The sequence below is a fragment of the Lactuca saligna genome, chromosome 6 (assembly GCF_052625555.1).
Source record: "Lactuca saligna cultivar CGN05327 chromosome 6, ASM5262555v1, whole genome shotgun sequence".
Taxonomy (NCBI): Eukaryota; Viridiplantae; Streptophyta; class Magnoliopsida; order Asterales; family Asteraceae; genus Lactuca; species Lactuca saligna.
Window position 1 is genome coordinate 91,719,582 of NC_136422.1, and position 72,089 is coordinate 91,791,670.

General features: G+C 39.3%; 1 pseudogene; it reads right to left on the bottom strand.

The window, feature by feature from the left end:
* Positions 1-23,547: 23,547 nt before the first annotated feature.
* LOC145002782 (uncharacterized) lies at positions 23,548-48,954 on the bottom strand (annotated as a pseudogene).
* Between the last annotated feature and the right edge of the window lie 23,135 nt (positions 48,955-72,089).

The following is a 72,089-nucleotide window of genomic DNA, read 5'->3' on the forward strand; positions in this document are numbered from 1 at the left end:
TATCCCGTAATAGATATAGATCCAAAACTATGGGATTACTATCCCGTATAAGATATAGTTAAAAACCATGGGACAAACATCCCGTACAAGTTATAGATACTTTATAAAAAGTTGATACGGAATCGAAACAAAGTCAAAACCAAAACCAAACGATGCTATGAATAAACTTATATTAATACATATTATGAGTCGGGTAACCATGCTAATACGACAACGAGACCTCCTTGACGCTTGTTAGACGTCGAATGATATCCAGAAATTTGTCACCCCAGGCGTGCCCGCCTAACTGTAGCTAGCAGTTAAGGTGTGGGATTGTCAGTCCCGAATAGATCTATTCACAAATTCCTCGCTCTTCCACCAGGAGACTCTGGTTACACTTCCGGGGAGGATTTACTGATCATCCATAAAGGGTAGTGACTAACTCACAGACTAGTACTAAACTATTCACAGGGTTCTCATACGATATCAAACATACAAAAGATTATGAAACGTAATACAGCGAATATAGATACATACAATGAAACTATCTGGCAATACATTCAAATGATACGGAGATAAACTGAATCAGACATAGTTTATCTAATAACTTTATATACATATTAGTACATGATAAAACGAACAATAAAGAACCCCAAATTATTCCCATAATAATTTGATTAGTTTGGTTATTTTCTTAACTAAAATCCATTTAGTTGTAGTTGATAAATCATTCCTTATGCTCAGCATAATACACAAGGAGTAAAAGTGTTTATAAATTTGCCAGATATTATTTGAAACACATCAATGTTAAGTTTTGAAAACAGTTATAGTTTGCTTGTATTCCCCCCCTGAAAACATTGAAAAACATGGAAAAGGGCGTAGGGGTATGAACTCACTGGACGAGAAATGTGACGATTTCGGATGCTAAACGTTGGTCCGGGGCTTGCAAATGCACGAGGTTCCTAAGTATAATGTAAAGATACACATTTGTATCTAATTAGGACTTAGATTGATTATTTGATAGGGACAATTACTTCTAGTTGCGAAAACACCCCGATACAAATGTTTGGAGGGACCCGGGTGACATTTGGGGACACATATAGTTAGGATATTGGATTGGGACTTCAAAAGAACACTCCTTAGCGAGTTTACGGCCCTAATGACCCTCTCCCCATGAGTTTATGGCCGTAAACTCATGGTGGGGTAGTTTATGGTGCAAAATGGCTTCAAACACTTAGGGAATAATTTCTAGGTTTGGTTTAAGGGCTTGGAATAATTTTTTAAACACCAAATAGACACATTTAAGGGAGTTTATGGCCTAGAATAGGACTCATGGCCGTAAACTCTCAAATCCCCATGAATAAGTGTGTTATTGGTTCCAAACAAATCACATGTGATTGCTAAAATTATTTCAAGACCTTATATGAGATTTTATGGGACTTTTGAGGGGTTTTTGGAGTTTACGGCCCATGAGACCCCCCTCATGGCCGTAAACTCTCCTAGGGTGAGTTTGGTTGTGTTTAAAGCCCCTAAACTATTTTTGGTTGGTTCTATGATTTATTCAAAGGCTTTTGGTGGTGTTGGATGGCTTTGTAACACCTTAGAAGTGAGTTTATATCATGTTTCAAGGAGTTTACGGCCCAAGCACATACCTTGGCCTTAAACTCATATAAATCCCTCAAAAATTATGTTTAAAGTGTTCCAAGGCTAAAGCAATTATTCTAGAAGTCATATCCATGTCTTGTTGAGGTTTTGGAAGGGTTTAAGGTCATAAAAACCCCATATACATGAGTTTACGGCCCAAGCATGTGCCTTGGCCGTAAACACCTTCAAATCACTCAAAATCCATGTCTAAAATGTTATAAGTCCATTCCATGAAGTCATATAGCCATATCTAAGGTCCAATTGTGTTTTGGAAGGGTTTTTGGGCTCCAAAACCCATTTCATATGAGTTCACGGCCTAGGATTGTGTAGATCTATATCGGGATTGACAACCCCGCACTTAGGCTGCTAGCTACAGTCAGGCATACATGCCAATGAGTGGCAATTGTTATCAACAATTTAAGCGCTCACAAGGCGTTTGTTTCAGGCGTTCAGGTCTTAGTATGGTTATAATAACTCATTAAAAAGATATTAACAACACGTTAGTGTATAAACAACTAAACGTAAGTACATCTTCAAAGTACTAGTTTACAAAATACAAAGTACAATGGTATACTACAGATTTCAATAACAGCTGGCGAAGCCAGGCACACACTCAGTTACAAGTTTTACAAATACATTTGTTCACAAATAGGATGGTTTTATGGGAATAAAACTACTTTTCACATACCACATAAAATATGGGATTTTCTAGAACAGTTTTCATATTCAACATACAAAGACACCCATGTAAACATAAAGACTTATGTACTCACTCAACTTATTATTGATACTCTCTTTTCAAATTACTTGTATTCTCAGGGAAATAATAACAAGTACTCCCTGAGCTTTTTGAGAAGATGGAGCCATTATGAGTCTTATCTTCTTCTTTTGTATAACTATTTTGGTTTCAATATACAATGATTGAACACATGTAAATATTAGACTTTTAAATACAATGGTTGTTTGTACTTTGATTACTACAATGCATGTGTTGTGATACTACAAATGAAGTCCTCCACCCCCGGACGTTTCCGCCATCTGGTTTGGGGGTGTGACATATCAAAGCCCCAGAAGTGGTTTCGAAGGGTTTTGGGGCTCAAAAACCCCATTTATGTGTGTTTGCGGCCAGGGGCTGTTCTTGGGTTGTAAACACGTGTTCTTGGTCCTATTCCATGAATTAAACATGAATTTGAAAGCTAAATGTGTTATATTATGAGCTAGGGTATATTTCTTACCAAAATGGAGCTTGAAAGAGGTGATTTTGGATCAAAGATTGAGTTTGTAGAGAGAGAGTAGAGAGAGAGAGTGTGAAAAAGCTTCAAATGCAGTTCTGACGTTAAACGAGGCTTTTGCTCGTACCCAATTATGTTGTCGTAACCCGACATGGTTGAAACTATAAATTTTCCAAATAAAAATTTGTGATGTTTTCACATGATTCTAATGTGTTTGGACACTCACAAGATCATAATAAAAGTCTTAATTAAAATGACCTAATCCAAAATTTAACGGAAAAATCGGAATGATAATGGTTTTATTAACGGGAACGGGTTACAGTGACGAAAAGTTTTCGGATTGTCACATTATCCCCCCCCCCCCATTAGAGAGAATTTCGTCCCAAAATTTAGAATTAAGATACAAATTATGGAATTGGAAAGAGATGCGGATATTTCTGTTTCATCGAGTCTTCACGCTCCCAAGTGAACTCGGGTCCCCACTTGGCATTCCAGTGAACCTTCACTATCGGGATGCGACTTTGTTTCGTACGCTTGACCTCTCGATCCATGATTTCGATGGGTTCCTCCACAAAGTTCAGGTTTTCGTTGATCTCGATCTCGTCAAGATGGATCACGAGGGTTTCATCAGATAGACACTTTTTAAGATTTGAGACGTGGAAGACTGGATGGATGTTGCTAAGTGCTTGAGGTAGTCGGAGTTTGTAGGCTACAGGACCGATCCTAGCGAGGATCTCGAAAGGTCCTATGTACCTCGGGTTAAGTTTTCCACGCTTTCCAAAGCATATCATGCCTTTATAGGGTGAGACCTTCAATAGGACACGATCTCCAACCTGGAATTCTAATGGTTTCCGTCGTTTATCGGCGCAACTCTTATGTCGTTCTCGTGAAGCTTTCAGTCCTTCTCGGATCTGGATGATTTTCTCAGTGGTTTTGCGGATGATTTTAGGGCCAGTGAGAGCACTGTTGGGGACTCGACTCTTGGCTAGCTGCGTGTCCCCTACCTCGGCCCAACACAGAGGGGATTTGCACTTGCGACCATAGAGAGCTTCGAACGGGGCACCCTTGATGTTGGTGTGGTAGTTGTTGTTATACGAGAACTCGATCAAAGGTAAATGGGTGTCCCATGACTTTTCAAAATCAATGACACATTCTCTCGGCATGTCCTCCCTCCAGGGTCTGGATAGTTCTCTCATTTTCCATCTGTCTGAGGATGGTAAGTTGTACTCATGTCCAGCTTAGTTCCAAGAACTTTCTGAAGGGACTGCCAGAACCTTGAGGTAAACCTGCTATCTCGATCGGAGATAATGGACACAGGTACACCGTGCAGTTGGACTATCTCTTGGATGTAGACTCGCGTGAGTCTTTCCATCTTGAATGATTCTTTAATCGGAAGGAAGTGAGTGGATTTTGTCAATCGGTTGAGAATTACCCAAATGGTATCGTACCCACTCGGAGATCTGGGTAATTTGGTGATGAAATCCATGGTAATCATCTCCCATTTCCACTCAGGTATCTCGGGTTGCTGGAGCAGATCCGAGGACTTCTGATACTCGACCTTTACCTTGGTGCAAGTCAGACACTTGCCCACGAAGGTAGTGATTTCGGCTTTCCTGTTTGGCCCACCAGTATTGTTTCTTGAGATCCAGGTACATCTTGTCCGAACCTGGGTGAACAGGGTATCTGGTCTTGTGAGCTTCGTTCATAACAACTTCCCTGAAACCTCCAAACTTTTGGGTCCAGATTCTATCCATGAAACAGTAGACTCCGTTACCTCTGATCTGAAGTTTCTTATCCATTCCTCTCAAGGCTTCGTTCGACACGTTCTCTGGTTTTAGGGCTTCCAACTGGGCTTCTCAGATCTGTGTAGATAAATGGGAATGGATGGTCATCGACAGTGACTTTGCCTTGCGGCTTGAACTCTCTTTTCGGCTAAGGCCATCTGCTACCACATTGGCCTTACTGGGATGGTAGCGGATTTTGCACTTGTAGTCACTGAGCAGCTCTACCCATCACTGTTGCCTCATGTTTAAGTCTTTCTGATTGAAGATGTGCTGCAGGCTTTTATGGTCAGTGAAGATCGTGCACTTAGTTCCGTAGAGGTAATGTCTCAAAATCTTCAGTGCGAAGACCACTGCTCCTAACTCCAGGTCATGAGTCGTGTAGTTAACTTCGTGTGCCTTCAGCTGTCTCGAGGCATAAATGATAACTTTTCCTCTCTGCATAAGCACACAGCCTAAGCCCTGATTGGATGCATCGCAATAAACAACGAAGTCCTCTGTTCCTTCGGGCAGGGACACAATAGGCGCGCTGCACAGGGATCGTTTCAATGTTTGGAATGCGGTTTCTTGCTTCTCACTCCAACAAAAGGGTACACCTTTCTGTTTCAGAGTGGTTAAGGGTTTGGCGATTCTGGAAAAATTATGGATGAACCTGCGATAGTGGCCAGCGAGACCCAAGAATTGATGGATTTCTGTGGGTGTCTTCGGTGCCGACCAATTCTCTATCACCTTGATCTTGGACGGGTCCACGTGTATACCCTCCTCGCTTACAACGTGACCAAGGAAAGCTACTTTCCGAATCCAAAACTCACACTTGGAGAATTTCGTGTACAGCTTCTCTGTTCTGAGTGTTTCCAAGAGTAACCTCAAGTGTTGTTTGTGATCTTCTTCACTTCGAGAATAAACAAGTATGTCGTCAATGAACACGATGACGAAATTGTCTAAAAACGGGCGACACACCTTGTTCACAAGGTCCATGAGCACATCCGGTGCATTGGTTAGACCGAAGGGCATCACCACAAACTCATAGTGTCCATATCGAGTCATGGATGTTGTCTTGGAAACATCATTCTCGTGAACTCGTAGCTGATGGTACTCTGATCTAAGGTCTATCTTCGAGAAGTAATTGGCTCCCTGAAGTTGATCGAAAAGGTCATCTATTCGAGGAAGAGGATAACGGTTTTTTACTGTCAACTTGTTCAACTCGTAGTAGTCTATACACATCCGAAAGGATCCATCTTTCTTCTTCACAAATAATATCGGGGCTCCCCAAGGTGAGGAACTCGGTCTAATGAACCCTTTGTCGAGCAGCTCATTAAGTTGACTAGATGACTCCTACATTTCTGCTGGAGCTAAGCAATACGGAGATTTGGCTACAGGATTGGCTCCAGGAATTAGGTCGATGCGAAATTCGACTTGACGTTCGGGAGGAATTCCCGGAAGCTCTTCGGGAAAAACATTAGGAAAGTTGCAGACTTTGGGGATGATCTCGAGGTCTTTAACTTCGTGTTTCTCGTTGATTACATGTGCTAAGAATGCATGCCACTCCTTTCGCAGAAGCTTTTGAGCTTTGATGCAAGATATGATGCGTAGATTGGAACTAAGTTTATCGATGTAGATCATGAGAGTCTGGTCAGAGGGGAGATTAAGATGGATGGTTTTTTCATAACAAAGGATATTAGCATGATTGAGACTCAACCAATCCATGCAAGGATAACATCAAAGCTCTTTACGGAAACTGGGATTACGTCGATGGGAAAAGGGTGATCGTTCAGGGTAAGGGTACAGCCTATGAATACGTTGTTAGTGTTTTCTTTTTCACCGTTAGCCATCTCGATGGTAAGCGTTTCGGTTAATGGTTGGGGGGTTAGGTTTAAGAAGATGTTTGAATGTATGGCTAGATTCGAAAAGGATGCGAGCATAAGAATTGTCGAGAAGAAACGTACCCGCGATGACGGTGGGATCGGCGACTGCCTCCTCCTGCTTTATAGCTAGAACTATCCCATCGTTCCTAGTTGTTGCTGCCTATGACAACCTGTAAATTATTCCTTCACTAAAACCTTTCCCACCAAATAAAACCATCGTATTAAATTCATCCCGTTAACCTTTGCGTTAAATTAATTTTATCGCGACGTCTATTTTGATTTCGTAAATGTCAGGATGTGTTATAATCATTAAAATATTTTCCATATTTGTTTGGAAAATTATTATTTTCATCTAAATCGTGATTACGGAAAATTTATCGGGTTCGACCAAAAGCACCGTCTAACAGCAGTATCGGGTAGAATTCCTCCGGTCCACAAACGCAAACCCTGTATAAGGGATTGAGTGACATCATTTTGAGGCTTTTAATCTCTCTAAAAACTTTCTCTCACTACTCTCTCTCTCTCTCTCTAAAATCCGAAACTTAGCCAAAATCATCCAAAACAAGCTCCAAATCACTAAGGTAACTTCCCTAACTCATGAATTAGCATCTTAGACCTTCAAATTCGTGATTTATATGAGGAATGGGACCATAAACAAGTGTTTACGGTCTTGGAACCTCCTTAGGCCGTGAACACATGTAATGAGGGTTTTGAAGCCTCAAAACTCCTCCAAAACACTTCTAGGGCTTAGATTCGACTTAGAAACTTACATGAATGGACTAAGGACCCCAAAATCATGACATTTGATGTATGAACATGAGTTTATGGCCCAAGAAACTTCTTGGACCGTAAACCCCCATGCATGAACCATAAATACCTCTTAAGTGTTAAAATGCCCTTAAACACCACCACAAGCTTCCAAACATGTCTAGGACCCTCTACTCCATCATTTGATGCACAAAATCATACAAGAAGGGGACCAAACATGAGTTCACGGTCCAAGAACATGCTTGGACCGTAAACCCTCAATCTTAAACCTTAAACACCATTTTGGGTGTTAGTTTGCCCCTAAACACCTTCATTGAACTTCAATGAGTGCATATAACCTTATAACCCTTCAAGAAATGCACCAAAACATTCATAAATGGGACAAACTAGAGTTTACGGTCCAAGAACATTCTTAGACCGTAAACTCATCTTCCTACACTATAAACTCTTCAAATGGGCGTTTAAGTGCCCTTATCACTTTGAATAGCTTGTTTTGGACCTAGAATCACATATGATTGATTTACAACCACCAACACCCATGAATCATGAACAAACGTGAGTTTATGGTTGTAAACTCATGAGTTTAACGTAGTAAACTCCCCAAGAACATCTCCTTAGACCATAAACTCATTTCCCAAGGCCATTTCAAGTCCCGATCACTTCCTAAGCCATGGAATCAACCCTAGAACCTGCCCGTGTGCATTGTATGCCCATTTGGCATCCAAGAACCCACCACCCATGAGTTTACGACTGTAAACTCATGGGGATATGGTCAATGGGACATAAACTCCTTAAGGCATATACTCTTGAAGAGTAAACTCCATATTTAGGCCCTACACACCCTTAGATGCTACCCCGGATCACTCCTAACACTTGAATTGAAGTGTTTTCACTTCTTGGAGTGCATATTCATGTCTAATTAGTGGTTCAAAGTCTAATTAGATGCAGTTGCATATCATTTCATATTACATAGGAACCTCACGCGTTATCAAGCCCCGAACCGACACTTAGCATCCAAACCGACACGTTTTCTCGTCTCGTGAGTTCACACCCCTACCCATTTTCAATGTTTTCACTGTTTTCAGGGGGAATACAAGCAAAGTACAAGTAATTCTTGTACTCAAAACTGTTATATATACATTGTGTTTCATATTATATATGCTTTTAACACTAACAGTCGTAACAAAAAACCGTTTGAACTTACAAGACACATTATCATGTTATTTGTGAATTACATTGTAAATTGTCGTATTTATATTTTCACAAATGTTTTCCCACAATATAACAGTTAAAAGCATAACATTTGAATATGGTTTTGTCCTCGGTAACACTTCACAGAGATATGCAAGTGGAGGATAGTCATTTGATCTTTTAGTATTATTACTAGTAATTTTGTTAATCCTATAATTGGATACACGTCCTCGATGAACACTCCACAGAGATACGCGAGTGGAGGACCGCCCCCGTAACCAGAATATCTTAAATAGGGAGCGTGACTTGAGTGTATAGATCTATATGGGGCTGACTACCCCACACCTGGCTACTAGCTACAGCCGAACTGAAAGGTTCAAGGGTGACGAAAGTCATAGAGTGAAATGGACTACTGTGTTAAAACTAATACATTTTCAGAGTACATCTTTTACATTACATTTTGGGTTGGTGAACTAACACACACATTACAAGGATAACCAGGTTTTCAGTATACATCTTTCACATTAGGAAAATATGGGATTTTCCTAGGATCACAGTTGAACATAACCAGAACAGTGTAACCTAACAGTTAACCAAACATTACTTTTAAGAAAATATGGGATTTTCTTGGGTCGTAACATTTTCAGAAACCAAAAGGAAACTCGTACATTTTCACAAAACAAAACCTCTTATGAACTCACCAGCTTTATGCTGATTTTTAAAATTCTTGTATTCTCAGGTCCTCATTAGACAAGTACCCGATGATCCATTATTGTAACAACCCGAAGTTGTTCATCGCCAAAACCCGTTCCACCCGAAAAATTCGCCGTTATCAAATTCGTTCCGTTTTCACTTTGGGTCAAATTATTTAAACTTATATGTTAATTATAATTTAACGAGTGTCTAAACCACTCAGGAACTCATGTAATTAGCCCAAAATATTTATTTCATAAGTTTTAGAAACGTCCCCGCCGGGTGACGGAAACTTAATCGGGTGCGACCAAAAGCCGCGTTTAACGTCGGTATCGGGTAGAATTCCACCGTGTCCAAGTTTTAGGACCTATATAAACTTGTTTAAGCACTCATTTGAAGCTTTTTCTTCCCCTCTCTACTCTCTCTCTCTAACCTCTCTCCTAAATCCAAGTTTAAGGGTCCAAAACTCAAATTTAAAGCTTCAAATCTCTAAGGTTATGTAACCTTCTTAGCCTTCAAATTCGAGTTCAAAGCATGGATTAAGACATCATTCATGAGTTTACGGCCATGGAACCCTCTTAGGCCGTAAACTCACATATAATGGGTTTTGGAGCACAAAAACCCTTCCTAAACACAATTGGACCTTGGATATGGCTAGATGACTTTATGGAATGGACATATAACATTTAAAACATGGATTTTGAGCAATTTGAAGGAGTTTACGGCCAAGGCATAAGCTTGGGCCGTAAACTCATATAAATGGGGTTTTATGCCCTTAAACCCTTCCAAATCACAAACAAGGCATAGATATGACTTGTAGAATAATGGTTTTAGCATTTGGACACTTTAAACATCATTTTTGGGGGACAAACAAGAGTTTACGGCCAAGGCATGTGCCTGGGCCGTAAACTCCTCTAAATGGGGGATTTAGTGCCTTAAAACATGTCCAAATGCCTTGAAACTCAACCAATGACCTTGTGGTAAATCCTAGAATCATCTAAAAATGGTTTGGAGACCTTAAACACATCAAACACATTACATATAGGAGTTTACGGCCTAAGCACATAGCCTTTGGCCGTAAACTCATAAAGACATGCCAAAATATCCTTAAATCAACCCTAAAGCCTTGGAATGAATTTTAGAAGTCCTTACAAACAAGTTTTTGGCATTAAAACACAAGAAATCACTCTCTAAGAGAGTTTATGGCCATGAGAGGGGTATCATTGGCTGTAAACTCCAAAAACCTCTTCAAAACATCATACAAATGCATGTAAGGTCTTGAAAATTTTTAGCAATCACATGTGATTTGTTTTAGCACCATTTAACATCATTTTCATGAGAATTAAGGAGTTTATGGCCAGGAGCCTATGCTAGGCCGTAAACTCCCATAAATGTGTCATTTTGATGTTAAAAATCCATTCCAAGACTTTGAACCAAACCTAGAAAATTTCCCCTAAGTGTTTGAAGTCATTTTTGCCCAAAATTGACCCCACCTTGAGTTTACGGCCGTAAACTCATGGGGAATGGGTCTTGTGGCAGTAAACTCCCTAAGGGGTGTTCCTTTGAAGTCCCAATTCATTATCCTAACTATATGTGTCCCTAAAGGTCACCCGGGTCCCTCCAAACACTTGTATCGGGGTGTTTTCACGACTTGAAGCAATTGTCCCTATCCAATAATCAATCTAAGTCCTAATTAGATACAAATGTGTATCTTTATATTACACTTACGAACCTCGTGTGTTTACAAGCCCCAGATCAACTCTTAGCATCCAAATCATCACATTTCTCGTCCGGTGAGTTCATACCCCTACGACCTTTTCTCTGTTTTTAATGTTTTTCAGGGGGGAATACAAGCAAACTATAACTGTTTTCAAATCATAATATTGATATGTTTCAAACAATATCTAACAAACTTATAAACTCTTTTACTCCTTATGTATTATGCTGAGCATAAGGAATGATTTATCAATTACAACTAAATGGATTTTAGTTAAGGAAATAACAAAACTAATCAAATTATTATGGGAATAATTTGGGGTTCTTTACTATTCGTTTTATCATGTACTGATATCTATATAAGGTTATTAGATAAACTATGTCTAATTCAGTTTATCTCCGTATGTCAATATCGTATGAGAACCCTGTGAATAGTTTAGTACTAGTTTGTGAGACAATCACTACCCATTATGGATGATCAGTAAATCCTCCCCGGAAGTGTAACCAGAGTCTCCTGGAGGGAGAGCGCGGAATTTGTGAATAGATCTATTCGGGACTGACAATCCCACACCTTAACTGCTAGCTACAGTTAGGCAGGCACGCCTGGGGTGACAAATTTCTGGATATCGTTTCGACGTCTGACAAACGTCAAGGAGGTCTCGTTGTCGTATTAGCATGGTTACCCGACTCACAACGTGTATTAATATTAGTTTATTCCCAGTTTGGGTTTTAGAATCTATATCTCTTTCGGGATAGTGATCCCATGGTATTATCAAACTATTTTGTATCTAGTCCGGGATAATGATCCCATGGTTTTGTATCTATAACTTGTACGGGATGTTTTTCCCCATGGTCTTTAACTATATCTATTACGGGATAGTAATCCCATGAATTCAGTCTATATAAAGTATGGGGTGATAATCCCATGGTCTAAATCTATATCTTGTTCGGGATAGTGATCCCATGGTTTTCAATCTATATTTCCATATATATCAAATTATCTCGTGTCTAGTCTGGGATGGTAGTCCCATGATCTTAAATCTGTATTATCATATGTGTCAAACTATCTTATATCTCTTTCGGGATAGTGATCCCAAGATTTTCAACATATAGTTTTGTGTACTAAACTATACTTTGTGATATACAACTGGTCTTACAATTAGGAAAATATGGGATTTTCCTGGGGTAAAATACAACACGTAATCGAATTGGTAACAAATGATAACTAAACTAACTTCACATAAGAGAATATGGGATTTTCTTGTATAACAAACCTTTTCGGAAACTAAAGGAAACCGATACATTTTCATAAAACAAAACCGCTTATGAACTCACCAGCTTTATGCTGATTTTCAAACCGCTTGTATTCTCAGGTCCAAGTTAGACAGGTACCCGTTGATCTCTTTTTGGTGAAGACGGCATGCGTGGAAGACTCGTCTCAACTTTTGTTAATATGATGCATATGTATATCTTGTATAACTTTACTTTTGAAACAAATGTAAACTTTCATATATATGTAATGTAATGGTTGTTTACTGTGATTACTATGTACATTGGATTTGATACACAACGTGGTAGTCCACCCCGGAAATGTTTCCGCCTTTGATTTTCGGGGTGTGACAGATTGGTATCAAAGCTCTTGTTTATAGTGAACGGAGTATACCAAACCTTACATGGTATAAAACTATAAACACTAAAGGGCCTCAGTGGTCTGAATTAAAAGTATCTTCAAAACTATAAGTATTTTCAAAAGTATACAAGTATACCGAACCGTCGAAATTCGTAACTACAAGTAGAACAAAACATAAGTAAATAGGTGTTGTACACTGCGGTTAAACCTGGGCAGTTATGTAGTCGTATCTAGGATCAATATAACCTGGCCAACTATATTCATTCGAGACACGGCCAACATGTGCCTAGGAGTGACTGTGGTATGCAGCATGCCTAAAACTTACCCAATATCTCCAACAATGAGTCGTCGCTGCAGCAAACCATGAAATACTATGGAAGTATTTCTCGAGCCAATCCTTCGTAGAAAATCCTTGTATACGCGATGTTACTTGAACATCTCTCTAGCGATAAAATGTCCTGTCTTGATAACTCTTTCCTGCTTTATCTCTTAGTATGATGCTATATCTGTCTTGATGAGATATCCCCTGTTCCATATCTCTTGATTCAATTCAGAGGACTTATAATCCTCTCTTTTCTGATCTTTTTAGATCAAGATGCCTCCAAGAAAGAGACCCAGCTCGAAGAACAACGAGAATCCTCCTCCGCCACCACCTTCTCCTCAATTTGATCTCGCATCACTTCAAACAGTTCTGACTGCTGCAATGGTGGCAGCCATGTCACAAATGAATCCCGGTGGCTCCGGAGGTGGTCCCCAGCCCCAAAATCCAGAAGACAGCCAGGAACACCGAAAAGGGGGTTCCTATAAAGACTTCATGAACGCGAAACCCACAACCTTTGATGGCACTGGAGGTGTCATTTCCCTAACTCAATGGTTCGATAAAATCGAATCAATCTTCGAAATATGTGCCTGTTCGGAGTCTGACAAAGTAAAGTTTGCCGCCGGCACTTTCCTTGAAAAAGCCCTGACTTGGTGGAACGGCCGAGTCAAATCCTTAACCTTACATGTAGCAAATGCCATGGGTTGGGAAGCTATGAAGGAGCTTCTGCTTGCAGAGTATTGCCCTCGGGGTGAAATTCAGAAACTAGAACACGAACTCTGGAACCTTAAGATGAAGGGTTCCAACATAGCTGCTTATACTTCAAGATTCGATGACCTGGCATTACTCTATCTGGGAATGGTTACCCCGGAGAGTAAAAAGATCGAGAGATTCATCTGGGGATTGACCCAGCCAACAAAAGGGAATGTCTTGGCTGCGAAGCCAGGCACCTACGATAGCGCTAAATGTCTTGCGAAAATCTTGATCGATCACGAAGACAACTTTGATGAGGAAGCTACCACTCCTGAGTCAGACACAAGTGGAGGTGAAAGTAAAAAGAAATCTCGGAACAAGCGGAAGGCCCCGAGTACGAAAGGGTCTTCTAAGAAACAGCAAATGGTAGCAGTCCATGCTGCTACTACCCCTGTTGCTGTCTCAGCTGTTGGATCCACGGCCCAAACTCCCGCCAGTGGATACACTGGTACCCTTCCTTGGTGTGGTAAGTGCAACTACCATCACCGCATTCCTGGTCCATATCGCGAAAGGATCTGCGACAACTGTGGCAAGAAGGGCCATCTTGCTCGAACCTGTAGAAAACCAGTCAAATCAACGAACCAATCATCGGGAGCAGGAATCAATCCGGCCTGCAAAAATTGTGGTGAAGCAGGGCACTTCAAAAGGAATTGCCCCAAAGCAACTACCACCACTGATCCCTCTGTCGCCGCAGGTATACTTCTCTTTGATAATTCTTATACCTGCAACTCTTTTCGATTCCAGTATTTAGAGGGAAACCTGTTATCTATCTATTCGAACGTTTTCTAAGCTCAATCCTTCGTACGTGATCGAAATGTGTATCATCGAGACGACTAACCAATGAGATTGAGAACACTAACTTCGTACCTATAGATTGAATCCTCAGTGCAGAGGACTATTCTGTTCCATTCGATTAAATGGGAAACTTTTCACGAGAATGCTTTGATGCTACGTTTAACATGGAATGACTGAGCCGCATTCATATTGTTATCTTGGTTTCGAGAGGGTCGCCTGTCTATATCGTTTCCTCGACCTGACTCTCATGATCTTCGGCATCAAACCTTCGTATTGTTTCATGCTATAAAACTCAAAAGTTTTCCTGATACGAATTACCACACATTCCTCGTTTCTGTGATCATTAAGAAATGGGAAGTTAGTAGCTCCTTCTACTAAATGTCTGTCCCGAAGAGTTTCCGGGAATTTCTTTCGAACGTCTAGTTTAGTTCCACATCAGATCTTTCGAGATATTCGTAGAAATCGATTTTGCAATCTCAGATTTCGGATGCCGTCAGAGCTTGGTAACATCTACCCAACGAGACCCTAGTGAATCCAATGAGGAAACCGAAGTCGTCCAGGGTTGGAAGCTCTATGAGAAAACCGATTGATATCATAGATTGAGAGAGAGTCAAGCATGAAACAAAGACACGTTCCGGTAGTGAGAATTCACTAGAACGCCCAGTAGAGACCAGATTCCACTTGAGAAAGTGAAGATCCGAAGTAACAAATCCATTCGTGTCTCATTTCAAATTCATGATCTATATCTTATTCTTTGAATTTCGGGACGAAATTCCCTCTAATGGGGGGATAATGTAACAACCCGAAGTTGTTCATCGCCAAAACCCGTTCTACCCGAAAAATTCGCCGTTATCAAATTCGTTCCGTTTTCACTTTGGGTCAAATTATTTAAACTTATATGTTAATTATAATTTAATGAGTCGCTAAACCACTCAGGAACTCATGTAATTAGCCCAAAATATTTATTTCATAAGTTTTAGAAACGTCCCCACCGGGTGACGGAAACTTAATCGGGTGCGACCAAAAGCCGTGTTTAACGTCGGTATCGGGTAGAATTCCACCGTGTCCAAGTTTTAGGACCTATATAAACTTCTTTAAGCACTCATTTGAAGCTTTTTCTTCCACTCTCTACTCTCTCTCTAACCTCTCTCCTAAATCCAAGTTTAAGGGTCCAAAACTCAAATTTAAGGCTTCAAATCTCTAAGGTACTTTCCCTAGCTTGTTATGTAACCTTCTTAGCCTTCAAATTCGAGTTCAAAGCATGGATTAAGACATCATTCATGAGTTTACGGCCATGGAACCCTCTTAGGTCGTAAACTCACATATAATGGGTTTTGGAGCACAAAAACCCTTCCTAAACACAATTGGACCTTGGATATGGCTAGATGACTTTATGGAATGGACATATAACATTTAAAACATGGATTTTGAGCAATTTGAAGGAGTTTACGGCCAAGGCATAAGCTTGGGCCGTAAACAAATATAAATGGGGTTTTCTTGCCCTTAAACCCTTCCAAATCACAAACAAGGCTTAGATATGACTTGTAGAATAATGGTTTTAGCATTTGGACACTTTAAACATCATTTTTAGGGACAAACAAGAGTTTACGGCCAAGGCATGTGCTTGGGCTGTAAACTCCTCTAAATGGGGGATTTAGTGCCTTAAAACATGTCCAAATGCCTTGAAACTCAACCAATGACCTTGTGGTAAATCCTAGAATCATCTAAAAATGGTTTGGAGACCTTAAACACATCAAACACATTACATATAGGAGTTGACGGCCTAAGCACATAGCCTTTGGCCGTAAACTCATAAAGACATGCCAAAATATCCTTAAATCAACCCTAAAGCCTTGGAATGAATTTTAAAAATCCTTACAAACAAGTTTTTGGCATTAAAACACATGAAATCACTCTCTAAGAGAGTTTACGGCCATGAGAGGGGTCTTATTGGCCGTAAACTCCAAAAACCTCTTCAAAACTTCATACAAATGCATGTAAGGTCTTGAAACAATTTTAGCAATCACATGTGATTTGTTTTAGCACCATTTAACACCATTTTCATGAGAATTAAGGAGTTTACGGCCATGAGCCTATGCTAGGCCGTAAACTCCCATAAATGTGTCATTTTGATGTTAAAAATCCATTCCAAGACTTTGAACCAAACCTAGAAAATTTCCCCTAAGTGTTTGAAGTCATTTTTGCCCAAAATTGACCCCACCATGAGTTTACGGCCGTAAACTCATGGGGAATGTGTCTTGTGGCCGTAAACTCCCTAAGGGGCGTTCCTTTGAAGTCCCAATTCATTATCCTAACTATATGTGTCCCTAAAGGTCACCCGGGTCCCTCCAAACACTTGTATCGGGGTGTTTTCATGACTTGAAGCAATTGTCCCTATCCAATAATCAATCTAAGTCCTAATTAGATACAAATGTGTATCTTTAAATTATACTTAGGAACCTCGTGTGTTTACAGGCCCCATATCAACTCTTAGCATCCAAATCGTCACATTTCTCGTCCGGTGAGTTCATACCCCTACGCCCTTTTCACTGTTTTCAATGTTTTCAGGGGGGAATACAAGCAAACTATAACTGTTTTCAAATCATAATATTGATATGTTTCAAACAATATCTGACAAACTTATAAACTCTTTTACTCCTTATGTATTATGCTGAGCATAAGGAATGATTTATCAATTACAACTAAGGTGTAGTTTAGGAGTAGGTTAGATTTGCCGTTTCAAAAAAAAAATTACAACTAAATGGAGTTTAGTTAAGGAAATAACAAAACTAATCAAATTATTATGGGAATAATGTGGGGTTCTTTACTATTCGTTTTATCATGTACTGATATCTATATAAGGTTATTAGATAAACTATGTCTGATTCAGTTTATCTCTGTATCATTTGAATGTATTGTCAGATAATTTCATTGTATGTATCTATATTCGCTGTATTTCGTTTCATAATCTTCTGTATGTCAATATCGTATGAGAACCCTGTGAATAGTTTAGTACTAGTTTGTGAGATAGTCACTACCCTTTACGGATGATCAGTAAATCCTCCCCGAAAGTGTAACCAGAGTCTCCTGGAGGGAGAGCGCGAATTTGTGAATAGATCTATTCGAGACTGGCAATCCCACACCTTAACTGCTAGCTACAGTTAGGCAGGCACGCCTGGGGTGACAAATTTCTGGATATCGTTTTGACGTCTGAAAAACATCAAGGAGGTCTCGTTGTCGTATTAGCATGGTTACCCGACTCACAACGTGTATTAATATTAGTTTATTCACAGTTTGGGTTTTAGAATCTATATCTCTTTCGGGATAGTGATCCCATGGTATTATCAAACTATTTTGTATCTAGTCCGGGATAATGATCCCATGGTTTTGTATCTATAACTTGTACGGGATGTTTTTCCCCATGGTCTTTAACTATATCTATTACGGGATAGTAATCCCATGAATTCAATCTATATCAAGTATGGGGTGATAATCCCATGGTCTAAATCTATATCTTGTTCGGGATAGTGATCCCATGGTTTTCATTCTATATTTCCATATATATCAAATTATCTCGTGTCTAGTCTGGGATGGTAGTCCCATAATCTTAAATCTGTATTATCATATGTGTCAAACTATCTTATATCTCTTTCAGGATAGTGATCCCAAGATTTTCAACATATAGTTTTGTGTACTAAACTATACTTTGTGATATACAACTGGTCTTACAATTAGGAAAATATGGGATTTTCCTGGGGTAAAATACAACACGTAATCGAATTGGTAACAAATGATAACTAAACTAACTTCACATAAGAGAATATGGGATTTTCTTGGATAACAAACCTTTTCGGAAACTAAAGGAAACCGATACATTTTCATAAAACAAAACCGCTTTTGAACTCACCAGCTTTATGCTGATTTTCAAACCGCTTGTATTCTCAGGTCCAAGTTAGACAGGTACCCGGTGATCTCTTTTTGGTGATGACGGAGTGCGTGGAAGACTCGTCTCAACTTTTGTTAATATGATGCATATGTATATCTTGTATAACTTTACTTTTGAAACAAATGTAAACTTTCATATATATGTAATGTAATGGTTGTTTATTGTGATTACTATGTACATTGGATTTGATACACAACGTGGTAGTCCACCCCGGAAATGTTTCTGCCTTTGATTTTCGGGGTGTGACAATTATAGCGAAGACGGAGTGCGTAGAAGACACGTCTTACTTTTGTTCATATATACTATGTATCACACTTGTACAACTTACTTTTGAACAAATGTAAACTTTTATATGTAATGTAATGGTTGTTTACTTTACTTACTATGTGCATTGGATTTGATACTCAACGTGGAGTCCACCCCGGAAATGTTTCCGCCTTCGTTTTTCGGGGTGTGACACTGCCTTGGGGCAGTTCCTATTGAAATGCTCGACATCTCCACAACTGTAGCAAGCTTGATTGGCACTCGATCCGGAAGCTTGATTGGTTGGATGAGCCGGTGCTCTGCAGTTTCACGTAAGATGGCCCTTCTTGCCACAGCTGATGCATATCTTCTCACGGCATGGGCCAGGGATACGATGGTGGTAATTGCACCTGTTGCATCAAGGGAGGTTACCAGCATACCTAGTGATAGGTGCTTGAGCTGTAGACGCAGCGACATGAGTAGTACCAGCTTGGACTGCCACTGTTTTATGCTTCTTGGTGGATCCTTGTGAGCTCTGACCCTTTTGCTTTTTCCAGAAAATCTTCTTACTCTCATTACACTCGTTCTGGTGCCCCTGATCATCTTCATGGTTTTGTGAATATGTGTTACTTCCTAGTCCACTGGACTTGCTAGGTTCAAGTGCGCCATTACTGTGACAACACGATGTTCGTTTCATCAATTGTAACCCTTTTCGTTAATATATTCGTCGTTTTCGATTCGTTTCCGTTACGTCATTTAATTAGGTCATAATTGTGGGACTTCTATTATGACTCAATGAGTGTCTAAACATGTTTAGAACTCACATTAACACTTCATATTAGTAATCGGAAACATTTTAGAATCGACCATATCGGGTTACGTTAACTGAATCGGGTGCGACCAAAAGCACCGTATAACGCCGGTATCGGGTAGAATTCCACCGTGTCCAAAACTTAGAAACTATTTAAAGTGATCTAAGCTTCCATTTGAAGCTTTTGCTATCACACCCCGAAAATCAAAGGCGGAAACATTTCCGGGTGGACTCCACATTGTGTATCAAATCCAATGTACATAGTAATCACAGTAAACAACCATTACATTACATATATATATGAAAGTTTACATTGGTTTCAAAAGTAAAGTTATACAAGATATACATATGCATCATATTAACAAAAGTTGAGACGAGTCTTACGAGCACTCCGTCTTCACCAAAAGATATCGCCGGGTACCTATCTAACTTGGACCTGAGAATACAAGAGGTTTGGAAATCAGCATAAAGCTGGTGAGTTCATAAGCGGTTTTGTTTTATGAAAATGTATCGGTTTCCTTTAGTTTTTCCGAAAAGGTTTGTTGTCCAAGAAAATCCCATATTTTCTTATGTAAAGTTAGTTTAGTTATCATTTGTTACCAATTTGATTACGTGATGTATTTTACCCCAGGAAAATCCGATATTTTCCTAATTGTAAGACCAGTTACATATCACAAAGTATAGTTTATTACACAAAACTATATATTGAAAATCTTGGGATCACTATCCCGAAAGAGATATAAGATAGTTTGACACATATGAAAATACAGATTTAAGATCATGGGATTATCATCCCGTACTTGACACGAGATAATTTGATATATATGGAAATATAGATTGAAAACCATGGGATCACTATCCCGGACAAGATATAGATTTAGACCATGGGATTATCATCCCGTACTTGATATAGATTGAATTCATGGGATTACTAACCTGTAATAGATATAGATTAAAAACCATGGGATCACTATCCCGGACAAGATATAGGTTTAAACCATGGGATTACTATCCTATAATAGTTATAGATTCAAACCATGGGATTACTATCCCGTATAAGATATAGTTAAAAACCATGGGGCAAACATCCCAAATTAGATATGAAATACCATAATATACTCGTATTGTAGATAGAAAGTAGAACCTTGGGACTAACATCCCGAACTAAGTACAAGATAGTTTGATATACTAAGAATAATATTTGAAAACCATGGGATCACTATCCCGGACTAGATACAAAATAGTTTGATAAACCATGGGATCACTATCCCGAACGAGATATAGATTCTAAAACCCAAGCTGTGAATAAACTAATATTAATACATGTTGTGAGTCGGGTAACCATGCTAATTCAACATCGAGACCTCCTTGACGTTTGTCAGACGTCGAAACGATATCCAGAAATTTGTCACCCCAGGCGTGCCCGCCTAACTGTAGCTAGCAGTTAAGGTGTGGGATTGTTAGTCCCGAATAGATCTATTCACAAATTCCGCGCTCTCCCTCCAGGAGACTCTGGTTACACTTCCGGGGAGGATTTACCGATCATCCATAAAGGGTAGTGACTATCTCACAAACTAGTACTAAACTATTCACAGGGTTCTCATACGATATCGACATACAGAAGATTATGAAACGTAATACAGCGAATATAGATACATACAATGAAATTATCTGACAATACATTCAAATGATACGGAGATAAACTGAATCAGACATAGTTTATCTAATAACTTTATATAGATATCAGTACATGATAAAACGAACAGTAAAGAACCCCAAATTATTCCCATAATAATTTGATTAGTTTGCTTATTTCCTTAACTAAAATACATTTTAGTTGTAATTGATAAATCATTCCTTATGCTCAGCATAATACATAAGGAGTAAAAGAGTTTATAAGTTTGTCAGATATATTTGAAACATATCAATGTTATGATTTGAAAACAGTTATAGTTTGCATGTAAATCCCCCTGAAAACATTGAAAAACACGGAAAAGGGCGTAGGGGTATGAACTCACCGGACGAGATATGTGACGGTTTGGATGCTGAGAGTTGATCCGGGGCTTGTAAACACACGAGGTTCCTAAGTATAATGTAAAGATACACATTTGTATCTAATTAGGACCTGGATTGATTATTTGATAGGGACAATTGCTTCTAGTCGCGAAAACACTCCGATACAAGTGTTTGGAGGGACCCGGGTGGCGTTTAAGGACATGTAATGATGCGAGGGACTTAGGAAATGAGTTTACTCCCCAAGAGTAAACTTCTAAATGGTGTTTATGGCCTAAACACCCATTCCCCATGAGTTTACGGCCGTAAACTCATGGTGGGTGGTTTATGGTGCAATTGGACTTCAAACACTTAGGGGACAATTTCAAGATTTGGTTTAAGGGTTTGGAATAAATTTTAAACACCAAAATGACACATTTTAGGGAGTTTACGGCCTAGCATCGTCTCATGGCCATAAATGATGCGTGTATGGGCTTGATTTAGTGAGTAGGGTAGTGTTTAGGTAAATTAAGAGAGAATAGCAACCACAAATGATATGTGAATGGAAAGAAATAGATAGATTAGTATAGTAACAACTCAAGACCTATTAAGTTGTATACCGATGAAAACAATCCAAGACCTATTGGATTGAGTTCGTATCAAGTCAAGAACACGTCCCAACAAGATAATTTGAGAACTATAACAATAATTCAAAGTGAAAATAATGGTTCTTTGATTAAAATTCGTGCATTACTTTTTCCATGCATAATTTGGCTTTATATGAAGCCTTTATTACAAATTTGGTGGTTACAAGCCAACCAACCAATTATTCATTAAAACTACTAAATAGAAATTAAGGTAACTCTTGAAAGAACACAAAAAAAACGTCCATGAGACTTGTGAATGAAAAAAAAACGGCTATGCTTGCTTAAGGAGCCATAAGAAGCATTAAGGAGTCATCATAAGCATTAAAGTGTAACCCTAATCCACCAAAGAGTGTCAAAAACGGCTAGGAGGCTTTATGAAGCAAATAGTAACGTTTTTAGCACTTATGAAGCCTTAAAAATGTTGCCCTAGTCTTCATGCAACCTTAATTCAATTGTGGGTTACCATGCACAACCCAACCATTGAGCCCAAACCACCTTCTAGCCCACTAGTAATCACTAATCCATCACATTTTGGGCTTTCATGATCCATGCATGGATCATCCCCTCCCCCTTTGAAAGGAATTGACCTCAATTCATCAAGTCCATCATCATCAAGATAAGGTGAAAGATCTCCCACATTAAAGGTAGCATGCACTCCATGGTCTCCTCGTAAATCTACCTTGTAAGCATTATCATTGACACGCGACACCACTTTATAAGGACCTTCGGCTCTTGGCATTAACTTGTTTTTCCTTTTGTTAGGAAAACGTTCTTTCCTCATATGCACCCACACCAAGTCACCATCTTGAAAGACACGTGGTTTCCTATGCTTGTTTGACTTCTGTTTGTACAACTCATTCACAACTTCAATCTTCTCACGAACTTGTTGGTGTAGTTTCATCATGGCCTTCAACTTGTCATTAGCATCCTTGTGAACCAATTCATCCTTTGGCATTGGAATCAAATCCAAAGGCATGTAAGGATTCACACCATACACCATCTCAAAAGGAGAGTGACCTGTAGCATAAGTAGGAGAACGATTATAGGCAAATTCAGCATGTGCAAGTTTGATGTCCCAATCTTTTTGAGTTTTGCTAACCAACCCTCTCAACAAAGCACCCAAAGTTCTATTAGTAACCTCCGTTTTCCCATCCGTTTGTGGATGATGGGATGTACTAAAAAGTAACTTAGTACCCACTTTCCTCCATAAAGTGTTCCAAAAGTAACTTAGAAATTTGGAATCCCTATCAGAAACAATTGTTTTAGGAATACCATGCAAACGAACCACCTCTTTAAAATACAAATCAGCCACATTAGATGCATCATTGGTTTTATGACATGGCACAAAGTGAGCCATTTTTGAAAACCTATCCACCACCACCATAATGGAATCCTTCCCCCTTTGAGTTCTAGGCAAAGCCATAATGAAATCCATGGACACATCTTCCCAAGGACGAATAGGAACCGGCAAAGGAGTGTAAACACCATGCTTGAAAGTTGTTTTCGCCATATGACATGTAACACACTTTCCCACTATGTTGGTTACATCCCCCAACATCTTCGGCCAAAAGAAATGTTCTTTAAGCACCTGCAAAGTTTTGGTAATGCCAAAATGACCAGCAAACCACCGCCATGAGCTTCACGAATCAACAACTCCCGTATTGCATGTTTTGGGACACAAAGGTGATTGCCTTTGAATAGAAAGCCATCTTGAATCACAAATTCACCATTAGGACCACCTACACATTTCAAAAACATATCTCCAAAGTCCATATCAGATTGATAATGGTCCTTTAGAGTTTCAAATCCCAAGCAACGAACATCCAAAGTCACCAATAATGAGTAACGCCTCGAGAGTGCATCAGCCACCACATTGCTTTTGCCATCCTTGTATTTGCATGAAAAATGAAAGGATTGCAAGAACTCCACCCACTTTGCATGTCTTGTGCTCAACTTTTGTTGCCTATTGATGTACTTCAAGGATTCATGATTAGAATGCAAAATAAAATGATTTGCACGCAAATAATGACTCCAATGATCTAAAGCACGAACAATAGCATAAAACTCCTTATCATAAGTGCAATAATTCAAACGAGCACCACCCAACTTTTCAGAAAAATAAGCAATAGGACGTTTGGATTGGATCAAAATAGCCCCAATACCAACTCCACTTGCATCACACTCCACTTCAAATGGTTGAGAAAAATCTGGAAGAGCCAAAATAGGAGCATCACACAATAATGCCTTGAGTTTCTCAAACACCTTTTGAGCTTCTTCTCCCCATGCAAAGACTCATTTCTTCAAACAACCTGTCATGGGACTTGCAATGGTGCTAAAATCACGAACAAATCTTCTATAGAAAGAAGCAAGACCATGAAATGATCTAACTTCAGAAATGTTAGTAGGAATAGGCCATGACTTGATTGCTTCAGTTTTGGATGGGTCTACGGACACGCCATTTTTTGAAACCACAAAACCCAAAAATGCCACTTCTTCCACTAAAAACGAACATTTTTCTTGCTTTCCATAGAGTTTTTGAGCTCTAAGCATCTCGAAAACCTGTTTTAAGTGCACCAAATGATCCTCCAAGCTCTTACTATATACCAAGATATCATCAAGGTACACAACCACAAACCTGCCCGAAAAAAGATTTTAGCACTTCATTCATTAGTCGCATGAAAGTGCTAGGTGCGTTAGTTAGACCGAAAGGCATCACGGTCCATTCATACAAGCCATGTTTAGTTTTAAAGGCTGTTTTCCATTCATCCCCTTCACGCATACGAATTCGATGGTAACCACTTCTCAAATCAATTTTTGAGAACACAATAGAACCATGCAACTCGTCCAACAAATCATCAACTCTAGGAATAGGAAATCGGTATTTTATGGTGATGTTATTAACAGCCCTACTATCAACACACATCCTCCAAGAACCATCTTTTTTTGGAACCAACAAAACTGGAACAGCACAAGGACTTAGGCTTTCACGAACATAACCCATTTTCATGAGTTCATCAATTTGTTTTTGCAACTCTTTTGTCACCTCCGGATTACATCTATAGGCAGCTTTATTAGGCAAAGGAGCACCCGGAATAAGGTCAATTTGGTGTTCGATACCGCGGATTGGAGGCAAACCCGGTGGTAATTCGCTTGGAAACACATCTTGAAACTCCAAAAGCAAATCAGCAATAGTGTTTTCTCCATGCACCATCTTCTCCACCTTTGCATGCTCTTTGGCCACAAGCATGTAAATAACATCACCTTTGTCAAGAACTTGCTCCACCTCCCTTTCACTAGCAAACATAGAAAGATTAGGTTTTTTTACTTGTTTAGAAATCATGGACCTTATGGCCGTTGGGGACATGGGTTTTAACATAATTTTTTTATTATTGTGTTTCAACTCATATTCATTGCTCCTCCCTCTATGTAACACGTCCCTATCAAATTGCCAAGGACGCCCCAACAAAATATGACATGCATCCATAGGAATAACATCACACAACACTTCATCTTCATAAGACCCCATCGTTAGACCAACTCTAACCTGTTTTGTCACCTTTATTTTGCTTCCATCATCCAACCAATGAAGAACATATGGTTTTGGGTGGTTTGTTGTAGACAAACCCAATTTGGTCACCATTTCATTAGTACAACTTCCACCATCAATAATCAAACTACACCACTTGTCTCTAACCAAACATTTGGTGTGAAACAATTGGTCTCGTTGATCCACATCAGCCATGGTTTGAACCCCTTGAGTTTTAAGGGTTCTAAGCACCAAAACTGTATCATACACCGATGCTTCATACTCTACCTCCTCCTCTTCTTCCTTATCTTGTTGTGTATCATAAAAAATACCCGTCAACCTCTCTTCTTCCTCCAACTCTTCACGACATTCAATGGCCTCCCTTAAAGTCACCACCCTTTTGTTTGGACAAGAATTTTGGTAATGACCAAAACCTTGACACTTGAAACATCTAATTTTCACCAAACTAGTTTCTTTGGTACCACTAGTAAGTTTAGGAGCAACGGGAACACTACTAGAACCAGAAGGAGTAGAAACAGAATTTTGTCTATTGCTAGACTCGGGCTTGGACCACGACTTTGACTTGGGACTTTCGAGACTTGAACTTGAACTCCCACCATAACGTGCTTTGGTTTGCCCCTCCAACTTCAAACACAAACCACAAAGAGTTCCAAAATCAGCATAAGGATATAACTCCACAACATTGGCAATGTTGTAGTTCAACCCTTTTAGAAAACGAGTCATTTTTTGTTCTTCAATTTCTTCAATATCCCCCATCAAGGACAACTTCTCAAATTCATCAATGTATTCTCCAACACTCATTTTTCCTTGCCTCAAATCAGCAATCTTCTTGTAAGTGGCCATTCTATGAGTAGAAGGAACATATCTCTTTCTTAGCTTTCGTTTTAGAGAAAGCCAAGAACAAATTTTTTCTTTGCCTTCACGGGTTCTCTTGGCCTTAAGCCCTTCAAACCACAATGAAGCACCACCACTTAGCTTGAGAATGGCATACTTGCAGCTTTTTTCGTCATCCACTTCTTTGTACTCAAACATTCTTTCAATCTTCCTTTCCCACTCCAAGTAGCGTTCAGGATCAGTTCCACCAACAAATTCAGGCAATTCAGACACCTTGAATTCTTCCACAACCCTATGTTCACCACGGCGGGGTTGCCTTCGATTTCCACCTTCTTGGATGTTTCTTAATGCTTCTCAAAGATTTTGCAGGAACTCTGGATCATCAAAATCCATTCTGCGCTCTGATACCACTTATGATGCGTGTATGGGCTTGATTTAGTGAGTATGGTAGTGTTTAGGTAAATTAAGAGAGAATAGCAACCACAAATGATATGTGAATGGAAAGAAATAGATAGATTAGTATAGTAACAGCTCAAGACCTATTAAGTTGTATACCGATGAAAACAATCCAAGACCTATTGGATTGAGTTCGTATCAAGTCAAGAACACGTCCCAACAAGATAATTTGAGAACTATAACAATAATTCAAAGTGAAAATAATGGTTCTTTGATTAAAATTCGTGCATTACTTTTTCCACGCATAATTTGGCTTTATATGAAGCCTTTATTACAAATTTGGTGGTTACAAGCCAACCAACCAATTATTCATTAAAACTAGTAAATAGAAATTAAGGTAACTCTTGAAAGAACACAAAAAAAACGTCCATGAGACTTGTGAATGAAAAAAAAACGGCTATGCTTGCTTAAGGAGCCATAAGAAGCATTAAGGAGTCATCATAAGCATTAAAGTGTAACCCTAATCCACCAAAGAGTGTCAAAAACGGCTAGGAGGCTTTATGAAGCAAATAGTAATGTTATTAGCACTTATGAAGCCTTAAAAATGTTGCCATAGTCTTCATGCAACCTTAATTCAATTTGTGGGTTACCATGCACAACCCAACCATTGAGCCCAAACCACCTTCTAGCCCACTAGTAATCACTAATCCATCACATTTTGGGCTTTCATGATCCATGCATGGATCAGTAAACTCCTATAAACCCATGAAAAGTTGTGTTTTTGGATTCCAAACTAATCACATGTGATTGCTAAAATTGTTTCAAGGCCTTACATGCATTTGCTTGAAGTTTTGAAGGGGTTTTTGGAGTTTACGGCCAATGAGACCCCTCTCATGGCCGTAAACTCTCTTAGAGAGTGATTCCATGTGTTTTAAAGCCAAAAACTTGTTTTAAAGGACTTCTAAAATTCCCTTAAAGCCTTGAAATGAATTTGGGACACATTATGACACACTTTTTGGAGTTTACGGCCATGGAACACATGCTATGGCCGTAAACTCTTAAATGAAAGGGTTTTGATGTGTTTAAGGCCCTTAAACTATTTTTGGTTGGTCCTATGATTTATTCCAAGGCTTTTGGTGGTGTTGGATGGCTTTCTAACACCTTAGAAATGAATTTGCACCATGTTTCATGGAGTTTACAGCCAAGGCACAAGCCTTGGCTGTAAACTCACAATAATCCCTCAAAAATTATGTTTCAAGTGTCCAAATGCTAATACCAATATTCTATAATTCATATCTAAGCCATATTAGTGATTTGGAAGGGTTTAAGGTCATGAAAACCCCTTATACATGAGTTTACGGCCCAAGCATGTGCCTTGGCCATAAACTCCTTCAAATGCCTCAAAATCCATGTTTTAAATGTTATATGTCCATTCCATGAAGCCATCTAGCCATATCCAAGGTCCAATTGTGTTTAGGAAGGGTTTTTGTGCTCCAAAACCCATTATATATGAGTTTACGGCCTAAGAGGGTTCCAGGGCCGTAAACTCATGAATGATGTCTTAATCCATGCTTTGAACTCGAATTTGAAGGCTAAGAAGGTTACATAACAAGCTAGGGAAAGTACCTTAGAGATTTGAAGCCTTAAATTTAAGTTTTGGACCCTTAAACTTGGATTTAGGAGAGAGGTTAGAGAGAGAGTAGAGAGAGGAAGAAAAATCTTCAAATGAGTGCTTAAAGAAGTTTATATAGGTCCTAAAACTTGGACACGATGGAATTCTACCCGATACCAGCCTTAGACGAAGCTTTAGGTCGCACCCGATTAAGTTTCCGTCACCCGGCGGGGACGTTTTTAAAACTTATGAAATAAATATTTTGGGTTAATTACTTGAGTTCCTAAGTTGTTTAGACACTCATTAAATTATAATAAACATATAAGTTGAAATAATTTAACCCAAAGTGAAAACGGAACGAATTTGATAACGGCGAATTTTTCGGGTAGAACGGGTTTTGGCGATGAACAACTTCGGGTTGTTACATTATCCCCCCGATAGAGGGAATTTCTTCCCGAAATTCAAAGAATAAGATATAGATCATGAATTCGAAATGAGACACGAATGGATTTGTTACCTCGGATCTTCACTTTCTCAAGTGGAATCAGGTCTCTACTAGGCGTTCTAGTGAATTCTCACTATCGGTACGTGTCTTTGTTTCGTACCTTGACTCTCTCTCAATTTATGATATCAATCGGTTTTCTCATGGAAGTTCCAACCCTGGACGACTTCGGTTTCCTCAAAGGAATCACTAGGGTCTCATTGGGTAGATGTTTCTATGGGTTCAAGACGTGATGTACTGGATAGATGTTAACAAGCTCTAAAAGCATCCGAAATCTAAAGGTTGCAGAATCGATTTCTACGAAGATCTCGAAAGGTCTGAGGTAGGACTAAACTTTAGACGTTCGAATGAAATCCCTGGAAATCCTTCGGGAAAGACATTTAGAAGAAAGAGCTGCTAATTTCCCGTTTCTCAATGATCACAGAAACGAGGGATGTGTGGTAATTTGTATCAGGAAAACTTTTGAGTTTTAAAGCATGAAACAATACGAAGGTTCGATGCCGAAGATCATGAGAGTTAGGTCGGGGAAAAGATATAGACAGGCGACCCTCTCGAAACCAAGATAACAACATGAATGAGGCTTAATCATTCCATGTAAAAGATGTAATGTTATCCAGTTTGTTACTCTTTCTATTTATGTAAGTGTTACCCAGGAAAGCCCCATCCTTTCCTGCTTGTTGGTTTTCAATGTGAACGATGTAAAAGATGTAAAAGATGTAAATGTGGTTAGATTCCATGTTTTCCCCCAGGAAAGTCCCATACTTTCCTGAATGTTAATTACCATACGTGAAAATGTAAAAGATGAAAAAAATGTATACAGTGATTCATTATTACTATAAGTAAATCTTTGTTATCCTAATTGCGAGTTCCATAACCATACGATTGACAAAAACCTATGGCAATAAGTAGTCCACATGTGGCAATAAGTAGTCCACATACTTATGACTTTCGTCACCCTTGAACCATTTCGGTTCGGCTGTAGCTAGCAGCCAGGTGTGGGGTAGTCAGCCCCGTATAGATCTATACACTCAAGTCACGCTCTCTAAATACCAGAGATTTTGGTTACGGGTGTAGTCCTCCACTCGCGTATTTATGTAGAGTGTTCGCCGAGGACGTGTCTCCAATCATACAGGATTAACAAATTTACTAGTAATAATATGATAGTCCTCCACTCGCGTATATGTGTGGAGTGTTACCGAGGACAAAACAGTGTACATGTGTTATATTCAAATGTCTAATGTCATGCTTTTAACTGATAAAATGTGGAAAACCATTTGTGAAATATATGTAAAACATAAGAGTTTAAAGACCTATTTCACAAATATATGTGACGTGATCTGCATGTTCAAATGGTTATAAGTTGTGGTAATCAGTAATATAAGCATATGGAATATGAAACACACATTTGAAAACATGTTTTGAGTACAAGAATTCCCTTGTACTTTGCTTGTGTTCCCCCTGAAAACAATGAAAACAGTGAAAAAGGGTAGGGGTATGAACTCACCGGACTCGGAAATGCGTCGGTTTTGGATACTAGACGTTGGTTCGGGGTTTGATTACTCGCGATGTCCCTATGTAAAGTCAAATAATGTCCATATATATATATATTCAATTAGGGATACATTCACTAATCATATGGAACATTATACTCCAACGAGGTTAAACACCTCAAAACGAGCGTTTGGAGTGACCCGGGTGACATCTTCGGACGTGTATTGGCACTAGGGACTTGGGACTTGAGTTTACTCCCCAAGACTAAAATTTTTTAAGAGTTTACAGCCACATAACACACTCACACATGAGTTTACGGCCGTAAACTCATGTGGGTGTGGTTTTGAGTGTTTAATGGCTTAAATGGACATGGGGATTGTTGGAATGGATTTCTAAAATGCCTTGGAATGAATTAAATGTAATTATACCACAAAGAAGGGAGCTTACGGCCACCACCTTGGAGTTTACGGCCGTAAACTACCCATGGTGAAGAGAAATTGTTTTAAGGCCTAAGGAGCAATCACATGTGATTCTAACTAATTTTCTAAGGTTTGGTATCAATTTTAGGCTTCAAATAACACCTTTATATGAGTTTACGGCCCAGATACATACTCTCTGGCCGTAAACTCCAATATGAGTAAGAAAAATTAGTTTTTGATGCTATGAACAATCACATGTGATTCTAGGAATTTATCCAAGCCTTTGGGGTGGTTTAAGGCATCATTTAACAAGGTTTTATGAGTTTACGGCCAAGGGTATGTTCCAAGGCCGTAAACTCCTATATATGGTACTTTTGAAGTGTTACAAACCCTTAAACTATTTTTAGATGCATCTAGAATTTACCACAAGGCCATTGGTTGAGTTTCAAGGCATTTGGACATGTTTAAAGGCACTTAATCCCCATTTTAGAGGAGTTTACGGCCCAAGAAGGAGTCTTGGCCGTAAACTCTTGTTTGTCCCATATAATTCATGTTTGATGTGTTTCAAGTCCCAATTAGCAAGCCTTAAGGTCATATCTAAGTCCCAACTATGATTTGGAAGGGTAATTTGGCTCAAAAACCCCCTTTTGAGGAGTTTACGTCCCAAGCATGATCCTTGGCCGTAAACTCATGTTCTTGGTCCCAAAACTAAGTTTAAACATAAATTTGAAGGCTAAAGTGGTTGAATAACAAGTTAGGGGTGTTACCTCTTTGATTGGAAGCCTTAAATCTTTGTTTTGGACCTTTGATTATGGATGAGGAGAGAGGTTGGGAGAGTTTTATGAGAAATGGCCAAAGGCTTCAAATGGAGGCTTAAGACACATTATATAGTGTCTAAGTTTTGGACACGATGGAATTCTACCCGATACTGGCGTTAGACGAGGCTTTTGGTCGTACCCGATTGAGTTGCCGTAACTCGATACGGTAATTTCTAGAAATATTCCGATCACTAAAGTTGGGTGTTAAAATGATTTCTAAATGTATTAAGACAGCCATTAAGTCATTTTAAATACGTACCGGCTAATGACTTAATTAAACAGAAGATCGGAATTCGAATTTGGAAACGACGATTGGTTGCGTGAATTGTACTACGAAAGAGTTACAAGAGATGATACGGAAATTTTGGGTTGTTACATTATCCCCCCGTTAAAGGGAATTTCGTCCCGAAATTCAAAGTTTAAAACACAAGACAAGATACAAATAATGGATCTGGAAAGAGTTGTGGATATTTCTGTTTCATTGAATCTTCCCGTTCCCAAGTGAATTCTGGTCCCCGCTTGGCATTCCAGCGAACCTTCACTAACGGGATGCGACTTTGCTTTGTACGCTTGACTTCTCGATCTATGATTTCGATCGGTTCCTCCACAAAGTTGAGGTTTTCATTGATCTCGATCTCATCTATGGGAATCGTTAGGGTTTTATCGGATAGGCACTTTTTGAGGTTTGAGACATGGAAGACAGGATGAATGTTACTAAGTTCGTGAGGTAAACGAAGTTTATACGCAACTGGACCGATCCTAGAAAGGATCTCAAAGGGTCCAATGTAGCTTGGATTAAGTTTCCCAGGTTTACCAAAACGTACAGTGCCTTTCCAGGGCGAGACCTTCAACAGTTTTTGGTCTCCAACCTGGAATTCTAGTGGTTTCCGACGATTATCAGCATAACTCTTTTGGCGATCACGTGAGGCTTTCAGTCGGTTACGAATTTGAATGATCTTTTTGGTGGTTTCGCGGATGATTTCAGGACTAGTGAGAGCACTGTCGGGGACTCGACTCCTGGCTAACTGTGTATCCCCCACCTTGGTCCAGCACAGAGGGGATCTGCACTTACGACCGTATAGGGCCTCAAACGGAGCAGCCCTAATGCTGGTGTGGTAACTGTTGTTGTATGAGAATTCGATCAAAGATAGATGTGTGTCCCACGACTTTCCAAAGTCAATGACACATGCCCTAAGCATGTCCTCCAGGGTTTGGATTGTTCTCTCACTCTGTCCATCAGTTTGAGGATGATACGCCGTGCTCATATCTAGTTTGGTTCCGAGGGCTTTCTTAAGACATTGCCAGAATCTAGAGGTAAATCTGCTATCTCGATCAGAGATAATGGATACAGGTACACCGTGTAGACGTACTACCTCCTGGATGTAGATTCGCGCAAGTCTTTCCATCTTGTATGATTCTTTGATCGGAATGAAGTGAGCGGATTTTGTTAAACGATCGACAATTACCCAAATGGTATCGTACCCACTAGAACACTTGGGCAGTTTGGTGATGAAGTCCATGGTAATCATCTCCCATTTCCACTCGGGGATATCGGGCTGTTGGAGCATACCTGAGGGTTTCTAATGTTCAACTTTAACTTTGGTGCAAGTCAGACACTTGCCCACGAATGTAGCTATCTCAGCTTTCATGTTTGGCCACCAGTATTGCTTCTTGATATCCAGGTACATCTTGTCCGAACCTGGGTGAACAGAGTATTTGGTTCTGTGTGCTTCCTCCACGACTATTTCCCTGAATCCTCCGGACTTGGGAATTCAGATTCGATCCATGAAACAGTGAACTCCGTCACCTCTGATCTCAAGTTTCTGTACCATTCCTCTCAAGGCTTCGCTTGCCATGTTCTCGGGTTTGAGGGCTCCTAACTGGGCTTCTCGGATTTGCATGGGTAGGTTGGAATGGATGGTCATCGTCTGGTTCTTCACTTTGTGACCTGCACTATCCTTTCGGCTAAGGGCATCTGCTACCACATTGGCCTTGCCGGGGTGGTAACGGATTTCACACTCATAATCATTGAGTAGTTCTACCCATCGCCGTTGCCTCATGTTTAAGTCTTTCTAAACAAAGATGTGCTGCATGCTCTTGTGATCAGTGAAGATCGTGCACTTGGTTCCGTAGAGATAATCTCTCCAAATTTTCAATGCAAAGACTACGGCTCCTAGTTCCAAGTTGTGTGTGGTATAGTTGACCTCGTGTGCTTTCAGCTGTCTTGAGGCATAGGCAATCACCTTTCCTCTTTGCATAAGCACACAGCCTAAACCTTGATTAGACGCATCGCAGAAGACAACGAAATCCTCTGTCCCTTCGGGCAGAGACAGAACAGGCGCGCTGCATAAGGCTTTCTTTAATGTTTGGAATGCGGTTTCTTGTTTATCACTCCAACAAAAGGGTACACCTTTCTGTGTTAGAGTGGTTAAAGGTTTGGCGATTTTGGAAAAGTTCTGAATGAATCTTCGATAGTATTCGGCGAGACCCAAGAATTAACGAATTTCTGTGGGTGTCTTCGGTGCCGAATAATTCTCTATCGCTTTAATCTTGGAAGGATCTAGGTGAATACCCTTCTCGCTTAATACGTGACCGAGGAAAGTTACCTTATGTATCCAGAATTCACACTTGGAAAATTTCGCGTATAGTTTTTCGGATCTAAGGGTCTCCAACACTAACCTCAAGTGTTGCTTATGGTCTTCTTCGCTTCGGGAGTAGACGAGGATGTCGTCAATGATCACGATGACGAAGTTGTCTAAGAAGGGACGGCACACCTGGTTCATCAGGTCCATGAACACAGCCGGTGCATTGGTTAGACCGAAGGGCATCACTACGAACTCATAGTGTCCATACCGAGTCCTAAAAGTTGTTGTGGAAACATCATTCTCCTGGACTTGTAACTGATGGTACCCTGACCGAAGGTCTATCTTTGAAAAGTAGCTGGCTCCCTGGAGTTGATCGAAAAGGTCATCTATTCGTGGAAGAGGATATCGGTTCTTAACGGTCAACTTGTTCAACTCACGGTAGTCGATACACATCCGAAAGGATCCATCTTTCTTCTTGACAAACAGTACCGGAGCTCCCCAGGGTGAGGAACTCGGTCTAATGAATCCTTTACTGAGCAACTCGTTGAGTTGACTGGATAACTCCTGCATTTCTGCTGGAGCTAATCGATACGAAGACTATGCTATGGGGGTAGCTCCAGGAATTAGGTCAATACGAAACTCGACCTAACGTTCGGGAGGAATTCCTGGAAGCTCTTCGGGAAACACATCTGGAAAGTTACAGACTTCGGGGATGCTCGCAAGGTCTCTAACTTCTTGTTTCTCGTTGATCACATGGGCTAAGAATGCAATGCACTCCTTTCGTAGGAGTTTTCGAGCTTTGATGCAGGAAATGATATGAAGATTGGAACTGGGCTTATCGCCATAGATTACGAGAGTTTGATCCGAAAGAAGATTGAGACGGATGGCTTTTTTGTAACAAAAGATATCAGCATGATTGGGACTCAGCCAATCCATGCCAATGATAACATCAAAGATCTTAATGGAAAGGGGCATGAGATCTATAGGAAATGAGTGATCATTTAGGGTAAGCGTACAACCTATGAATACGTCGTTAGCGCTTTCTTTCTCACCGTTAGCCATCTCGGCGGTAAATGTTTCAGTTAGTGGTTGGGGATTGCGTTTTAGATTATGTTTGAATGCATGACTAACAAAACTCCTTTCAGCACCCGAATCGAAAAGAATACTAGCATATGAGTTGTCGAGAAGGAATGTACCCGAAACAACAGTGGGATCAGCGATTGCTTCCTCCCGTCCCATGGTTAGAAACCTTCCAGTGTTATCAGTAGTTGACTTCTTCGGACAGTTCCTTTTAAAGTGCCCAACTTCTCCACAGTTGTAGCAGGCTTGACTAACACTTGCTTCAGATGATTGGTTGGCCGATTGGGTAGGAGTTTTGCAGAATCGAACTGTGTGCCCTTTCTTACCACAGTTGGTATAGGATAGTTCTCGGCAGGGACCAGGATGATGATGGTATTTACACTTGTCACACAGAGGAAGATTACCAGCATATTTACTGGTAGGAGTTGGAGCTGTGGATCCCACAACAGAAGCAACAGCAACAGGGGTAGTAGCAGCATGAACTGCTACTGTCTGCTCTTTCTTGGAAGATCCTTGAGAAGATTGACCCTTCTTCTTCTTCCAGAATTTTCTCTTTTCGCCACTCCTTTGAGTCGGCTCAGAAGTGGTAGTGATTTCCTTAACTTCATCATTGTGATCAATCAGGGTTTGAGCTAAAGTCTTGGCACTATCATAGGTACCCGGGCGAGCAGCCAAAACATGACTCTTTGTCGGTTGAGATAACCCCCAAATGAACCTTTCGATCTTTTTGTTTTCAAGAGTGACTAATCCCGGGCAGAGAAGTGCGAGATCATCGAATCGGGAAGTGTATGCAGTAATGTCGGAACCTTTCATCTTCAGGTTCCAGAGCTCGTGCTCTAGTTTCTGCATTTCACCACGGGGGCAGTACTCGGCAATAAGGAGTTCTTTCATGGCTTCCCAGCCCATGGCATTGGCTACGGGTAAGGTCAGAGATTTGACTCGGCCATTCCACCAAGTCAGGGCCTTATCAACGAAGGTACAGGCCGCGAACTTGACCTTATCAGACTCCGCACAAGCACAAATTTCAAAGATGGACTCGATTTTCTCGAACCATCGGGATAAGGAAATGACACCTCCAGCGCCATTGAAGGATGTTGGTTTCGCGTTCATGAAATCCTTGTAGGAACCCCCTCTTTGGTGTCCCTGGCTAACTTCGTGGTTTTGAGATTGGGGACCACCTCCTGAACCACCATGGTTCATTTGTGACATGGCTGCCACCATTGCAGCTGTCATGACCGTCTGGAGTGACGCTAAGTCAAATTGGGGAGGAGGTGGCGGCGAAGAAGGATTGTTGTTGTTCTTTAAGCTGGGTCTCTTTCGAGGAGGCATCTTGATCTAATAAGATCAAGAAAGAGAGGATGGTAAGGCCTCTACATTGAATCGATATATATGGCAGTTATATGTTCCGAATAAGCGATAAAACAGGAAAGAGTTATCGAAACAGATAATTTATCGCTAAGAATAATCACAGAAAGCCACTTGAATAAGGATTTCTACAGAGGTTTGGGATCGAGAAATACTCCCATAGCATTTCATGAATTGATTACAACAATGGTTCGATGTTTGGAATATTAGGGTAAGTTTTAGGCATGCCGCATACCACAGTCACTCCCAAGCACATGTTGGCCGTGTCTCGAATGAATATAGTTGGCCAGGCTATATTGACCCTAGACACGACTACATAACTGCCCAGGTTTAACCATAGTACACAACACCCAATTACTTATGTTCTGTTCTATTTGTGGTTATGGATGACGACGGTTCGGTATACTTGTATTCTTTTGAAAATACTTGTAGTTTGAAGATACTTTTAATTCAGAGCACTTAGGCCCTTTAGTGTTTATAGTTTTATACCATGTAAGGTTTGGTATACTTCATTCACTATAAACAAGGGCTCTGATACCAATCTGTCACACCCTGAAAACCGAAGGCAGAAACATTTCCGGGGTTGACTCCACGTTGAGTATCAAATCCAATGCACATAGTAAGTAAAGTAAAACAACCATTACATTACATAAGAAAAGTTTTACAGTTGTTTCAAAAGTAAAGTTTATACAGTTGTGATACATAGTATATATAAACAAAATGAAACGGGTCTTCATGTACTCCGTCTTCTAACCAAAAAGAGATCTTCGGGTACCTGTTCTAACGCTGACCTGAGAACACAAGCGGTTTAAAAATCAGCATAAAGTTGGTGAGTTCATAAGCGGTTTTTGTTTGTGAAAATGTTTCAAGTTTCCTTTCTGTTTCTGAAATGTTATGTATACCAAGAAAATCCCATATTTTCTTAAAAGTTGGTTGTTGTTTCACAAATGTAAAGTATAGTAAGTTTGTACACTGAAAACATGTCTGTTCATGTGATAATGTATAGTTTGGTTATCCGACTTGTTAAACTGTTCTGTTTACTTATCATGTATTCCCAGGAAAGTCCCATACTTTCCTTATTGTATATTACCAATTGTAAAAGATGTAATGTTATCCAGTTTGTTACTCTTTCTAGTTATGTAAGTGTTACCCAGGAAAGCCCCATGCTTTCCTGCTTGTTGGTTTTGATTGTGAACGATGTAAAAGATGTAAAAGATGTAAACGTGGTTAGATTCCATGTTTTCCCCCAGGAAAGTGCCATACTTTCCTGAATGTTAATTACCATACGTGAAAATGTAAAAGATGTAAAAAATGTATACAGTGATTCATTATTACTATAAGTAAATCTTATTTATCCTAAATGCGAGTTCCATAACCATACGATAGACTAAAACCTATGGCAATAAGTAGTCCACATACTTATGAATTTCGTCACCCTTGAACCATTTCGGTTCGACTGTAGCTAGCAGCCAGGTGTGGGGTAGTCAGCCCCGTATAGATCTATACACTCAAGTCATGCTCTCTAAATACCAGAGATTCTGGTTACGGGTGTAGTCCTCCACTCACGTATTTCTGTGGAGTGTTCGCCGAGGACGTGTCTCTAATCATATAGGATTAACAAATTTACTAGTAATAATATGATAGTCCTCCACTCGTGTATATGTGTGGAGTGTTACCGAGGACAAAACAGTGTACATGTGGAAAACCATTTGTGAAATATATGTAAAACATAATAGTTTAAAGACCTATTTCACAAATATATGTTACGTGATCTGCATGTTCAAATGGTTATCAGTTGTGGTAATCAGTAATATAAGCATATGGAATATGAAACACACACTTGAAAACATGTTTTGAGTACAAGAATTCCCTTGTACTTTGCTTGTGTTCCCCCTGAAAACAATGAAAACAGTGAAAAAGGGTAGGGGTATGAACTCACCGGACTCGGAAATGCGTCGGTTTTGGATACTAGATGTTGGTTCGGGGTTTGATTACTCGCGATGTCCCTATGTAAAGTCAAATAATGTCCATATATATTCAATTAGGGATACATTCACTAATCATATGGAACATTATACTCCAACGAGGTTAAACACCTCAAAACGAGCGTTTGGAGTGACCCGGGTGACATCTTCGGACGTGTATTGGCACTAGGGACTTGGGACTTGAGTTTACTCCCCAAGACTAAAATTTTTTAAGATTTTACAGCCACATAACACACTCACACATGAGTTTACGGCCGTAAACTCCTGTTGGTGTGGTTTTGAGTGTTTAATGGCTTAAATGGACATGGGGATTGTTGGAATGGATTTCTAAAATGCCTTGGAATGAATTAAATGTAATTATACCACAAAGAAGGGAGTTTACGGCCACCACCTTGGAGTTTACGGCCGTAAACTACCCATGGTGAAGAGAAATTGTTTTAAGGCCTAAGGAGCAATCACATGTGATTCTAACTAATTTTCTAAGGTTTGGTATCAATTTTAGGCTTCAAATAACACCTTTATATGAGTTTACGGCCCAGATACATACTCTCTAGCCGTAAACTCCAATATGAGTAAGAAAAATTAGTTTTTGATGCTATGAACAATCACATGTGATTCTAGGAATTTATCCAAGCCTTTGGGGTGGTTTAAGGCATCATTTAACAAGGTTTTATGAGTTTACGGCCAAGGGTATGTTCCTAAGCCGTAAACTCCTATATATGGTACTTTTGAAGTGTTACAAACCCTTAAACTATTTTTAGATGCATCTAGAATTTACCACAAGGCCATTGGTTGAGTTTGAAGGCATTTGGACATGTTTAAAGGCACTTAATCCCCATTTTAGAGGAGTTTACAGCCCAAGAAGGAGTCTTGGCCGTAAACTCTTGTTTGTCCCATATAATTCATGTTTGATGTGTTTCAAGTCCCAATTAGCAAGCCTTAAGGTCATATCTAAGTCCCAACTATGATTTGGAAGGGTAATTTGGCTCAAAACCCCCCCTTTTGAGGAGTTTACGTCCCAAGCATGATCCTTGGCCGTAAACTCATGTTCTTGGTCCCAAAACTAAGTTTAAACATAAATTTGAAGGCTAAAGTGGTTGAATAACAAGTTAGGGGTGTTACCTCTTTGATTGGAAGCCTTTAAATCTTTGTTTTTGACCTTTGATTATGGATGAGGAGAGAGGTTGGGAGAGTTTTATGAGAAATGGCCAAAGGCTTCAAATGGAGGCTTAAGACACATTATATAGTGTCTAAGTTTTGGACACGGTGGAATTCTACGCGATACCGGCGTTAGACGAGGCTTTTGGTCATACCCGATTGAGTTGCCGTAACCCGATACGGTAATTTCTAGAAATATTCCGATCACTAAAGTTGGGTGTTAAAATGATTTCTAAATGTATTAAGACAACCATTAAGTCATTTTAAATACGTACCGGCTAATGACTTAATTAAACAGAAGATCGGAATTCGAATTTGGAAACGACGATTGGTTGCGTGAATTGTACTACGAAAGAGTTACAAGAGATGATACGGAAATTTCGGGTTGTTACATTATCCCCCCGTTAAAGGGAATTTCGTCCCGAAATTCAAAGTTTAAAACACAAGACAAGATACAAATAATGGATCTGGAAAGAGTTGTGGATATTTCTGTTTCATTGAATCTTCCCGTTCCTAAGTGAATTCTGGTCCCCGCTTGGCATTCCAGCGAACCTTCACTAACGGGATGCGACTTTGCTTTGTACGTTTGACTTCTCGATCTATGATTTCGATCGGTTCCTCCATAAAGTTGAGGTTTTCATTGATCTCGATCTCGTCTATGGGAATCGTTAGGGTTTTATCGGATAGGCACTTTTTGAGGTTTGAGACATGGAAGACAGGATGAATGTTACTGAGTTCGTGAGGTAAACGAAGTTTATAGGCAACTGGACCGATCCTAGAAAGGATCTCGAAGGGTCCAATGTACCTTGGATTAAGTTTCCCACGTTTACCAAAACATACAGTGCCTTTCCCGGGTGAGACCTTCAACAGTACTCGGTCTCCAACCTGGAATTCTAGTGGTTTCCGACGATTATCAGCGTAACTCTTTTGGCGATCACATGAGGCTTTCAGTCGGTTACGGATTTGAATGATCTTTTTGGTGGTTTCGCGGATGATTTCAGGACCAGTGAGAGCACTGTCGGGGGACTCGACTCCTGGCTAACTGTGTATCCCCCACCTCGGCCCAGCACAGAGGGGATCTTCACTTACGACCGTATAGGGCCTCAAACGGAGCAGCCCTAATGCTGGTGTGGTAACTGTTGTTGTATGAGAATTCGATCAAAGATAGATGTGTGTCCCACGACTTTCCAAAGTTAGTGACACATGCCCTAAGCATGTCCTCCAGGGTTTGGATTGTTCTCTCACTCTGTCCATCAGTCTGAGGATGATACGATGTGCTCATATCTAGTTTGGTTCCGAGGGCTTTCTGAAGAGATTGCCAGAATCTGGAGGTAAATCTGCTATCTCGATCAGAGATAATGGATACAGGTACACCGTGTAGACGTACTACCTCCTGGATGTAGATTCACGCGAGTCTTTCCATCTTGTATGATTCTTTGATCGGAATGAAGTGAGCGGATTTTGTTAAACGATCGACAATTACCCAAATGGTATTGTACCCACTAGAACACTTGGGCAGTTTGGTGATGAAGTCCATGGTAATCATCTCCCATTTCCACTCGGGGATATCGGGTTGTTGGAGCAGACCTGAGGGTTTCTGATGTTCAACTTTGACTTTGGTGCAAGTCAGACACTTGCCCACGAAGGTAGCTATCTCAGCTTTCACGTTTGGCCACCAGTATTGCTTCTTGAGATCCAGGTACATCTTGTCCGAACCTGGGTGAACAGAGTATTTGGTTCTGTGTGCTTCCTCCATGACTATTTCCCTGAATCCTCCGGACTTGGGAATTCAGATTCGATCCATGAAACAGTGAACTCCGTCACCTCTGATCTCAAGTTTCTGTACCATTCCTCTCAAGGCTTCGCTTGACATGTTCTCGGGTTTGAGGGCTCCTAACTGGGCTTCTCGGATTTGCATGGGTAGGTTGGAATAGATGGTCATCGTCTGGTTCTTCACTTTGTGACCTGCACTATCCTTTCGGCTAAGGGCATCTGCTACCACATTGGCCTTGCCGGGGTGGTAACGGATTTCACACTCATAATCATTTAGTAGTTCTACCCATCACCGTAGCCTCATGTTTAAGTCTTTCCGAACAAAGATGTGCTGCAGGCTCTTGTGATCAATGAAGATCGTGCACTTGGTTCCGTAGAGATAATGTCTCCAAATTTTCAATGCAAAGACTACGGCTCCTAGTTCCAAGTTGTGTGTGGTATAGTTGACCTCGTGTGCTTTCAGCTGTCTTGAGGCATAGGCAATCACCTTTCCTCTTTGCATAAGCACACAACCTAAACCTTGATTAGACGCATCGTAGTAAACAACGAAGTCCTCTGTCCCTTCGGGCAGAGACAGAACAGGCGCGCTGCATAAGGCTCTCTTCAACGTTTGGAATGCAGTTTCTTGTTTATCACTCCAACAAAAGGGTACACCTTTCTGCGTTAGAGTGGTTAAAGGTTTGGCGATTTTGGAAAAGTTCTGAATGAATCTCCGATAGTAGCCGGCGAGACCCAAGAATTGACGAATTTTTGTGGGTGTCTTCGGTGCCGACCAATTCTCTATCGCTTTAATCTTGGAAGGATCTACGTGAATACCCTCCTCGCTTACTACGTGACCGAGGAAAGTTACCTTCTGTATCCAGAATTCACACTTGGAAAATTTCGCGTATAGTTTTTCGGATCTAAGGGTCTCTAACACTAACCTCAAGTGTTGCTTATGGTCTTCTTCGCTTCGGGAGTAGACGAGGATGTCATCAATGAACACGATGATGAACTTGTCTAAGAAGGGACGGCACACCCGGTTCATCAGGTCCATGAACACAGCTGGTGCATTGGTTAGACCGAAGGGCATCACTACGAACTCGTAGTGTCCATACCGAGTCCTAAAAGCTATTGTGGAAACATCATTCTCCTGGACTCGTAACTGATGGTACCCTGACCGAAGGTCTATCTTTGAAAAGTAGCTGGCTCCCTGGAGTTGATCGAAGAGGTCATCTATTCGTGAAAGAGGATATCGGTTCTTAACGGTCAACTTGTTCAATTAGGGATACATTCACTAATCATATGGAACATTATACTCCAACGAGGTTAAACACCTCAAAACGAGCGTTTGGAGTGACCCGGGTGACATCTTCGGACGTGTATTGGCACTAGGGACTTGGGACTTGAGTTTACTCCCCAAGAGTAAGCATTTTAAAGAGTTTACAGCCACATAACACACTCACACATGAGTTTACGGCCGTAAACTAATGTTGGTGTGGTTTTGAGTGTTTAATGGCTTAAATGGACATGGGGATTGTTGGAATGGATTTCTAAAATGCCTTGGAATGAATTAAATGTAATTATACCACAAAGAAGGGAGTTTACGGCCACCACCTTGGAGTTTACGGCCGTAAACTACCCATGGTCAAGAGAAATTGTTTTAAGGCATAAGGAGCAATCACATGTGATTCTAACTAATTTTCTAAGGTTTGGTATCAGTTTTAGGCTTCAAATAACACCTTTATATGAGTTTACGGCCCAGATACATACTCTCTGGCCGTAAACTCCAATATGAGTAAGAAAAATTAGTTTTTGATGCTATGAACAATCACATGTGATTATAGGAATTTATCCAAGCCTTTGGGGTGGTTTAAGGCATCATTTAACAAGGTTTTATGAGTTTACGGCCAAGGGTATGTTCCTAGGCCGTAAACTCCTATATATGGTACTTTTGAAGTGTTACAAACCCTTAAACTATTTTAGGAAAGTTATGTTTTGGCTTAAATTTAACTGTTAAGTTTTGGCTTAAATTTGACTGGCGTTACATTTTATCGTCTCAAAATATCGGGTTGTCACAGCCCAACCATAATGCCTCTGAAATACAACATAAAAATATCAGAGACTCAATCGAGGATACTCGCACTTGATAACGCAACCCTACTCGGCCTCCGATACCCAAAGGATTCTTACTTGGGTTGCCTACTGACTCGGTGTCTTCAGCAGTACGCGCCCAATACTACCGACTACACCGCATCAGCATTCACCCCAAGTCCTCCTCCCTGGACCCCGGATCACGAGTACTCTATTCTTGCTATGCACTGACTACCTACTCGCTCTCAAAGTATCTCATAGCAGCAGGTTCCCCTAGACTAAGGAATCACAAATCAGGTCACTCTAATCCTAATATGAATACCTAGTCTACTATAGCATGCATAACATATCATAACATATCTCATAACACATATTGTAAGGGATTTTGGGGATTTTACCGTTCGGGTGCTGGCTGACCATACGCACTGCTTCTCCTTTGGTTATTACAAAATCTCTTATAAACTCTTTATGCTTTTATTAATTGAAAATTTTCCTCAATTCCTCGGTTTGAGTTCAGTTACGCCCGAAGGTGCATCCGAATCCCTCAAACCTAGGCTCTGATACCAACTTGTAAGAACGTGAATTTTCAAAACAAGTTTTTTATTTTTCAAACAACATAAACCATCATTTAGTATTCTGAAATCACATGTGAAACAAATGTCATTGTAACAAAATACATCCCAAGATCATAAAACAGTTCCTTCGTCAGTGTGTACAGATCACGGCGGCGCCTTCCCACGGTCCTCGCTAGTACCTGAAACACATAACACAACAACTGTAAGCATAAATGCTTAGTGAGTTCCCCAAAATACTACTTACGCACATATGCCTTTCCAGGCCCTGACCTTCCGGTCCATGTGTCTCAAGGGACTTCCGTCACGACTCGGTAAACCTTCCGGTTCTACCCGTGTCAACCTTACAGTCCACATCGCAACGCCTTCCGACCCATAACATATATGCCTTCCGGACCATAACATAATGGCTTCCGGCCATATCAAGCATAGAATACATAGCACATACAAACAATTAATTTATTATATACAATGTATTCACTCATAACATATTCGACATCGTCACACAATAAAACCCTTCCGGGTACAATATAGTAAGAAAACTCACCTCGTGGAAAGTCTAGAAACTCACGTGCTCGCTATCTCTGAATCCCAAACGAAGACTCAACCTCGCCTAATCATAACGAATATCATTTTAATTAATACAGACTTCCACAACTAGACTTTACCCCTTATTAACATTCCTCAGAGGGGTAAAAGACCATTTTACCCTTCCTTAACTCAAAGTCCACATGTTGACCAAAACCCTAAAAGTCAACAAAAGTCAACATTTTTAGTACGCGGGGCGTATAGATTGATGTACGCGGGGCTTACATCGCCTCCTTACTTTTCAAAACCATTTTACTGATGTACGCGGGGCGTACATCTAGCCACTCTTCATTTCTGGTCTTTATCGGTTAAGTCACTTCTTCAACTTCTAGATCCGGCTTCCTTTAAGCCTCCTTACTCATAAAGTTGAAACCTTTAAGCCTTGTTGTGGCTGTAAAGGCTCCTACACTCCTTAACACCTTTCCATTTCAACTCAAAAGATCTAGATCTCTTGCATGGCTAATCATTCATGTCCAAGATTACATTTTTATGAATCTACAACTCAAATGGACCAGAAATATGATGGATCTAAGCTAATGGAGACTACTTGCTCATAAAGTATCCACCTTTAGGACCAAAACCCTAGAAAATGGTGCATAAAGCATACCACAAGAACTACAAGTCAAGATTCGAACTTTTTACCTTAGAATGAAGCTCCAACCTTTGCTAAACACGGATCTACACTTGAACACCAACTTCTAGCCTCCACAATGGACTCCTCTTCTCCTTTGCTACCTTGAAATGACACCACCAAGCTTAGAACACTCACAAATAAGCTAGGATCGAATGAACACTCTCTTAGGGTTTCTTTCTGAGGGATGGTGGCTGAGGAACCAAGCCATCTCATTCCTTTTATAGACAACCACGAAAATTACGTTTTTTGGGTCTGGACCAGTTACACCCAGCGTAACCTTGGGTATGCCCAGCATACCCGAGGGAGGATGCGTTTAAATGAAGCGCGCGAGTACGCGCAGCGTACTCCTTGTACGCCCAGCGTACTCGCCCAACACCAAAGCCCTAAACACCTCATCCATATGAGTTCACGGCCGTGAACTCATGGGTGCACAATGGCTTCATAACACTCGGGAATAATTGCTAGACTTGGGTTTTTGGCTTTGGAATGGATTATAACACACATATGAACCATTTATTGGAGTTTACGGCTGTAAACATGGACTTTACGGTCGTAAACTCCCCTCACTTCAAATCCTTAATGTTTTGGTCCTTAAACAATCACATGTGATTCTAATGATTTTTCCCAAGCCTTGTATGATTTTTTAAGGGGCTTTTGGCATGTGTTTAGGAGTTTACAGCCCATGAACACCCTCATGGCCGTAAACTCCTTAGATGGGGAAAATAATATGTTTTAAGGTCCAACACTTGTTTGTAAAAACTTCTAGAATTTATCCCAAGGCTTTAGGTGTGTTAAAGTGGCATTTTAACACATTTAGAGGAGTTTACTCTCCAAGAACAATGAGTTTATGGCCCAAGTATGTTCTTGGGTAGTAAACTCAAGTTTACTCCTCTAAATTTATGTTCAAGGTGTTCCAAGGCCAATTCCATAATTCTACAAGTCGTATCTAAGCCTTGTTGGTGTTTTGGAAGGGTTTAAGGGCTTAAAACCCCCTTTAATATGTGTTTACTCTCCATGATATGGAGTTTACGGCCCAAGCTTGTTCTTGGGCATTAAACTCATGTTTACTCTCCAAAAATTAAGTTCAAGGAGTTCTATGTCCGGTCCATTAAGCCATTAAGCCATATCTAAGCTCCAAAGGTCGATTGGAAGGGTTTTTAAACTCATGTCTACCTGAGGCAACTGTGGGATAGGTGGCTGTCTCACCTTGTCCTATAGCTAAGACTCTTCCAGTGTTGCCAGTTGTTGTTGCATTGGGGCAGTTTCTCTTATAATGTTCGACCCTTCCGCAACCATAACAGACCTGACTGATGCCCGCTGTGGAAGCTTGATTTGTTGGTGTTCTGCAACTCCGCGCAAGGTGACCGTCTTGGCCACAATTTTTGCAAAATTTTACACGACAGGAACCGGGGATATAGTGGTGGTAACTGCACTGGTTACACCATGGGAGAACACCGGCATATCCAGTGATAGGTGCTTGCGCTGAGGAACCAATGACAGGTACGACAGCAAGGGTAGTGGCAGCATGGACTGCCACCATTTGTTGTCTCTTCGAGAACTCCTGTGAAGGCTGACATTTCTCCCCCGCCTCCAAAAACTTTCTTTTCTCACCACTTCTTTCTGTCGGTTCAGGAGGGGTGGCTGCTTCCTCTACGTCCTCACTATGGTCGACCAAGATTTGCGCTAGGCATTTGGTGCTGTCGTATGTATCTGGCTTCGCAGCTATAACGTTCCCTTTCGTTGGCTGGGTTAATCCACAGATAAACCTCTCAATCTTCTTACTTTCTAGGGTAACCATCCCTGGACAAAGAAGCGCTAAGTCATCAAATCTGGATGTGTAGGCGGCAATATCGGAACCTTTCATCTTCAAGTTCCAGAGTTCATGCTCCAGCTTCTGAATTTCACCCCGAGGGCAATACTCTGCGTGTAGAAGTTCCTTCATAACTTCCCAACCCATAGCATTGGCTACAGGTAGAGTTAAAGATTTGACTCGGCCGTTCCACCAAGTCAGGGCTTTGTTGGTGAGAGTGCAGGCGGCAAACTTCACCTTGTCGGATTCTGAACAAGCACAGATCTAGAAGATAGATTTGTTCTTCTCTAACCACCGAGTTAGAGCAATGACACCTCGTGTGCCATCGAAGAATGTGGGTTTCGCGTTCATAAAGTCTTTATAGGAACACTCCTTTCGGTGTCCCTGGCTACTTTCCTGGTTTTGAGGTTGGGGACCACCTCCCTAACTACCGGGGTTCGTTTGCGACATGGCTGCTGAGAATGCTACAATTAAAACTGACTGAAGGGTTGCCAAGTCGATTTGAAGAGAAGGTGGTGTTGGAGGAGGGTTGTTGTTGGTCTTCGAGCTGGGTCTCTTTCTTGGAGGCATCTTTGATACGTGTATGGGAGGTTTTATTTTGGAGTGTTTCTGATTGCAGCGAAATGATAACAAATAGAGAAGAAACAATGCAAATGGGGCTGTTTTTGGTTATATTTGGAACGGTTTGCAAGGGAATAACACGAAAAAGTAACAAAGAATAGTATGATGATCAAGTTAGACCTATAACTTGAAAATCGGTGAAAACAATCCAAGACCTATTGAATTGAATTCAAAAATCACGAATGAGATCACGTCCCAAACAATGATACAAATATGAATTATAAGCAATAATTCAAGAAAGGGATGAACAAAGTTCTTATTCTTCTTCAAAAGATAACTGATTTTCAAGTACAAGTATGAACTCTATTTATAGTGCTAATAACATAACTCTCGAAAATATCAAAAGTCTAAAGCAATTAAATAACTATTAAAGTCTCATTATTAAACTAATTAATGACCCATTATTGAAATATTAAAGATCCATTATGGCAGCAATTAATAAGCCGATTATGAAGATTCTTCAACTCATTTAAGCTAGTTATGATTATTTTCATGAAGCCTTTCTTGACACCAAATCATGGAACTTTAGAAAAGATAAGGGTTGGGTCATCCTTATTAAAGCACACATCATTCTCCCCCTCTTAAAAAAGACTTGTCCTCGAGTCTTCGTCTTTATTCTCAAGTCTTCATCTCTAATTCCTCTTGCCCACGGTTTCCAAATGGCAAACGATTTCCAAAGTTTAAAACGAACAAAAACGTACCAAACGGGGAATAGTCTTGATCATATATGTTTTTGGTAGACTTGTTAGCTTCCTTGATTTTGATTTCTTGAGTAGCCATTGAAAGTAGATCATGGTTGTAAAGAATATAAAAACCTGAAAACTCTTCGTAGATATTATCATGACATGTTTCCTTAATTAAGAATTTTGAAAAAGAAATATTATTTTCAACATAAACTTCTTCAATGAACTCGCCTTCATCTTCCGTGTCATAGACAGGTTCCATGTCGTAAAAGGAATTGGTGTCACAAAAATGACCATTGTTATCCTTATCCACCACGTCCCAAAAGAGTGAGGCAGATTCAGAAAAACTCGAGAGATATGCTTCTAGTCCGACAAATTCAAGATTCTCATTCGTTGGAGACATGTTGAACCAGGAATTTGTCTTGCTCAACGACACCCAATCAGAACTAGGCTTTGATACCACTTATGATACGTGTATGGGAGGTTTTGTTTTGGAGTGTTTCTGATTGCAGCGAAATGATAACAAATAGAGAAGAAACAATGCAAATGGGGCTGTTTTTGGTTATATTTGGAACGGTTTGCAAGGGAATAACACGAAAAAGTAACAAAGAATAGTATGATGATCAAGTTAGACCTACAACTTGAAAATCGGTGAAAACAATCCAAGACCTATTGAATTGAATTCAAAAATCACGAATGAGATCACGTCCCAAACAATGATACAAATATGAATTATAAGCAATAATTCAAGAAAGGGATGAATAAAGTTCTTATTCTTCTTCAAAAAATAACTGATTTTCAAGTACAAGTATGAACTCTATTTATAGTGCTAATAACATAACTCTCGAAAATATCAAAAGTCTAAAGCAATTAAATAACTATTAAAGTCTCATTATTAAACTAATTAATGACCCATTATTGAAATATTAAAGATCCATTATGGCAGCAATTAATAAGCCGATTATGAAGATTCTTCAACTCATTTAAGCTAGTTATGATTATTTTCATGAAGCCTTTCTTGCCACCAAATCATGGAACTTTAGAAAAGATAAGGGTTGGGTCATCCTTATTAAAGCACACATCATTAATGATTTGTCCACACATGTATCATTCCCTCCTTCTTCGAAAGGAATTGTCCTCAATTCAGTAAGAACGAAATTGTGTTGTTCCCCTATACGAACCTTCCCTGACAGCAAGTCTTGAAAACAAAATTTTATTGCATAATGTGACCTTTTCTTTATTTCAACTTGGTCTTTTCTCCACATACACATGTTCTTCAAATAGCTAAAAGAACTCGCCAAATGAAATCCTAACCGTGTCTTCCATTTGTGGATCAAAAACCACTTTCGTACACTCCCATGAACAAGATTAGGACCTAGTAAATTATTCTTGAAATAATTTAAAGGATTAACAATGGCCATATGAAATATTAGATCATGGTTTGTACTTGTGGGTTGATGAACAACATGTTCCAATAACATGGCTTCCCAACTAAAGGTACACCACAAGAATAGGAATCCAAGCATTATAAACTCCCTCCCTCGTAATTGCTTGGAACTTGGAACTTGATGGGTCGCTCCTTCTTCTAGGTTCTTAGAAAGACGGTTTGTTATAAGACGAGTATCATCATCCTTCTTAACCACAACCACATCTTCGTGGTCAAGAACTTGCTCCACCTCTTTGAATTCTTCAACCTTTTCTTCAACAATTTTGTTTGTAACAACAAAATCTTTTTCTTTCAAAAACTTTTCATCAATTTCGTTTCCAAGCACAAAATTTATTTCTTCTTCAATTTCTTCATGATCCTCTTCCCCATAAATATCGTAGATAGGGCTAGAGTCTTCAATAATTTCATCTCCAACCATGAAAGTGAATTTTTCAATAAATTCCTCTTCAAACAAGAAATTTATTCTTTCACAAAATTCCCCTTCACCATCGGTGTCGTAGATGGGACCGAAATCTTCTTCCTCCTCTTCTTCAACATATAGCTTGCGCAACATTTTTGGATAACAACTCAGTTCAAACAAACTTAGCAGAATTTCTTTTGAACAAACCCAATCGGAACTAGGCTCTGATACCACTTATGATACGTGTATGGGCTTGATTTAGTGAGTGGGGTAATTTTTAGGTAAATTAAGAGAGAATAACAACCACAAATGATATGTGAATGGCAAGAAATGGATAGATTAGTAACAACTCAAGACCTATTAAGTTGTATACCGGTGAAAACAATCCAAGACCTATTGGATTGAGTTCGTATCAAGTCAAGAACGCATCCTAACAAGATAATTTGTGAATTATAACAATAATTCCAATTGAACAAAGGTTTTTTTCTTAAAAATTCGTCTATTCACTTTCCCATGCATAAACTTGGCTTTATATGAAGCCTTTATTACAAACATGGTGGTTACAAGCCAACCAACCAATTATTCATTAAAACTAGTAAATAGAAATTAAGGTAACTCTTGAAAGAACACAAAAAAAAACGTCCATGAGACTTGTGAATGAAAAAAAAACGGCTATGCTTGCTTAAGGAGCCATAAGAAGCATTAAGGAGTCATCATAAGCATTAAAGTGTAACCCTAATCCACCAAAGAGTGTCAAAAATGGCTAGGAGGCTTTATGAAGCAAATAGTAACGTTTTTAGCACTTATGAAGCCTTAAAAATGTTGCCCTAGTCTTCATGCAACCTTAATTGAATTTGTGGGTTACCATGCACAACCCAACCATTGAGCCCAAACCACCTTCTAGCCCACTAGTAATCACTAATCCATCACATTTTGGGCTTTCATGATCCATGCATGGATCATCCCTTCCCCCTTTGAAAGGAATTGACCTCAATTCATCAAGTCCATCATCATCAAGATAAGGTGAAAGATCTCCCACATTAAAGGTAGCATGCATTCCATGGTCTCCTCCCAAATCCACCTTGTAACCATTATCATTTTCATAATTTGTCACTTCCACACATGTATCAATCTTGATCTAATAAGATCAGGAAAGAGAGGATGGTAAGTCCTCCGAATTGAATCAAGAGATATGATACGAGGGATATCTCTTTATGACATACATCGATATCTATTAAGCGATAAAGCAGGAAGGAGTTATCACAACAGATAATTTATTGCTAAAGGAATGATTGAGGAGCAACGCTGGGATTTCTTGAGAAATACTCCCATAGTATTTCTTGTCTCGCTGCAACGACGGCTCATTGTTTGGGTATTGGGCAAGTTTTAGGCATACCGTACACCACAGTCACTCCCAAGCACATATTGGCCATGTCTCGAATGAATATAGTTGGCCAGACTATATTGATCCTAGACACGACTACATAACTGCCCAGGTTTAACCGCAAAGTACAACACCCATTTACTTATGTTTCATTCTACTAGTAGTTACGAATTTTGATGATTAGGTATACTTGTATACTTTTGAAAATACTTATACTTTGAAGGATACTTTTAGTTTAGAGCACTTACGCCCTTAGTGTTTATAGTTTTATACCATGCAAGGTTTGCTATACTCCATTCACTATAAACAATGGCTCTGATACCAATCTGTCACACCCCGAAAACCTAAGGCGGAAACATTCCTGGGGCGGACTCCACGTCGAGTATCAAATCCAATGCACATAGTAAGCAAAGTAAACAACCATTACATTACATATCAAAGTTTACATTTGTTCAAAAGTAAAGTTGTATATTTGTAATACATAGTATATATGAACAAAATGAGACGAATCTTCTATGCACTCCGTCTTCGCCAAAAATGATCGTTGGGTACCTGTCTAATGTTGACATGAGAATACAAGCAGTTTGAAAATCAGCATAAAGCTGGTGAGTTCATAAGATGTTTGTTTTGTGAAAATGTACGAGTTTCCTTTGGTTTTCCGAGAAGTTTGTTATCCAAGAAAATCCCATATTTTCTTAAAAGTAATGTTTGATTAATTCTTGGTTACACGGTTCTGGTTATGTTGAACTATGATCCCAGAAAAGTCCCATACGTTCCTGATTGTATGTTACCAATTGTGAAAGATGTAAAGTTATCTGGTTTATTACACTTTTCTAGTTATGTAAACGTTCCCCAGGAAAGTTCCATACTTTCTTGAATGTTGGTTATCAATGCAAAAGATGTATTCTGTAAAACGTGGTTATGTTCAGTGTTTCCCTAGGAAAATCCCATATTTTGCTAAAAGTAAGTTTAGTTATTGAATTTCGATGTAATGTTTGATTACCATTTGTATTTATTGTATTAACTAGGTATTCTGATATCCTAATAGTGTTTCACTGGAGTGTACCTAGATACATGTAATTGTATTCGTATTCCTATTCTTAATCATATTCATAGTTATAATTTATATTTGTATTCATATTATATTTGTAGTCCTATTCGTATTCGTATTCCTAGTCCTATTCATAATCCCATTCGTATTTGTATTTGTATTCGTATTCGTATTCGCAGTCGTATTCCTATCCCTAATCCTACTCCTAATACTATTCGTATTCGTATTCGTATTTGTATTCGTATTCGTATTCGCAGTTGTATTCATATCCCTAATCCTACTCCTAATACTATTCGTATTCGTATTCGTATTCGTATCTCTAATCCTACTCCTAATACTATTCGTATTCGTATTCGTATTCGTATTCGTATTTGCAGTCGTATTCATATCCCTAATCCTACTCCTAATACTAATCGTATTCTTATTCATATTCGTATTCGTATTCGCTGTCGTATTCGTATCTCTAATCCTACTCCTAATATTATTCGTATTCGTATTCGTATTCGTATTCGCATTATTACTTTAGTATTCCTATTCGTTCTATTTCTAGTTACACTTTCGTATTCGTTCTGTTCCTGGTTGTACTTTCGTATTCGTATTCGTATTAGTTCTAATTGATGGTTAGTATGAATTATTCGCAGATTATTAAATATAATTTAGATTGTAACACATTATCAGGAAATCTATGATTAGTCTGAAAGTTAACTTCGTAATTCGAACTATTTGATAAACACAATTTTTGATATTAGAACATACAGAATGAAATCAATTGAATTGAAAACAATAAGTTGGAGTACAAGATTTCCTTGTACTTTTGCTTGTATTCCCCCTGAAAATAGTAAAAAACATTTGAAAAATGGTAGGGGTATGAACTCACCGGTTAAGAAACACGACGTTCCGGATGCTAAGTGTCGATTCAAGGTTTGATAACACGCGAGGTTCCTATGTAATACGAAATGGTATAGAAATATATCTAATTAGATTTATAAACTCTAATTAGATATGATATTACACTCCAATGAGCGAAAACACTTCAAAACAAGTGTTTGGAGTGACCCGGGTAACATCTACGGACGTGTATTGATGCGTGGGACTTGGGAATTGAGTTTACTCTTAAAGAGTAGACTTTTTAGGGAGTTTAATACCCTAAACACCTCATCCATATGAGTTCACGGCCGTGAACTCATGGGTGCACAATGGCTTCATAACACTCGGGAATAATTGCTAGACTTGGGTTTTTGGCTTTGGAATGGATTATAACACACATAGGAACCATTTATTGGAGTTTACGGCTGTAAACATGGACTTTACGGTCGTAAACTCCCCTCACTTCAAATCCTTAATGTTTTGGTCCTTAAACAATCACATGTGATTCTAATGATTTTTCCCAAGCCTTGTATGATTTTTTAAGGGGCTTTTGGCATGTGTTTAGGAGTTTACAGCCCATGAACACCCTCATGGCCGTAAACTCCTTAGATGGGGAAAATAATATGTTTTAAGGTCCAACACTTGTTTGTAAAAACTTCTAGAATTTATCCCAAGGCTTTAGGTGTGTTAAAGTGGCTTTTTAACACATTTAGAGGAGTTTACTCTCCAAGAACAATGAGTTTATGGCCCAAGTATGTTCTTGGGTAGTAAACTCAAGTTTACTCCTCTAAATTTATGTTCAAGGTGTTCCAAGGCCAATTCCATAATTCTACAAGTCGTATCTAAGCCTTGTTGGTGTTTTGGAAGGATTTAAGGGCTTAAAACCCCCTTTAATATGTGTTTACTCTCCATGATATGGAGTTTACGGCCCAAGCTTGTTCTTGGGCATTAAACTCATGTTTACTCTCCAAAAATTAAGTTCAAGGAGTTCTATGTCCGGTCCATTAAGCCATTAAGCCATATCTAAGCTCCAAAGGTCGATTGGAAGGGTTTTTAGGCTCCAAAACCCATTTTATGTGAGTTCACGGCCTAGGACTGTTCTAGGGCCATAAACTCATGAATATGGTCCTATTCCATGATTTAAACTCGAATTTGAATGCTAGAGAGGTTGCATAACAAATTAGGGAAGGTACCTTGGTGATTAGAAGCCTTAAATTTGAGATTTTGGACCCTTAAACTTGAATTTAGGAGAGAGGTTAGAGAGAGAGTAGAGAGAGAGAGAGAGAGAAAGCTTCAAATGATAGCTTGAACATGTTTAAATAGGTCCCAAAACTTGGACACGGTGGAATTCTACCCGATATCGGCACTAAACGGGGCTTTTGGTCGCACCCGATTAAGTTTCCGTAACTCAGTGGGGACGTTTCTAAAATTTCTGAAATAAATATTTTGGGCTAATTTCATGAGTTCCTAAGGGGTTTGGACACTCATTAGTATCAAATAAACATATAAGTTTAAATAATATAGCCCAAAACAAAATCGGAACGAATCGATAAACGGCGAATTTTTACGGGTAGAATGGGCTTTCGGCGATGGAAAATTTCGGGTTGTTACATTATCCCCCCGTTAGAGGGAATTTCATCCCGAAATTCAAAGATTTAGATACGGATCATGAAAAGAAAAGATATGTGGATGGATTAGCTTCTCCAGGTTTTCACGCTCCCAAGTGGCAACGGGTCTCCGGTTGACGTTCCAGCGAACCCTCACTTTCAGGACGCGTCTTGGTTTCGTTGGGTAGATACTTCTTAAAGACCGAGACGTGAAGTACCAGAGGAATGTTACTAAGTTCCAAGGGTAATCGAAGTTTGTAGGCTACGGAATCAATCCTAATGAGGATTTCGAAAAGTTCTATGTTCCTTGGGACACGCGTTTCAGAATGTAACAAGCCATCATTCTCATTGTTGGCTACCTTTGATGGACGTTTCGAGTACAAGTTGATGACTACGTTTATGAAATGGTTTGAATGAATAGGTAACAGTTTATCTTTCAGGTCTAGAATTGAAAAAGGATTGCAAGTAAAAGGGTTATCGAAGAGGAATATACCTGAGGCAACTGTAGGATCGGTGGCTGTCTCACCTTGTCCTATAGTTAGGACTCTTCCAGTGTTACCAGTTGTTGTTGCATTGGGGCAGTTTCTCTTATAATGCCTGACCCTGCCGCAACCATAACGACTGACGCCCGCTCTGGAAGCTTGATTTGTTGGTGTTCTGCAACTCCGCGCAAGGTGACCCTCTTGGCCATAATTTTTGCAAAATTTTACACGACAGGGACCGGGGATATAGTGGTGGTAACTGCACTGGTTACACCACGGGAGAATACCGGCATATCTGGTGATAGGTGCTTGGGCTGAGGAACCGATGACAGGTACGACAGCAGGGGTAGTGGCAGCGTGGACTGCCACCATTTGTTGTCTCTTCGAGAACTCCTGTAAAGGCTGACATTTCTCCCCCGCCTCCCAAAACTTTCTTTTCTCACCACTTCTTTCTGTCGGTTCAGGAGTGGTGGCTGCTTCCTCTACGTCCTCACTATGGTCGATCAACATTTGCGCTAGGCATTTCGTGCTGTCGTATGTATTCGCATTCGCAGCTATAACGTTCCATTTGGTTGGCTGGGTTAATCCCCAGATAAACCTCTCAATCTTCTTACTTTCAGGGGTAACCATCCCTGGACAAAGAAGCGATGAGTCATAAAATCTGGATGTGTAGGCGGCGATATCGGAACCTTTCATCTTCAGGTTCCAGAGTTCATGCTCCGACTTCTGAATTTCACCCCGAGGGCAATACTCTGCGTGTAGAAGTTCCTTCATAACTTCCCAACCCATAGCATTGGCTACAGGTAGAGTTAGAGATTTGACTCGGCCGTTCCACCAAGTCAGGGCTTTGTTGGTGAGAGTGCAGGCGACAAACTTCACCTTGTCGGATTCTGAACAAGCACAAATCTCAAAGATAGATTTGTTCTTCTCTAACCACCGAGTTAGAGCAATGACACTTCCTGTGCCATCAAAGAATGTGGGTTTCGCGTTCATAAAGTCTTTATAGGAACACTCCTTTCGGTGTCCCTAGCTACTTTCCTGGTTTTGAGGTTGGGGACCACCTCCCGAACTACCGGGGTTCATTTGCGACATGGCTGCTGAGAATGGTACAGTTAAAACTGACTGAAGGGTTGCCAGGTCGATTTGATGAGAAGGTGGTGTTGGAGGAGGGTTGTTGTTGGTCTTCGAGTTGGGTCTCTTTCTTGGAGGCATCTTGATCTAATAAGATCAGGAAAGAGAGGATGGTAAGTCCTCCGAATTGAATCAAGAGATATGATACGAGGGATATCTCTTTATGACATACATCGAATTCTATTAAGCGATAAAGCAGGAAGGAGTTATCAAAATAGATAATTTGTCGCTAATGAAATGATTAAGGAGCAACGCTGGGATTAGGAATTCTATAACGGATTTGGCTCGAGAAATACTCCCGTAGTATTTCTTGTCTCGCTGCAAAGACAGCTCATTGTTTGGGTATTGGGTAAGTTTTAGGCATACCATACACCATAGTCACTCCCAAGCACATGTTGGTCGTGTCTCGAATGAATATAGTTGGCCAGGCTCTATTGATCCTAGACACGACTACATAACTGCCCAGGTTTAACCGCAAAGTACAACACCTATTTACTTATGTTTTGTCCTACTAGTAGTTACGTATTTCGATGATTAGGTATACTTGTATACTTTTGAAAATACGTATACTTTGAAGGATACTTTTAGTTTAGAGCACTTAGGCCCTTAGTGTTTATAGTTTTATACCATGCAAGATTTGGTATACTCCATTCACTATAAACAAGGGCTCTGATACCAATCTGTCACACCTCGAAAACCTAAGGCGGAAACATTCCTGGGGCAGACTCAATGTTGAGTATCAAATCCAATGCACATAGTAAGTATAGTAAACAACCATTACATTACATATTAAAGTTTACATTTGTTCAAAAGTAAAGTTGTACATTTGTAATACATAGTATATATGAACAAAATGAGACGAGCCTTCTGTACACGGTTCTGGTTAGGTTTAACTATGATCCCAGAAAAGTCCCATACTTTCCTGATGCGTGTATGGGCTTGATTTGATGAGTAAGGTAGTGTTTAGGTAAATTAAGAGAGAATAACAACCACAAATGATATGTGAATGGAAAGAAATGGATAGATTAGTAACAACTCAAGACCTATTAAGTTGTATACCGATGAAAACAATCCAAGACCTATTGGATTGAGTTCGTATCAAGTCAAGAACACGTCCCAACAAGATAACTTGAGAATTATAACAATAATTCAAAGTGAAAATAATGGTTCTTTGATTAAAATTCGTGTATTACTTTTTCCATGCATAATTTGGCTTTATATGAAGCCTTTATTACAAATTTGGTGGTTACAAGCCAACCAACCAATTATTCATTAAAACTAGTAAATAGAAATTAAGGTAACTCTTGAAAGAACACAAAAAAAAACGTCCATGACACTTGAGGATGAAGAAAAAACGTTCATGCTTCATTAAGGAGCCATAAGAAGCATTAATGAGCCATCAGAAGCATTAAAGTGTAACCCTAATCCACCAAAGAGTGATAAAAACGGCTAGGAGGCTTTATGAAGTAAAAAGTAACGTTTTTAACACTTATGAAGCCTTAAAAATGTTGCCCTAGCCTTCATGCAACCCTAATTCAATTTGTGGGCTACCATGCACAACCCAACCATTGAGCCCAAGCCACCTTCTAGCCCACTAGTAATCACTAATCCATCACCTTTTGGGCTTTCATAATCCATGCATGGATCATCCCTTCCCCCTTTGAAAGGAATTGACCTCAATTCATCAAGTCCATTATCATCAAGATAAGGTGAAAGATCTCCCACATTAAAGGTAGCATGCATTCCATGGTCTCCTCCCAAATCCAAATTGTAACCATTATCATTTTCAGAATTTTTCACTTCCACACATGTATCATTCCCTCCTTCTTCGAAAGGAATTGTCCTCAATTCAGTAAGAACCAAATTATGTTGTTCTCCCATGCAAACCTTCCATGACAATAGGTCTTGAAAACACATATTTATTACAGAATGTGACCTTTTCTTTACTCCATGTTGGTCTTCTCTCCACATACACATGTTCTTCTTCAAACAACTAAAATAACTCACATAATTCAATCCTAACCGTATCTTCCATTTGTAGATCAAAAACCATTTTCGTACCTTCCCATGAACTCGACCCTGCAAATTAACTTTGCAATAGTTTAAATGGTTAATTGTAGTCATTTTAAAGAATGAATCATGGTTTGTATTTGTAAGTTGATGAGCAGCACGCCCCAATATCATGGCTTCCCAATTAAAGGCACACCAATAGAATATGAGTCCCAACATCACGAGCTCCCCCCTAAGTAAATACTTGGGACTTGGATCTTCATATTGATTAATTCTTTCGTCTTTACTCATAGAAAGATGGTTTGTAAAAAGATGGATACAATCCTTCTTCTTTCTTTCACCACAAAATGCAAGCCTTCGCTCCTGGTGTTTTTGAACAACGAATGAAGAATTAATAAAAATATCTTTTGTTTGTTGCCAACACGAAAAATTGGCATAAGAATTGCCACGCAATGCCTCTTTTCGTGACTGATTGCTACCACCATGAACACATATTGTTTTGGAAATCTTCATATCGTCTTTTGGAGGGTACAAAATTCTGCCATCATCCAAAAATAATTGGTCTTGCTGTTTTTGAGTCACGAATGAAAAGTTTCTATCTTCAATTGCACAAAACTTTTTTATCAAAAGTAATATGGAAGTCTTTTTTCTCCTTTTGATCAATGAATGAAGACAAAACAAAAACAACATTAGTAAGATCATAATTAGTAAAATCCAACATCTCACCATGCTTTCTCCTCTCACCAAGGCCTTCAAAATGCAAAATATAAGCATTCCATGGCCTCCAAAGTGTAAAAATCTCCCACACTTTGAAACGAAAATGAAGATGAAAAATGAATAAACCTTCTTGATCAATGAAGCTTCCAATTTGGATTTCTTTAAGATCTTTAGAAAAGAAATTATATTCATAAAAGATATGAGAACCTGAATTTTTGTGGCACTTATAGTCATTTGTTCTCGTGGTTGTAAGCTCTTGGAATGAAATTTGTTGTTCAACAAAAATCACAATTTCTTCAATAATTTTGTCCATATCAACAAAATTGATTTCTTCCACAATTGCTTCAACAAATTCATCTCCAATCACGAAATTAGTTTCTTCTTCAATTTCTTCAATAAATTCTTCTTCAACCAAGAAACTTATTCTTTCACAAAATTCCCCTTCTCCATCGGTGTCATAGATGGGACCAGAATCTTCTTCCTCCTCTTCTTCAAATTTATCTTCCTCTATTTGTTCTTCATCATATAATTTGCGCAACATTTTTGGATAATAACTTCTGAACAACTGAAATAAAAAAATAGCAAGAATTTTTCTTGAACAAGAACTCAGTTACACCCAATCGGAACTAGGCTCTGATACCACTTATGATGCGTGTATGGGCTTGATTTGATGAGTAAGGTAGTGTTTAGGTAAATTAAGAGAGAATAACAACCACAAATGATATGTGAATGGAAAGAAATGGATAGATTAGTAACAACTCAAGACCTATTAAGTTGTATACCGATGAAAACAATCCAAGACCTATTGGATTGAGTTCGTATCAAGTCAAGAACACGTCCCAACAAGATAACTTGAGAATTATAACAATAATTCAAAGTGAAAATAATGGTTCTTTGATTAAAATTCGTGTATTACTTTTTCCATGCATAATTTGGCTTTATATGAAGCCTTTATTACAAATTTGGTGGTTACAAGCCAACCAACCAATTATTCATTAAAACTAGTAAATAGAAATTAAGGTAACTCTTGAAAGAACACAAAAAAAAAACGTCCATGACACTTGAGGATGAAGAAAAAACGTTCATGCTTCATTAAGGAGCCATAAGAAGCATTAATGAGCCATCAGAAGCATTAAAGTGTAACCCTAATCCACCAAAGAGTGATAAAAACGGCTAGGAGGCTTTATGAAGTAAAAAGTAACGTTTTTAACACTTATGAAGCCTTAAAAATGTTGCCCTAGCCTTCATGCAACCCTAATTCAATTTGTGGGCTACCATGCACAACCCAACCATTGAGCCCAAGCCACCTTCTAGCCCACTAGTAATCACTAATCCATCACCTTTTGGGCTTTCATAATCCATGCATGGATCATCCCTTCCCCCTTTCAAAGGAATTGACCTCAATTCATCAAGTCCATTATCATCAAGATAAGGTGAAAGATCTCCCACATTAAAGGTAGCATGCATTCCATGGTCTCCTCCCAAATCCAAATTGTAACCATTATCATTTTCAGAATTTTTCACTTCCACACATATCTAGTTTATTACACTTTTCTAGTTATGTAAACATTCCCCAGGAAAGTCCCATACTTTCCTGAATGTTGGTTATCAATGTAAAAGATGTATTCTGTAAAACGTGGTTATGTTCAGTGTTTCCCCAGGAAAATCCCATATTTTCCTAAAAGTAAGTTTAGTTATTGAATTTCGATGTAATGTTTGATTACCATTCGTACTTATTGTATTAACTAGGTATTCTAATACCCTAATAGTGTTTCACTGGAGTGTACCTAGATACATGTCATTGTATTTGTATTCCTCTTCTAAATCATATTCATAGTTATAATTTATATTTGTATTCGTATTATATTTGTAGTCCTATTCGTATTCGTATTCCTAGTCCTATTCCTAATCCCATTCGTATTCGTATTCGTATTTGTATTCGTATTCGTATTCGTATTCGTATTCGTATTCGTATTCGTATTCGTATTAGTATTCATATTCGTAGTCGTATTCCTATCCCTAATCCTACTCCTAATACTATTCGTATTCGTATTCGTATTCGTCTTTGTATTCGTATTCGTATTCGCAGTCGTATTCGTATCCCTAATCCTACTCCTAATACTATTCGTATTCGTATTCGTATTTGTATTTGTACTTGTATTCGTATTCGCAGTCGTATTCGTATCTCTAATCAGGATCGGCCAAAGCCCAGGGCGAGCTGGGCCATGGCCCAGGGCAACAAATTTTTGTGGGGCATCAGATTTCCTAAACCTGTTATTAACATATGATATTTGGGCCTCTTGATCCAAGCAAGTCTGGTCCAGCAACAACACGTTTATTCTATACCTAAACATTAGCCGGCAAATATAAGTTCATTCGGCAAATCAAAGTTCATTCGGAAGGACGACTCTTCAGTCTTCTAAGTATCAGCACACGCCTAATAATTGTTCTTAGAGAAGACGAGGCATTCCGATCAATGGCGCTCCGGAGAAAATGAAGCAAACAAATACGGATGATGATTTTCACCAATAACTTTCTCCTAGGTAACAACACATGCCTAATAATAGCTTTTTCTTATAATCCTTGAGCCCCCATCAATATTCTCCAATAATCATGTTTCAAGACATGAGATGATGTACCGATTTTAGACAATTGAGAAGTTGCAACGACAGAGGGTGATTTTAGATGCGTAAATCTCAACTCTCAAGGATCTCTCTTTACTCTCGTATATCTTTGTCTCTCGCATGAGCTCACAAGAATTTGGAAGCCTCGGCCTCTCAACCTTTCTCAGTTGAATATTCACAGTTGAATATTCATTGGAGTAATTTGTGTCAGTTTGTTTCAGTATTTAAATGGTTTTTGCTGATTGCTCTCATAATTAAAAAAAAAAGGCTAGAGTGTTGTATTTGAAATTTAATGCCAGATTGGTTGAGGTGGAGATTTTGGTGCTCTAATTTGTAAAATAGCTTGTATACTTTCCTGTTGCCTTAGAGTTTTTGCAATTGGGTTTTAGGCCTTCAATCATTTTATTTTCACATAAGTTGAAGACACTTTTTGATTTTGTTTCATTGATTAGAGTTTCTTTTGGTGTAAATTGATCTTATAATTAACCACTACATATTTGGGGATGCATACTTAGAGGCTCTCACTACAAATGCTTTAAGTTGCAAGAATGATTGGGGTATGTATTATCATGTTTGAAAAACGAAAAAACACAGGTTATGGTGTGGCTGATGTTAATATCAAGACTTTAATGTGGATGCATTCATATTTAGTCAAAAATCAATAAAGTGAGGTTGCTTATTTTTTTAGTCTATTATGTTCTTATAAAGTTCATTATTGTAACTTGTAAGTGGTATAGCAACTGTGATTTTCCTATACGTCCATTGTCATAATAGTTTTGGTGTTCTCAAATCTCTTAGTTCATTTTGTTTAGCCTTTTTGTTGGTGTTTTAGTTGCTGAGGTGCTAATGTGGTCTCTACTTTTATAGTTTTGGCACCTTATGTCATGTACTTTTGTTTCATCATCGTACCACAAGGTTAATTAGACAAACACATCTAAATATTTAATGTACTCGATATTAGATTTTCCCAACAGCATCTTACCTTTTTTTTTTTTGTATTTGAAACCTAATTTGTTATGCCTCTATGTATGTGTAGTGTATTTAGGATTATCATTTTGATGGATATGGTATTTTTAAATATAAAAATGTTTTTTTTTGTTTTACAATTTTATGTCGTTCGGTAAAATAAGGGCATCATTAAGTTTCTTTGCCCAGGGCATGGATAACATATGGACCGACCCTGTCTCTAATCCTACTCCTAATACTATTCGTATTCGTATTCGTATTCGCAGTCGTATTCGTATCCCTAATCCTACTCCTAATACTATTTGTATTCGTATTCGTATTCGTATTCGTATTCGCTGTCGTAGTTGTATCTCTAATCCTACTCCTAATACTATTCGTATTCGTATTCGCGTTATTACTTTAGTATTCCTATTCGTTCTGTTCCTAGTTACACTTTCGTATTCGTTCTGTTCCTAGTTGTACCTTCGTATTCGTATTCGTATTAGTTCTAATTGATGATTAGTATGAATTATTCACAGATTATGAAATATAATTTAGATTGTAACACTTTATCAAGAAATCTATGATTAGTCTGAAAGCTAACTTCATAATTCGAACTATTTGATAAACACAATTTTTGATATTAGAACATACATAATGAAATCAATTGAGCCAAAAACAATAAGTTGGAGTACAAGATTTCCTCGTACTTTTTCTTGTATTCCCCCTAAAAACAGTGAAAAACATTTGAAAAAGGGTAGGGGTATGAACTCACCGGTTGAGAAACACGACGTTCCGGATGCTAAGTGTCGATTCAAGGTTTGATAACACGCGAGGTTCCTATGTAATACGAAATGGTATACAAATATATCTAATTAGATTTATAAACTCTAATTAGATATGATATTACACTCCAATGAGCGAAAACACTTTAAAACAAGTGTTTAGAGTGACCCTGGTGACATCTACGGACGTGTATTGATGCGTGGGACTTGGGAATTGAGTTTACTCTTCAAGAGTAGAATTTTTAGGGAGTTTACTACCCTAAACACCTCATCCATATGAGTTCACAACTGTAAACTCATGTTGGTTGATTTTGAGTGCAAAATGGCTTCATAACACTCGGGAATAATTGCTAGACTTGGGTTTTTGGCTTTGGAATGGATTATAACACATATAGGGACCATTTATTGGAGTTTACGGCTGTAAACATGGAGTTCATGGCCGTAAACTCCCCCTCACTTCAAATCCCTAATGTTTTGGTCCTTAAACAATCACATGTGATTCTAATGATTTTTCCCAAGCCTTGTATGAATTTTTAAGGGAGTAAACTCAAGTTTACTCCTCTAAATTTATGTTCAAGGTGTTCCAAGGCCAATTCCATAATTCTACAAGTCGTATCTAAGCCTTGTTGGTGTTTCGGAAGGGTTTAAGGGCTAAAAAACCCCTTTAATATGTGTTTACTCTCCATGATATGGAGTTTACAGCCCAAGCTTGTTCTTGGGCAGTAAACTCATGTTTACTCTCCAAAAATTAAGTTCAAGGAGTTCTAAGTCCGATCCATTAAGCCATTAAGCCATATCTAAGCTCCAAAGGTCGATTGGAAGGGTTTTTGGGCTCCAAAACCCATTTTATGTGAGTTCACGGCCTAGGACTGTTCTAGGACTGTAAACTCATGAATATGGTCCTATTCTATGATTTAAACTCGAATTTAAAGGCTAGAGAGGTTGCATAACAAGTTAGGGAAGGTACCTTGGTGATTAGAAGCCTTAAATTTGAGATTTTGGACCCTTAAACTTGAATTTAGGAGAGAGGTTAGAGAGAGAGTAGAGAGAGAGAGAGAGAAAGCTTCAAATGATAGCTTGAACATGTTTAAATAGGTCCCAAAACTTGGACACGGTGGAATTCTACCCGATACTGGCACTAAACGGGGCTTTTGGTCGCACCCGATTAAATTTCCGTAACTCGGCGGGGACATTTCTAAATTTCTGAAATAAATATTTTGGGCTAATTTCATGAGTTCCTAAGGGGTTTAGACACTCAGTAGTATCAAATAAACATATAAGTTTAAATAATATAGCCCAAAACGAAATTGGAACGAATCGATAAACGCCGAATCTTTACGGGTAGAATGGGCTTTCGGCGATGGAAAATTTCTAGTTGTTACATTATCCCCCCGTTAGAGGGAATTTCATCCCGAAATTTAAAGAATAAGATACAGATCATGAAAAGAAAAGATATGCAGATGGATCAGCTGCTCCGGGTTTTCACGCTCCCAAGTGACATCGGGTCTCCGCTCGACGTTCCAGCGAACCCTCACTTTCAGGACGCGTCTTGGTTTCGTTGGGTAGATACTTCTTAAAGACCGAGACGTGAAGTACCAGAGGAATGTTACTAAGTTCCAAGGGTAATCGAAGTTTGTAGGCTACGGAATCAATCCTAATGAGGATTTCGAAAAGTTCTATGTTCCTTGGGATACACGTTTCAGAATGTAACACGCCATCATTCTCATTGTTGGCTACCTTTGATGGACGTTTCGAGTACATGTTGATGACTACGTTTATGAAATGGTTCGAATGAATAGGTAACAATTTATCTTTCAGGTCTAGAATTGAAAAAGGATTGCAAGTAGAAGGGTTATCGAAGAGGAATATACCTGAGGCAACTGTAGGATCGGTGGCTGTCTCACCTTGTCCTATAGTTAGGACTCTTCCAGTGTTGCCAGTTGTTGTTGCATTGGGGCAGTTTCTCTTATAATGCCTGACCCTGCCGCAACCATAACAGACCTGACTGACGCCCGCTCTGGAAGATGGACATTTCGAGTACAAGTTGAGGACTATGTTTATGAAGTGGTTCGAATGAATATGTAACAATTTATCTTTCAGGTCTAGAATTGAAAAAGGATTGCAAGTGGAAGGGTTGTCGAAGAGGAATCTACCTGAGGCAACTGTGGGATAGGTGGCTGTCTCACCTTGTCCTATAGCTAAGACTCTTCCAGTGTTGCCAGTTGTTGTTGCATTGGGGCAGTTTCTCTTATAATGTTCGACCCTTCCGCAACCATAACAGACCTGACTGATGCCCGCTGTGGAAGCTTGATTTGTTGGTGTTCTGCAACTCCGCGCAAGGTGACCGTCTTGGCCACAATTTTTGCAAAATTTTACACGACAGGAACCGGGGATATAGTGGTGGTCACTGCACTGGTTACACCACGGGAGAACACCGGCATATCCAGTGATAGGTGCTTGCGCTGAGGAACCAATGACAGGTACGACAGCAAGGGTAGTGGCAGCATGGACTGCCACCATTTGTTGTCTCTTCGAGAACTCCTGTGAAGGCTGACATTTCTCCCCCGCCTCCAAAAACTTTCTTTTCTCACCACTTCTTTCTGTCGGTTCAGGAGTGGTGGCTGCTTCCTCTACGTCCTCACTATGGTCGACCAAGATTTGCGCTAGGCATTTGGTGCTGTCGTATGTATCTGGCTTCGCAGCTATAACGTTCCCTTTCGTTGGCTGGGTTAATCCACAGATAAACCTCTCAATCTTCTTACTTTCTAGGGTAACCATCCCTGGACAAAGAAGCGCTAAGTCATCAAATCTGGATGTGTAGGCGGCAATATCGGAACCTTTCATCTTCAGGTTCCAGAGTTCATGCTCCAGCTTCTGAATTTCACCCCGAGGGCAATACTCTGCGTGTAGAAGTTCCTTCATAACTTCCCAACCCATAGCATTGGCTACAGGTAGAGTTAGAGATTTGACTCGGCCGTTCCACCAAGTCAGGGCTTTGTTGGTGAGAGTGGAGGCGGCAAACTTCACCTTGTCGGATTCTGAACAAGCACAGATCTAGAAGATAGATTTGTTCTTCTCTAACCACTGAGTTAGAGCAATGACACCTCGTGTGCCATCGAAGAATGTGGGTTTCGCGTTCATAAAGTCTTTATAGGAACACTCCTTTCGGTGTCCCTGGCTACTTTCCTGGTTTTGAGGTTGGGGACCACCTCCCTAACTACCGGGGTTCGTTTGCGACATGGCTGCTGAGAATGCAACAATTAAAACTGACTGAAGGGTTGCCAAGTCGATTTGAAGAGAAGGTGGTGTTGGAGGAGGGTTGTTGTTGGTCTTTGAGCTGGGTCTCTTTCTTGGAGGCATCTTTGATACGTGTATGGGAGGTTTTGTTTTGGAGTGTTTCTGATTGCAGCGAAATGATAACAAATAGAGAAGAAACAATGCAAATGGGGCTGTTTTTGGTTATATTTGGAACGGTTTGCAAGGGAATAACACGAAAAAGTAACAAAGAATAGTATGATGATCAAGTTAGACCTATAACTTGAAAATCGGTGAAAACAATCCAAGACCTATTGAATTGAATTCAAAAATCACGAATGAGATCACGTCCCAAACAATGATACAAATATGAATTATAAGCAATAATTCAAGAAAGGGATGAACAAAGTTCTTATTCTTCTTCAAAAGATAACTGATTTTCAAGTACAAGTATGAACTCTATTTATAGTGCTAATAACATAACTCTCGAAAATATCAAAAGTCTAAAGCAATTAAATAACTATTAAAGTCTCATTATTAAACTAATTAATGACCCATTATTGAAATATTAAAGATCCATTATGGCAGCAATTAATAAGCCGATTATGAAGATTCTTCAACTCATTTAAGCTAGTTATGATTATTTTCATGAAGCCTTTCTTGCCACCAAATCATGGAACTTTAGAAAAGATAAGGGTTGGGTCATCCTTATTAAAGCACACATCATTCTCCCCCTCTTAAAAAAGACTTGTCCTCGAGTCTTCGTCTTTATTCTCAAGTCTTCATCTCTAATTCCTCTTGCCCACGGTTTCCAAATGGCAAACGATTTCCAAAGTTTAAAACGAACAAAAACGTACCAAACGGGGAAATAGTCTTGATCATATATGTTTTTGGTAGACTTGTTAGCTTCCTTGATTTTGATTTCTTGAGTAGCCATTGAAAGTAGATCATGGTTGTAAAGAATATAAAAACCTGAAAACTCTTCGTAGATATTATCATGACATGTTTCCTTAATTAAGAATTTTGAAAAAGAAATATTATTTTCAACATAAACTTCTTCAATGAACTCGCCTTCATCTTCCGTGTCATAGACAGGTTCCATGTCGTAAAAGGAATTGGTGTCACAAAAATGACCATTGTTATCCTTATCCACCACGTCCCAAAAGAGTGAGGCAGATTCAGAAAAACTCGAGAGATATGCTTCTAGTCCGACAAATTCAACAATTTTGTCCATATCAACAAAAATCACAATTTCTTCAACAATTTTGTCCATATCAACAAAATTGATTTCTTCCACAATTGCTTCAACAAATTCATCTCCGATCACGAAATTAGTTTCTTCTTCAATTTCTTCAATAAATTCCTCTTCAACCAAGAAATTTATTCTTTCACAAAATTCCCCTTCACCATCGGTGTCGTAGATGGGACCGAAATCTTCTTCCTCCTCTTCTTCAACATATAGCTTGCGCAACATTTTTGGATAACAACTCAGTTCAAACAAACTTAGCAGAATTTCTTTTGAACAAACCCAATCGGAACTAGGCTCTGATACCACTTATGATACGTGTATGGGCTTGATTTAGTGAGTGGGGTAATTTTTAGGTAAATTAAGAGAGAATAACAACCACAAATGATATGTGAATGGCAAGAAATGGATAGATTAGTAACAACTCAAGACCTATTAAGTTGTATACCGGTGAAAACAATCCAAGACCTATTGGATTGAGTTCGTATCAAGTCAAGAACGCATCCTAACAAGATAATTTGTGAATTATAACAATAATTCCAATTGAACAAAGGTTTTTTTCTTAAAAATTCGTCTATTCACTTTCCCATGCATAAACTTGGCTTTATATGAAGCCTTTATTACAAACATGGTGGTTACAAGCCAACCAACCAATTATTCATTAAAACTAGTAAATAGAAATTAAGGTAACTCTTGAAAGAACACAAAAAAAAACGTCCATGAGACTTGTGAATGAAAAAAAAACGGCTATGCTTGCTTAAGGAGCCATAAGAAGCATTAAGGAGTCATCATAAGCATTAAAGTGTAACCCTAATCCACCAAAGAGTGTCAAAAATGGCTAGGAGGCTTTATGAAGCAAATAGTAACGTTTTTAGCACTTATGAAGCCTTAAAAATGTTGCCCTAGTCTTCATGCAACCTTAATTGAATTTGTGGGTTACCATGCACAACCCAACCATTGAGCCCAAACCACCTTCTAGCCCACTAGTAATCACTAATTGATCCATGCATGGATCATGAAAGCCCAAAATGTGATGGATTAGTGATTACTAGTGGGCTAGAAGGTGGTTTGGGCTCAATGGTTGGGTTGTGCATGGTAACCCACAAATTCAATTAAGGTTGCATGAAGACTAGGGCAACATTTTTAAGGCTTCATAAGTGCTAAAAACGTTACTATTTGCTTCATAAAGCCTCCTAGCCGTTTTTGACACTCTTTGGTGGATTAGGGTTACACTTTAATGCTTATAATGACTCCTTAATGCTTCTTATGGCTCCTTAAGCAAGCATAGCCGTTTTTTTTTCATTCACAAGTCTCATGGACGTTTTTTTTTTGTGTTCTTTCAAGAGTTACCTTAATTTCTATTTACTAGTTTTAATGAATAATTGGTTGGTTGGCTTGTAACCACCAAATTTGTAATAAAGGCTTCATATAAAGCCAAATTATGCATGGAAAAAGTAATGCACGAATTTTAATCAAAGAACCATTATTTTCATCTTGAATTATTGTTATAATTCTCAAATTATCTTGTTGGGACGTGTTCTTGACTTGATACGAACTCAATCCAATAGGTCTTGGATTGTTTTCATCGGTATACAACTTAATAGGTCTTGAGTTGTTACTATACTAATCTATCTATTTCTTTCCATTCACATATCATTTGTGGTTGCTATTCTCTCTTAATTTACCTAAACACTACCCTACTCACTAAATCAAGCCCATACACGCATCATAAGTGGTATCAGAGCGCAGAATGGATTTTGATGATCCAGAGTTCCTACAAAATCTTCGAGAAGCATTAAGAAACATCCAAGAAGGTGGAAATCGAAGGCAACCCCGCCGTGGTGAACATAGGGTTGTGGAAGAATTCAAGGTGTCTGAATTGCCTGACTTTGTTGGTGGAACTGATCCTGAACGCTACTTGGAGTGGGAAAGGAAGATTGAAAGAATGTTCGAGTTCAAAGAAGTGGATGATGAAAAAAGCTGCAAGTATGCCATTCTCAAGCTAAGTGGTGGTGCTTCATTGTGGTTTGAAGGGCTTAAGGCCAAGAGAACCCGTGAAGGCAAAGAAAAAATTTGTTCTTGGCTTTCTCTAAAACGAAAGCTAAGAAAGAGATATGTTCCTTCTACTCATAGAATGGCCACTTACAAGAAGATTGCTGATTTGAGGCAAGGAAAAATGAGTGTTGGAGAATACATTGATGAATTTGAGAAGTTGTCCTTGATGGGGGATATTGAAGAAATTGAAGAACAAAAAATGACTCGTTTTCTAAAAGGGTTGAACTACAACATTGCCAATGTTGTGGAGTTGTATCCTTATGCTGATTTTGGAACTCTTTGTGGTTTGTGTTTGAAGTTGGAGGGGCAAACCAAAGCACGTTATGGTGGGAGTTCAAGTTCAAGTCTTGAAAGTCCCAAGTCAAAGTCGTGGTCCAAGCCCGAGTCTAGCAATAGACAAAATTCTGTTTCTACTCCTTCTGGTTCTAGTAGTGTTCCCGTTGCTCCTAAACTTACTAGTGGTACCAAAGAAACTAGTTTGGCGAAAATGAGATGTTTCAAGTGTCAAGGTTTTGGTCATTACCAAAATGCTTGTCCAAACAAAAGGGTGGTGACTTTAAGGGAGGCCATTGAATGTCGTGAAGAGTTGGAGGAAGAAGAGAGGTTGGCGGGTATTTTTTATGATACACAACAAGAAGAGGAAGCAGAGGAGGAGGTAGAGTATGAAGCACCGGTGTATGATACAGTTTTGGTGCTTAGAACCCTTAAAACTCAAGGGGTTCAAACCGTGGCTGATATGGATCAACGAGACCAATTGTTTCACACCAAATGTTTGGTTAGTGACAAGTGGTGTAGTTTGATTATTGATGGTGGAAGTTGTACTAATGTTGCTTCTAATGAAATGGTGACCAAATTGGGTTTGTCTACAACAAACCACCCAAAACCATATGTTCTTCATTGGTTGGATGATGGAAGCAAAATAAAGGTGACAAAACAGGTTAGAGTTGGTCTAACTATGGGGTCTTATGAAGATGAAGTGTTGTGTGATGTTATTCCTATGGATGCATGTCATATTTTGTTGGGGCGTCCTTGGCAATTTGATAGGGACGTGTTACATAGAGGGAGGAGCAATGAATATGAGTTGAAACACAATAATAAAAAAATTGTGTTAAAACCCATGTCCCCAACAGCCATAAGGTCCATGAATTCTAAACAAGTAAAAAAACCTAATCTTTCTATGTTTGCTAGTGAAAGGGAGGTGGAGCAAGTTCTTGACAAAGGTGATGTTATCTACATGCTTGTGGCCAAAGAGCATGCAAAGGTGGAGAAGATGGTGCATGGAGAAAACACTATTGCTGATTTGCTTTTGGAGTTTCAAGATGTGTTTCCAAGCGAACTACCACCGGGTTTGCCTCCAATCCGTGGTATTGAACACCAAATTGACCTTATTCCGGGTGCTCCTTTGCCCAATAAAGCTGCCTATAGATGTAATCCGGAGGTGACAAAAGAGTTGCAAAAACAAATTGATGAACTCATGAAAATGGGTTATGTTCGTGAAAGCCTAAGTCCTTGTGCTGTTCCAGTTTTGTTGG